The sequence below is a fragment of the Microchirus variegatus genome (assembly GCF_963457635.1).
Source record: "Microchirus variegatus genome assembly, chromosome: 2".
Lineage (NCBI taxonomy): Eukaryota > Metazoa > Chordata > Actinopteri > Pleuronectiformes > Soleidae > Microchirus > Microchirus variegatus.
The window spans coordinates 16,762,930-16,820,377 of NC_139803.1; the positions used below are offsets into that span (position 1 = coordinate 16,762,930).

Consider the following 57,448-nt stretch of genomic DNA (forward strand, 5'->3'; position numbering starts at 1 on the left):
ATTGGATTGATTGGCTCCCAGATAAATAGATTTATTGGGTTTGAGTCTGAGTGGCCAGACGAGCGTTGTTTACAGAGCTTTTACTGTGAAAGCAGTTGTTCGACAGGCTAGTGGTGCAAAATGAGTCTCTTGCATTAGGGAAGCTGATGTACTGAAATGTACTGGTACTGTATTTTTCCTGCTATCTATCCATGATCATATATAACATGCACATACCATAGCTAAAGTCTGTCATTTCTTTTGACAGCAAGAAGTGTAAATGTTACCTCTTATTATGAGCCATCTCATATTTAGGGCTGCAATGATTCATTTGGTGATATTCCACCAAATTCAGAAATAAGCAAAATACAAAGATATTGCATTTTGAAAAAGAATAGAAATATAAAAAAAAATAAAATATATACATCACACAGATACAATATTGGTCCTACGAGTAGATGTCTTTTTTTTTTATCTTAGTCATTTAGCGCAAGTTTGGTAAATTACACAAATGTATTTTGTTTGTCTGTTGTGAGGGGTATTATCAATCCATACCAAACCACTTTTTTAGCATCCTTTTTGTTCCATTTGTTGTCGGAACTTGGAATTGATCCTGAACTCCAAATCAGAAACTTCGTTCAACCTCACCAACTCTGACATGGGATTCCAAGATACTTTACCATTAATAGCACTTCTGTCGAAGGGCCAGAATTTTACTTGACAGACACATTGAGGGCCAGACATTCAGATAAAATGTAATAAAAATGTACATTTCTGCCTAATTATTTATTTTATATATATATATATACATATATATATATATACACATATACATATATATTTAATTGAAGGCATTTAAAGCCTTCCTTTTTACTTACTGCTCGATTATTATGGGAGTATACAAATGATTATGGGTGAGACTTTTTAATAACAAAGGTGCGCTATGGAATGCACGCTGAGAACATCGAGCACATGCTAGTCACAAACCCATTTGGATGAAGCAGCAGCTTGTCAGTGGAAGCAATTTCTTATGTCATACATTAAATATTATGAAGTCTATTGACTGAAAATGTTTGACCCACGGCCGACAACCTGTCTTTCACCCTATGCCAGCTGGAATTGGCATCAGCGCCCATTGATACCCTCATGTGGAGGATAAAGTGGCAGAATATTTGTGTATTGTGTGCAACTATTCTGTGTATGTGAATGCCAGCACAATCTCCACTGATACATGTGGAAGTTTGTTATGGCTTCATACTATTAAAGGAAATCTGTCAATTTGTATGTAAATGGGAGTAAAGAGGAATGAGGGAACTGCTTTTACAAACTCCAGAAGGATACATTTATGTATGTATGTTTTGGCAGGTTGAGCTGTCAAACTCGATCTGTACTACCTCATGTTTCTGTCAGGGTTAGTGTAAGCCAGCAGTCGTCTATTTCAGACACTAAATGTAATTTTCAGAAGGGAGGGGGATACAAAGGCACATTCTGAAAAATGGCTTTCATTTCATATGTAGAGCTCAAGGAAACGGATCATAAAGAAACTGTGAAGGTTACCACTGTATGTGAGTGGATGCCAGGAAGGGAGACAAAGAGGAGAATACTGAGTGGAGATGCAGTTATAGAGCAGGGGAGACTACAAAATATGCTGTTGTGCTCTCTCTTTATCTGTGTAAAATTGTTATATTGTTACCTCTTTGGGACCTTTTCTGGTGCAAACACTGACCTTGTCAGAACCAGTAGTCCTCATGTACACACTGTCATCGTTCCCAAACGGGGTCTAATTCCATTCTGAACCTTGTTGCTCTCAGCAAAACAGCCTGTGTTCTGACCAGTAAGTGGAACCAATGTTTCACCACCCTACATCATCAATGGCAGACATCTTAAGTGCATGATATGAAGAGTACGGAACATGACATTGGCAACAAGTTGGATTGCACAGAACTTCCCTTCTTTTACTAAAGAACATTGTGTTCATCAACCAAGCTCGCACCACCTGCCGATAATGTGAAGGATTTAATTATTGATTTTCAGGTTCGTAACCATTTTATTATTCAGTGTGAACATGACAGCCAGTTAAAAAATTTGTCTGGGAACCAGACTGGTGTATGTAGGTCTGGCACTGGCAGATGGCACGCTGTGTGAAAATGCTCATGGAGACCAAAGCCTTATCCTAAAGCCGGATTTCCACCGGGCGCGTTACGGCAGCACAGCAGTGCCTTGATAGCCAGCGGTATTCACATAAGATCACGCGATAATCCTGAACGGATGTGAGTCCGCGAGATCCCGCGATAGACTGTGTGGATTAAGGAAACAACAACACAGCTTCTTTCATTCGCCGACGTGGAAGAACTGTTGATCTGGTGTCGTAAATGATTTTATGTTTCTCCACTTCAACAATCAGTTTCTTGTCGTCCATCGTGCCGACTCTCCGAGACCCGATTCAGCAACAACGACGGCAGAAATAGAACTGCTACCTATCGAAAGCGATGCGGCACGGCGAGCCGCTTCTGGGACGCTGCTGAAACACGCCGCAGCTGAAAAATGCTCACATTGATTGGAATGGAAGCGATCAGCAATGGTGACCGTTCTGCTCCCTTAATGAAGCAGCACCCTTATTACTAAGTCATTGGTTGGAGACAAGATTTGATTTCTGGGTATGTTATGATAAAGGTTACGCATCAACTTAGCCTGGATCAGCCCAGTTGAGTCTGCATGCAATTTAATTTCACTCTGCAGACACTTCTGACAAGGATGGCATTTTGGCCAAATTCACAACCTCCTAAAAAAGTGAAACAATCACAAACCCCAAGTGCACCACTGACAGGCTTAACGCGATATACAGTACACCACGCGAAGTATACATCCAATGTGATAGCTACTGAAGAGCAGCCGTCTTTCAATTCAACTCCAGGCAAAAGTCATTAGACACCATTACTAGATAGTCATCGGTCTTGGAAAACAACAAGCACATTTTGTTTTAGATATGCCATTCCGATCATTGGTCTGATCGGTTGTAGGTCTATCCAATTGCATTTACATCTGTTGGTCATGCCTCTTGAAAGTGGGAGGTGACCGTTTCCAGACACATACTCAATCTCAAATGACAGTGAGATTTAGTCTGTGGTTAGTCAGACCAGCATTAACTGGTAATGGATAAGGTTTGGAATAAGAATGAAGTTAGGATGTCCAAAAGAATGGAAGTCAATGCTGAGTAGGGATGCAACTATTAAGCATTTAGTAAATGCCGTAAAGGCTTGGCTATGCCAAATGTTTCTGGTGAGTGAAGGCCCAAGTCTGGCTCTGTGTGGCAACAAGATTGGTTCCACAGGACTATGGACCGAACAATAGCATCGTAGTTACCCACGTAACTAGAGTGCTAATGCTTGGTGCCACTCAGCATTCAAAAAACTAGCTAAACCATGGCCAAGGGACTGAGCAGTCAAGCTTCATTTCCCACCAATCTCTTAAATCACTGGTATGGGAGCATTTTGTACACATGAAGAAAGATCAAATCCTGCAAAACGGAATAAAACAAAATTATAGTAATTGTAAATAAAGAATAATTACTGGCAAGTTAATTAATGAAAACGACAGTGAGTCATCCATAAACATGTCAAGGTTGTGAGTTAAGAGTCATTTTTATTCATCGTACCATTACTATTGAGAATCAATAAGACTCTAAACTAGAATATCCCCCCCACCAATACACACACACACTGTTTCAGTCAAAATTATTTTTTTAGACAGATGTTGCTATAAAATAACTACAATGTAGCCTCTCCCACATTTTCTCTCTCTCTCACCAACCAAGCTCATTCTCACACAGCCTCTGTATCTCCCTCCCTCCTCTCTCTCTTTCCCTCTACTCCCCTCTCTCTCTCTCTTTCACATGAATGTCACCTCTACTGATGGTGGCTGCTGGAATTCACGCACACATACTCTCACAGCCACTTGCTGACTTTGGATGGGAAGAGGAGAAGGAAAAGGAGGAGGAGGAGGCGGAGGAGGTGGAGGGGGGGACATGTTGAGGACTGTGAGAAAGGACTGTGCCATCAGAAGAGGCAGAAGAGGAGTCGGTGTCTGTCTGTGTCCATGTCTTCGCTCTGTTCCCAGCTTCTTCCTCACAACGACAGCCAACATCCCTCCTGCTGTTCCATCTCTGGATCTAAGTCGGCTGGGTTGCCGCCTGGACTCTCTGCTCATTATTCATACATGCCGCCACGTTTAAATGGGAGGCAAAGTTGGACCTTCATGGACTGCAGAAATGGTGATAAAATGTTTGATTTCTCTTGGGCTTTTAAGAGCTTCTTAGCATTCAAAATGAGTTCACTTTTCTACAGTAAAAACATTTTTATATGTAAATTCTGAACTTCTCTTCTAAGGTATTGCCTCTTTTGAATAACTTACTTATTTTGCAATATAAGATTCAGAATTTGGCTATTTAGGGTGCATTTTGATGTGAAGAATGAGTGGAGAAGGAGGGTAGAAATACCTTCATCTTCCCCTTTTTTGAAAGTCAATCATTCAAATACTGGTCTTCAAAGTAAAAATGTGACTGTGGCACTTTTTCCCAGTGTGCTCTGATATTTATTTTTGGTGAGGAGTGGAGGCTTTATGTTGGACCGGAGGTGAAGTTTCACCGCTTCCAATTTGTCCCTCTCCAAGGGAACACTCAAACTAAACTCTTCCCTGTTAACCCACTTAGACGCCCAATCTCCCCTGCGGGGATTTTTCTGAAGCACCCATCCTACTCTAGTTTTTTTTTTTTTTGATTAAAGCAATAGCAAAAACCAGCCAAAGGGGGCAGTGAGAAGGAAGGCACCCCCCTCCCTAAGGTGTGAGGGGGGGAGAAGATGGCAGCTCTCGCCAGCACTCTCATTAGACAGAAACGAGCAGTCAAGGACGACCACCCCAACCGACCAGTAGCCAACAAGCGAAGGCCCTGTCCTAAGAGCAACAAGTCCTTGTGCCAGAAACAGATCCTGGTCCTGATCTCCAAAGTACGACTATGCAGCGGTCGAAAAAATCAAAACGAGAAAAGGCCAGGTAAGTCACTGCTATTTTCATCTTTCTCTACTTCTTCCCTTTTTTTAAGGAATCAGAAAATCTGAAGCAGAATATTAGGGATGAGCAGATGCGATATTCAATATCTGTATCGATACTGGTCATAAATAGCAGGATTGGATGTTGGAAAAAGAAAAAAAATTTGACTAATATTATCCAAAAACCTTGAATATCACATAAATGCTTCAAAACACACAGGCTGTGTATGGCCCACCACCATCATGTGACCAGAATATGTAGTCATTATATGAGTTATACAGATTTTAAATTAAAGGAAGGGAAAAAAAACAAAACTAAATTGATGAGTATAATTTTGTTAAAAAGAATAATATATGTATATATACAAACATATACATAGAAATACATACACACACATATATATACATATATATATATATACATATATATATATACACACATATACATATATGTGTGTGTGTATATATACATATATATATACACACACATATATATACACATACACATAAATACATATATACATACATATATACATATATATATTTTCGGTAGACACTCAAGGCTGTAATATTGGTATCATGAAATAGTATTCCTACAGAATACTATATTAAGACAAATTTGTTTATCATGTGTTAATAACACAACATTATTATACAATCAGGCCTACTTATAGTTATATATTTGACTCGAGTGAATTTCTTTTTTTTAAAATCACATTCTCTATTAGTCTATTAAAGCTGCCAGGAACAACAATCTATTTTTGTGTTTACCACAGAGGCCTCAAACTCAAGGACCGTGGGCCAGATGTGGCCCTCTGATTGATCGTCATGATTTATTTCTGTATTTTTTATTTTTTTTTGTAATAGATTAATTTTACTTTATAAATACGTTTTTATTGTCAACTATACATTGTTCCATATCATAACAAACACTTTTGTTTTAAAATGTTGCAAAATATCATCACAGATATTGTCATTCATTGCCCACCCCGACTGAACAGTTGCTTTTTACCCAGACATTTGGAAGATAGTTGAATTGATTGGCCCCTCCTCACCAGACTAAGACGCTCAGTGGCCCCCAGCTTATTTAAGTGTGACATTACTGCTCGACTATGAAGTGTGCAATTACCTGAAGATGTGTTGCCGTCTGTGTGATAAAAACATTGGCAACAGGGCGAACAGCCTTGTCCAGGAGCTCACTTCTAACTTAACTGCTGTCTAAGCTGGTTAAGGGAGGGAAAACAAGGGGCCAAATGAATGGTCCTCTGATGAATGCCTCTTTGAAAGCATAACTTCCACACCAAGGCTGTGAATATGTGCTATCTCTCAGTCAGTCTGACTGGTAGATCACTTTATTATTTAATACACCGTGAGAAGTGTTTTGCTTGGTAAGTGTAGTATGTTTTAGTTAAATTATGCATAATACAGAAAGGCCACTGTTCAAACATGTTTCCTAAAGAAGCCTGAATACTTTCATGGCTGATGGAGGCAGAAATAGTGAATTTAGAGTGTTGTATTTCTCCTGGAGGTAAAGCCTGCATCTGACCATTTTGAGTGTGAGAATCTTAAGCAATGAGGATTTTTTTAATGAGGATTTTCATTTCATCGTGCGTCACTCGGTCATTCATACTGTTCTGCTTAGCTTCAAAACACCACTGTAATTCAACATAATTTAGGAAGAGAGGTTCAGGCGAGGGCCTTGCTTTATGGAGGCCACCATCTTGCACCACCATGTTTCTTCAGTATCCCAAAGGGCCATGCATTTTGTGTCTTCAAGGGGAAAGTCCACATAATAACATCAGTGACTTTTTTTGAGATAATCTCTTTGCTGTTTAAGCCAGAAGGTTCTGTGTCATGAACATCAACCTCATCAACAACTCTCACACACATTAGCTGATGGCAGGGTATACTTTTCCAAGTAGAAGAGTGATTTTCCTGACTGTAAGAAACATGCATTGCATTATTTCTCGTCATTTGGAAATATTAACAATTTAGATAATTCACAATCTACTTTTGTACTTCTATATTGTCCTATTCCTAATTATGATATGAAATAGCCAATACCAGGGTATAAGATAGATGCTCTTCTGTGAACCTGATAATGCTGCCACCCATAGGCAAGTATAATGCTCCAGTTAAAAACTTAAAATGATAAAGAAAAGATAAATCAACCTCAATCAGCTGAAACATTTAAAGTGCAAGTCATAAAAAGTATCCCCTCTGACATTGTCATCTCACAGGAAAATGTGTTACTAACCACCTTGCCAAATGTGAATGATTAAAAACGTTGCTAAGTGTTTAAAAATTAGGTTTCAGATCATGTATAATTCAGAAACATTCTCTGCTCCGAGACGCTGGGGGTGTGTCCACTGGAGGAGACAAATACACAAACACACACACATTTCTGCCTCTGTGGGGAACAAATTAGCTGTACTGTTCCTCAGTGATTGTACAGAATGTAAAAACTCTGGTATCAAACCACATGTTTATTAAATATGTAGAGAAGTAACATTTTCACCATTTCGGTCAGTTTAATAACATAATAACACACAACTATAGAGAGCATCTGTAGCTACAGTCCTGCTCTTTGTCTCCCTCTTTATCTGTCAGTTGACCTCCGCCAAGGAGGTATATGTTTTTGCCAGAGTTTGTTTGTTTGTCTGTCTGTCTGTTAGAAACATAACTCGAAAAGCCGCGGACGGATTTGCATGAAAATTTGTCAAATGTCCGCAATGGAACCAGGAACAAGTGATTACATTTTGGGCGTGATCCATAGACGCTATCACTATTTTTATCGCTATTTTGTGGGGGGCTGAGCTGCCTTGGCGGAAGTCTGCGCTGTCCGAGTGCTTTTCTAGTTATATTATAGTTTTTCTGTGGGATTTTGAATTGAGGTAAGACACCTTTTCAAGATAAGGACATCTCAGTTAGCTAGCAAAAACAAGGTAGTATCAACAGGGTGCGATTTGTGGGGGGATTCCCCCCCCCCCCCCGGTTTTCCTATCCCCATCTCTGTTAAATTAATTTCATCTCCGGTGGGGACAAGGACTTCCCCCCCCTTGATAGCGATGGATGCAACTTAACTGATGGCACATAAACTCTTAGAATCTATCAATCTTCAAACAATGTCAATCATGGGACATGGGCTATTCAATAGCCTACAGACAGTGCATCCATAATATGTTTCTGAAAGTTTAAAAAAGTACAGAACTAATGATGGCAATCTTAACTCTGCAGATGTAATTTTTTTTCATATCTGCTCAGCCACTTTTTTCTTAGATTATGTAAGGTTTGTTTGAAGAGGAGAATCTCTGCATTTTCTTCACTCAGGCTAAATATTTTTCACTGTTTTTAAACCAATACATGATGCATATATAGTTTACTTTAATATATCTGTGGGTTTGAAAGGGGCTTAGAGATCAGAAAATAATACCTACACATTTAAGTGCCTAGTGTAGCCTCATATTACAAAATGGAAAAATATAGTCAATTTTCTATGGGTGCATATTTTTCTACTTGCAGAAAAAAATCAGTAGATGTGTCTTTTTTTAAGGGTAGAGTTTTCAGATTTCGTATTAGCATTACACCTGCACATTCTACATACATAAGATACATTTACTACTGCCATAAAGCTAGAGCCTACTCATTTGGCATAAGGATGGACATAAACCTTGCAGCTTATACATTTGGCAGGCACAACATAATGGTCGTATAAGACGCAAGCAAACCACAGCATCAGCCTGAGTTTGACTTGCCTCTTTGCCCTACACCATACACCACTGCAAAGACCCCAAAGATAGGAAAAATGGTGACTAGTAGAAAGTAGAAAATAAATGTCCACGTTTTACTCTGCAAATTTGAGGCACATTAGTGATAACAAGACGCACAAAAATGTAACAAATAAATAAAACAATGAGGCCACAGCAATAACATTATCCAGTATTGTTTACCAAGCCTATTCAACTACATTTTTTGCACCAAATTAAATATGCTGCACAGAATCTTGCCATCATTTCTAATAACTGAAAAATGAACTTTACAAACATACAAATAACATTAAAAATAAAGCAAACTCTAGAAGCAGGCTGTTGCTTTAAAGTTCACATAGAGTGGTCCTGTTGCACATATATGTTAGTTATGGAGGTCTACTTACATACATTAAGTTGTTTTTATGGTCAAAAACCTCCTAGTTGCTGTAATAGAGCCGATACAAATCCTCTTTTCTGCCGGTGTTTCCCAGCCGCGAGACTTGAGACTCAAATCTCTCAACCTGGAAGTGACATATCAGCACACCCGCTCTCAGAAGCGCAGCTCCCCCCTTCGGAACGGTGGATGCACTGCTACTCATTATCAAAACATTGTTTTAACAAAATTTTAATAAAAATAGCTTCTTCACGACTCCCCGCCGCAGTCCCTTTTATGACTTTGACCCGGAGTCAGAAGACACTGTCGTTCGTGAAACACCTCCACAATTATTACAATGTTATTCTTCTTCTGCGGTTCAATGTACGCAACCGGATGTGCCCGAACTAATGCCCGGAGCACTTTTCCAGAGAACCGCTGTATACGTAACTATAAAAGGATTTTCAGAGATCTCGCTGAGCCCGAGATTACAATAAAACACAGTGTTCTCAGCAATGGCTGAACTGTTTGTTTCGAAACTTCAGGGCTTCATAAACAAGGTAATGACGCAGATACACACTAAAAAACAGCGTTAATTGGAACTTCTGGGCTAGTTCCGCTTTAATAATGAAAAGTGATGCCTTGAACATTTTTGTAGCTTATTACGTTTGACTCAGTTAACTCCTCTTTGTTCAAAAAGCTGACGTTGATGCAGAACACATATTTCTTAACAATCATAAATCAATAGACCACATCCACCAACATTATGTGATAAAGGGACTGGATTACAGTCATTTAAGGACTGGGTTATTTAAATAAAAGAGACAAACCAAAGGCTAACCTGGGGAATTGTGGTACAATCACATTCCAGTGACCATACTCTCTGTTCAAGACACTTGAGTTTGTGCCTGTAGCGGTGCTATGCCCCAATAACAGTCAAGGTCAAAGGCCCCTTCATCTCACCTCAACATTTGTTTTCATGCACATCAGCTTCTTCTTCTGCATTTTATGATTGTAGTTTGGCTGACGGAAGCACTGTTGGTGTAACAGTTAAATACACAGCACGTGAAGTCCGGAGCAATGACAGCAACATGCAGTTGCTAAAACAAACAAAAAAACAAGGTGATGGAATTAAAACCAGACATGAAACAGAGTTTCTGCAATGAGGGACATACATGCTGCTGTGAGTCTGCTGTCTTCACCCGCTGCGACTCTGTCTGTCTGTATCGAGGCAGAGTCGAGGCAATGAGAAATATTTGGTGTGCAAAATGGGTGCTTCTTGGCGTTTTCAACCAAGGAGGTGGGCAGTGACATTACACATCATTCGTCAGGTACGCCTGCAGAGCTTTCTGAAAGGTTGACTCTAGGTCTGCTTTCGTATACGCTTTACTAGTGCAGCCATCAGTCGTGTGCAGTGAAGGAATGTCGCCAAGAAAACAAACATACAGGCAAACACATAGAGAGTAGTGTGGAGCTGTTAGGCTTAATCAGCATTGTATGAATGACATTAAAGCCCCATTAAAGGGCTAATGTGGTCAATGGAAAAACTCCCAATTGTCAGTAATCTGCACTGTTGCCCTGTTTTCAGATCAATTCAACTAATTAATGGATAGCGATTAATCAATAATCAGCCTTTCCTTTTAGTTCAAGGTGGAATTTGACCGGACACTGAACTGCCTGACCCTCTTTATCACCTTTTAAAGCTCTCTCTAAATCAGAGTAAATTAATCTAAGCACACAACACAGCCAGGGATAGAAAATACACAACAGACCTCGAGACCAAAAATGATGATACAAAGAACAAATGAGGAAATGCAAGTAGACTTCACAGTAATAAAACACCCGAGAGGGCTCAGTCATTAACTAATGTTTTATATAGTGGCGGATGCTGGTATACATATATTCTGCAAACGAACAACTAAAACACGGTAATGCATTAATATGTAAACGTGAAATGAGCAAATAATACACAACCACCAGCTATTTGTCTACAGAATTCCCTCACAATATCCACACAGGACTGAGGCAGAAACTTCTCTGCTGTCATACATTTCTGCAATGCTGTCAATCAAAAACTTTGATTGACACTGCTCCATTGACCCCCAGAGAAGCTGAGCTTCTGTGGAAGTGACATTTTTGCTTCATTTGAGTCCAGTCATCACCAAGCTCACTGTAGTGAAAAACACATATTCAGTGCTGTCCCATAGAGAACAGTTGAAGCTCAGCTTCAAGTGGTTTTAATGCGAAGGCTACTACGGGAATACAAAAATAACATTAGACAATCCGTCATCTGTGACAAACAACTAATTCTGAATGAACTAGTACTACTAGAGCTACTAATCGTGCTCAAGAGCAAGTTTTCGTATTAAAATACAATACAATACATTTTGACGATATTTCAGAGGAAGCTGAGTTTCCCCTGCTATCTTGGAGCAATCGCCACTGGTGCAGACCCAGGGCCATTTGGCGTAGAGGTGCACTGTAGTACGTATGTTGTAGGGGAAAGCATCCGTGAGGAGGGTTGACAGTTGGAGCACAAATGTCAGCCCTGGCTGGTGGGTGGCAGACAGGGTTACAAGGAAAGATCCAGCAGAGGATAGCATTAAGCTGACCCCCAGAGATCAGGGCTGCAAAGTCGCTTACTCAACAACACCTGATCAGACAATGCAGCGTTAGGTACCTTTTCATCAGTGCTTCACCGACTGTGACAGGGGTCAGAGACATAGAGAGGTGAGGGAAAGACACAGGGAGGGCGATTTGGCATAGATAAACACAAGCTTAAAGTGGTAGTTCAGGGCTTTTCTTTTAAGGTGTGTAGTTGTATGAGGTATTGACACATAGTTAATGCTGACCACACCATGTGTGCCCCCTACATACTGCCTCACAGTCAGAGACATTGATGCTAGCCATGGATGAATTATAAGAACTGGATAGAGCACCGCACACGGGCATTTATAGTCTATATTTCATGGAGTTTCTTTTTGGAAACCTTGTAAATACCTGTATAGATCCTTCAGCTTTATCCAGGTATTTACAAGGTTAAACTGAACACAGGATTCGAATCACTGAAACAACAAAATAACACATTGGAACTCACTGATGGAGTTCCAATGGACTTTGGTATGGAGAGCAAGTGGTTTATAAAGTGACACAAACTTTACTTTACACTCGGATAAGGCTGTCCAACAGCAAGATAAAGCAGTGAAGATTAATAAATCACAGACTTAAAAAGGCGTAGAATGTATATGTCTCTTGTTAGGTGGCTAATGTCTGGCAACGATGTTGTCAGCGAGCGTTAGCATCCTCGTCTCTGGCTGGTTTCACACTGAATGAGTGTATGGCACATTACAGCTGCAGTGGATTTCTCTTGCATGTTTGGGGATGATGCTCCAGCTTTATCAACTGTGCAATAGTGGGCAGGTGAATTCAAGAGGGTTAGGGAGAGCCTTGACGATGACTCAAGGTCGGGGTGTCCTGCCGCAGCCACCACCCAAGAAACACATTGATCGTGTGTGATGGATGTCAGATGTTTGACTGTTAATCAGATAGCCAATGTTGTCGGCGTCTCCTGTGAAGGAGTACAGAACATTCTTGTGGAAGGTTTCTGCTGATCAAAAGTACACCAGGTTGGTCATGCTGCAGGAGAACTTGATGTTGAAGAATAAACCTAATTTTGTCAAATTTGACCAATGCATCTTGGTCAGTCCATGAACTTTTCAGCCCATCATTATATAGCCAAACTATGAATGAAAAGTTAGATTTTCTTCTTTGTGTCTATAACTATCAGACACAGCATCCCACAAACACCAGTTCCTGTATCGAAGTAATGTGGCGCAACAACTGATGCATAACATTATACTGAACAGTCCTAGGCATTTGATTACAGTACAGAGCGGTATTAGGTGTATTTAAAATATGTTCTCTGATGTTCAAAGTCAAACTCTATAAAATGCATAGCAGAAGCGGCAAATAAGCTCAGTGGCAGGAGGCACACACCTAGTGTGAATGACAGATGTGCACAAGATGCAGCAGATCCGTGCTGCTGCCATCACACACTGCACACACATCCTGTGTGAAGCCAGCCTCAGGCTGGTTCCCAGCAACAATAGCATGCTGGAGGCAAGCACAGCAAAGTCAGCACTAACTACGTATCAGTACGCCAATACAACCACTGCACTTCAAAAAACCTGAACTAAAACTTGAAGGAGAAAAATAAAGACTGACATCAGTGTGATGTAAGCGAAGACTGAATCTAAAGGTGACAGCAGTTGGAAGTCATGGGGGTGGACACAAATGAAGAGATAATCAAAAATTCAGAAAGAGGAGTAGGGAATGATACCAATGGAGATTAAAGGAACAATGGGTGGGGGAAAAAGGAACAGTGAATCAGCCTGTCATGGAGGCAGCATGTGGAGAAGATGATGAGATGTGAAACCATGGGGCGAGATACACTGTATGAGTAAAATAGTTTCTTGCAAACAAAGTTCCTCTTGCTTCATAATCTGGCTAGAAATAAGTTCATCTTTCCCTGAACGCTGATGATGTCTGATCTGTTTAAAATATAATGGGCAGGATTTGGTTGGCATTATTGATCCATAATTCCATAATAACCTTTCAAATCAAGTGATCAGAAAGAGAACAACTCTTCTGCACCTTATTTTGGATGTGTTGGATGTGATCTGTAACAGCACAGGAGGCATAGTGGGTGCTTCCATTAGCCATGAAACACAGACTCTGCATACCTTAGGTCCCTTAGCAAAACTGTGACAAAGAATAAATTGGCAATAAGGTCATCTGTTGAGTATATAGTATATAAAGCGACAACAAAAGGGCTATTTAATGTTGATGTAAAGTAGCAAACAAGATGCCCTAGACTTGTAGAGGTGTTGGTTTTATTGACATGCAGTTAGAATGCCGGGACACTAGGGGGGGAGTTTGGCTCGAGGAGAGAGATGAAGAGAGGAGCTATGGATAGAACAAAGCAGCGGTGTTAACAATAAGAATTCCAGTGATCATAAACAACACTTTTATAGTTATAGTTGTTGTCGTCAAAGGTTAAAGCCATTTTTTGAGGTTTGGTAGGAGGCACTATCTTCCCATTCAGGGCTACACTTGTTTGAGCTAATCTTAGCTGAGCTGCTAGTCTGTAATCTGAACATAAAAACGATGCCATCAGTTAATGTATCTGTTCTAGCCAGATGAGAGAGGTGACAGAGCCATGCCACCAATACAGCTGCAAGAGTGGAGACGGTAATGAAGCACATTGTCCATCTGAGCTCACACATATTTCAATAAGTTCACATGCTCACACATGACATTTCTTATGCTTATAGGTGATACTTATAGCAATCTATGAATGGATGATGCAAAGGTAGATTGCTCTATCCCATTCATACAGCTGTCTTGAACTAGCAACCTATCAGCCAATCAGAAAATAGTATTTCCTGTTGCCGGGTAAAACATTGGTTGCAGAATGGAGGCACTGCGCTCTGATACACACATCTCCGGCGATGTACACTGCTCACGTCTGCCTGCTTCTGCACAGCTGGAGTCATGAGACTAAGTTTTCTCGGGGGAATTCTCAGAGATGGACTGATCGTCTGTGTCGTTCCGGGCATTTACGCGGGATTACAAACCTTGGGGCCGATACACAACAAAGATCTTTCTTTCCCCCCTACGGCCAGCCAGCGACTACTAGTGAACCGAACAGCGGCCCATTGGTTAACTAACGATACTGACATTGGGCCGCCCCAACCACAGCGGTGTAGACAGTAACGGGTCACATTACTCACTGGCACTCCCAGCCCAATTCGGACACATTAGCGCACAAGAAGGAGTCCAGAGTCCCTGGCCACTTGCTACACATTGTCAGTGTCCTCTCCCGGTCAGGCTAACACGGGTTTCCCCACAGATTTATCTGCAATTGTTGAACCACCTTAAAAGCAGCTACATGCGCTTTTGCTGTTATTTATAACACTTATAGTACTGAAGCTGCAATGGTTGTAACGAATGCACGAGGGATATCGGACAGCTCATGAATAACAGCCGCTTGTGTGTTTGTTATTCGTGAGTTGTCCATGGTACTCAAGCTACAATGATGGATCAATGTTATCTGATGTAACTCATGCAACATGTTAGGTAAAACATTATCTGTTGTTTAGGTTTAGGTTTATTTGCCACGTTGTACACTCCCCCTCCGTCTGCAGAGTTTCTCATAGTTCGCAACAGAAGTAGAGATCACTTATAAAAAAAATAGAAGTGTACAAGGAAGGTGCAGATAAAATGCATGTCAAAAACGGAAGCAATTACAGGTGGCTGCCAAGAAGTTCTCCAAAATAACAGACATGTTTACGACAGGAGTCATTGGTAAGGAGTAATATTAGCAAATAAGGGACACTCAGGGATGGAGGCAAACTGTCAAGCAAGCACTCTCCTAGTTGGGTGGTATAAAGTGGGTAGGTACAACTTCATTCAATGCTTAGAATTTAACACACCAACCCCCAGGTTTGATTGAGTTCAATTCCTGGTGTCCATCTTGTGCCATTCAATCTACAAACAGTGGGAAGTTCAGAGGCAAATTGAGTTGCAGAGCCTTTTGTAACCTCATGGCAGCTGATTCTAGATTATTCACTATTCTCATCCTCCTTGACCTGAGCGCCGCCTTTGACACAATTTCTCACTCCATTCTCCTGAATAGATTATCTTCCACACCCCTCTTCACTGGTTTCACTTCCATCACCCAGGCTGCAGTCACTTCATTCAGCTCAAATCATTCAGATCCCAGCCTTTAACTGTCAGTACAGGTCTGCCCCAGGGGTCAGTCCTGGGACATCTTTATCATCTACCTCCTTTGCCTTGGCAATATTTTCCACAAATGGAATATTCACTTCCACTACTTCATGGAGGACACTGAGCTCTATTTATCCTGCAAACCAAATTCCACACCCCAACCCCTCTCCCTCACCAACTGCTTATCTGAAATAAAATCCTGGTTCACCTCTAATCTCCTCAAATTAAACAGTGATAAAACAGAAATCCTCATTATTGGGACTAAATCCACATTATCCAAAGTTTTTTTTCCCTCACCACTGACAGCTCCTCGGTTTTCCCCTCCACTCAGGTTAAGAGTCTGGGTGCCATCCTCGACGCACACTATCATTTCAATCTCACATCAATAATGTTACCTGGTCTGCATATTCCATCTACACAACATTAATCGTCTCCGCCCCTCCCTTACCATCCATATAACAATTCTTGTTCACAGCCTGGACATCTCTCTCCTCTCTGGTCTCCCTCACAAATCCCTTCATAAACTTCAACTGGTCCAGAATTCAACTGCCCACATCATCACCAGAACCCCTCCACTTCACCCCCACCATACAACAGCTCCACTGGCTCCCTGGTTAAATTCAGAATTCAATTCCAAATCTCCCTGAATGCTTTCAAGGCCATCCACATCCCTCTCTGACCTGCTCCACATCGCCACCTCCTCTCACTCCCTCAGATCTTCCTCCTCTATTTACCTCACTGTGCCCTCAGCACCATGGGGAGCACAGCGTTCAGCCGCTTTGGAATTCACTCCCACCAGACAATCTGCAACACTGACTCTCTTCCCCTCTTCAAATCCAGACTCAACTCACCTGTTCAAAATAGCTTACTCTCTGAAATTTCACTCAATTATCTGTTTACTGTGTCGTCCTGTTTGTTTGTTTTTTATTATTCTCTGTAAAGTGTCCTTGAGTGTTTGAAAGGCACTCACTATTAAATAAAATGCATTACTATTATTAGTAGTAGTAGTAGTATCCCTTATGAAAGCACACCTCTCCACCTGAAGGAATGAGATGTGTTACTACTGTACATGCACACGCAATATCATATTATTGATGCCGCCATGTCACATCATTCTGAATACCTTGTGCTGAGCGTGTCGTTTAGTGCCGCTGATATGTTCCTGTCATAATGCTAATGAGGCACATATGTGAAAGCTGAATGTGTGTCAGGGAGCCAGTGTAGTTCCTATTTGCCTCGTGTTCGACGCGATCCCGTCAGCGACATTAACATGCAGCAATAACTCGCTCTCACTTATGTGAACTGCTGCCAACGTCGCATGAAATGATTTACGAGTCCTTTTATTATAGATAAACAAGCCGTTGTTGGTGCTATGCACCCTCATACTCTCACGACCATGATATTAAAGGCAAATATTGTGATTTTTTAATAAATTATTTCCTCATCATTATCTTATTCTATCTATATCCTGAGCATCAGGCATATTGAAGCATATTTCTCCAACGAACAGCTTTCCTTTGCAGCAAAACATAACCTCCTATGATAGAGATGCTGGCTACATGAATACAGAGGGAAATTTCATGACTCAGGGACTCAACAGGGATGTGTGTGGATACAGGCCAATGTGTAATGGTGGGATTTTCCCTTTAGCAACTGCCCATATCAAGTCTTGCATCTTACCTGGCAAGTCATGGTTCAACTAATGGCACACGTTAATGTAAAGAAGACAGCGTACCTGTTTAACAAAAACACAACCTTTCATATACATACATATATACACATGCATATATATGTGCATATATATATATACACATGCATATATATGTGCATATATATATATATATATACATATACATATACACACACATACATATATATACACACACACACACACATATACACATACACACATATACACATATATACAAACATATATACACATGCATATATATATATATATATATACATACATATATAAACACATACACATATATATACACATAACTCTTTCAGGGACTTTAGGGGCTCCGTATGGGGAAGGAAGTGTGAACTTATAAAGGCCTACCCTTACATTACATTATGTAAGGATATTATAATGTAGTGCAAGCATAACAGTTGCTTTCTAAGTACATGTTTGTACTGTTATATAACACAAACTACTCTGACATAGGATACATTATGCATAGGTTTCTATGTAGCATTCTTATGCCATTTGTATCAGTTTTGGTTTTAAAATAACTAATTGTCCAGTCGTAATCCCGTCTCCCTTCCTCTAACTCTCGTCACACTCAGTATCTTTGTGTCCGTCTTTCACTCCATCACTCCTTTCCCCCCAGCTTTTATGTCTGGATTAAAACATGTAGGATTTCTCAGTCTTTGCCTGTGTGTTAACCAACCACTTTTATGTCTTTATCCTTCACTCTTTTCCTCCTCCCCCCCCCCCCCCCCAATTTTCCCAGAAGATTGATAATTACTAGCAGCACTGTAGAGCTCATGGCCCACTTTAGGAAAGGAAAAAAAAAAGAAATCATGTTCTCCTTTTATTAGAAGCACAGTGTAACAACACACAAGAGACACAATCCCAGTTTCTTGCGTGCACTCAATGCACATGCATATATGTGAGTGCATACATGCATACACAAAAAGCAAAAGGGGAAATGTATATATGTGTGTGTGTGTGCGTGAAAGAGAGTCTGATGAAAACAGATGGAGGGAGGGCGGATGTCAGGGAGTCCTGAAAATACAAGCCAAGGAAAACCCCTGTTGTTCGGTTTGGTCAGAGCAGAGGAAGAAATGCCCTTGGCTGCTCAGTCATGCAGGCCCCAAGTAATTACCTCCACTCTTATCAGAAGGACCACTGCTAGAGGGATAGCGGGAGATCAGCGAGCAACATACCGCACTCAAATCTAGCCAGATAAATACATTAGTGTAATGATAACCAGCACCTATGGCCATACATCGCACCGATTAGCAATAAACCCCAACAACCGCTTATTTTTCACAGCAATTACACTGCAGCTAAGGCTTTAAATGTCCTTGATTGCAGCCATGATGCATGAAGTGATTACCTTGGGTTCTTATGTGCACTGACCTCATTTGCACAGACACATACATAATTGCTGTGTGAATGCTTTCACTGTAGCACTCGGCTCCGGTCTCCCCGTGGTATTTTCAAAATGATTATCAGCACCAAATGTAAATTGATGAGGGGCATACCTGTGTGTACTGTGCCGCAGTTACTGCTGAGATTACAGACCGACTCAATTTAATAAACAACATGCTCTTGTGATGTTTTTACAATGTTATAAAAATCACAATGCTCACAATTTCAAATTGGGAAAAAGACCAAAAGAAAACATCTCAATTCATGTTCAAACATTGGATGAAGTTCAGATGCAGGAATCTTTAAGGCCACATCCCTATAACTAGCTAAGTTTACATGGACAAAAGTAATCTTAATAAAAGCCTGATCGGAACAAAAAGTAATGTCATATAAATGTGCCAATCTGAAAACTCTGATCTGATACAGGCTTTTCGGAAACAAATGTCAGTCTGAGAGGGCTGCTACATGCCACATATCATTCAGATTGGTATTCATATAAACAGCCAATACGATCATGCCTTTCTGATTTGATGCCATCACGTCTGATCCATATAAACGTGACATATTTACAATTCGATAGTGCTGTGTTTCCATTCCAAAAAAGAAGAGGCTTCTTCTGCATGTGTATAGATACCACAATTAGACAATTTCCTTTCCTGTCCATCTAAAGAATCTAATTGCCAATTGTGGTTGCATAAAGTAAAAAAAAAAAAAGTGACTTGGCTGTTTGATATTCTTTGTTAAATTTACCTGTGGGGAACAAACATACTAAAACTAAGACCGCAGCTCCTGGGTTCCGTGGGCTAAACATTTTCTCAGAGTCTCAAGTCCATAGAGATTCTCGCAGATTTTCTCTATGGACTTTAGTGTGAAAGAGAGAGTGGTTGGAGAAGACTGTCTAATGGAAAACATGTGCTACATTTAAATGGTAAATCATTTCTTTTTTTCGGACTGTCCTCCAAATATTGGTCATATGCAGGAATTATGACGCATATGTGTTTTTTAAAATAGGTTCCCCAAGCAGTAGTATAAATAACAGCAATAGCTTCCATGAGGTTTACACCAGCTTTAACCACTGAGCAGTTTGCTTAGTGTTTTGCTTTGTGTGATCGACACAGGTTTGACTCCCACATTACTAACCTCACTAACACTTGTGAGTAGTTGAGTTAAAAAATACTACTGCGCCAAAAAACGTACTTACGGGTCGTATCCATGGGTTGGCCAAAACGACCAATAACTATGTTTCAGTTGGAGAACAGGTTGTTCAAATCATGGTCAAATTAGTTCCCGCCCATCACCTCCACATGTGTTTTACAGAATACCAGTGTTTTGTTTCTGTGTCAGCACAACATTCCCACACTACTCAGTGACACATCATTTACATTGTGACTGATGTGCAAAGTGGAAGCACACAGCTCCATAGTGCTAGTAAAACGAGACGGCTGCATGCAATTAGACTATGGCTGAAAACACCAATAAACCTTCAACAAGGCTTCACAGTACACATAAAGCGTACTTTGAGAAGTCCATGATAAGAAATAGAAAGCGAAGCAAATTAAGCATTCCCTTAATTGCCTGACCAAGCAGCTGTATTACAGCTGCTGCTGTTCCTGCACTGTGCAGCTCCAAATTTCTTGGATGTAGTCTGTGTGAGTAACACTATGTTAAAAGTCAGATATACAATATACACAAGTTATCAAAGTACCATGGAAAGAAACATCTAATATGTAGCTCTGTGTGCATAAGAGAGACAGATTGAGGAGGGACAGGGGAGAGAAAGTAGGTCATGTAGAGACTGGCAGTGTTTTGATAATTGCTCAGAAATCCACAGGGGGTGACAGATGTTCCACACTGGAAATTGAAACAGGTGTAGATTTTATTAGGTGAGCCTGATGTCAAAGGCTATAATCAGTTGGTCCTTGTATCCCTGGTGGCAGCCATATTTTCACTGAGCATAAGTGTCTGTGTCACAGGATGATTGTCATCTCCGACTATGCGTCAGTTCCTCATATAACCACACTTCAACCACTTTAGGGCTTTTTTTCAGTAATGTGCGGGGAGGACACTTGGAAATGGCCCGATGATGAGTCAACATCAGGTTTGCCGATAGATAAACACACAGGGAGCTTTCTTTGACACTCCACTGACCTGGAACAGGGACTGTTTTCTGTCACACTCATGTCCCCATAATGGCACATCTCTTCACCACAGGAAATAGCCAGGACAAGTCAAGGCTGCCTGCTGTGTGTTTGTGGTTGATTTATTGAAAGCTTTACCAGACAGGTGCCAATGTGCTCCCTCAGAAGAAAAACGTGCAGTTCCCCTATACAGGGCAAAAGATTCATCTGGACGATAAGACACAAATGGTAGGATCAATCTTGATTCGAGACGGTCTCCAAATGCTGAGAGGGAAGAGAGATGTCGTCTGTGCCTGATACAAATCATTACGTGACTTGTATGTTAGTAGACAATGTTTATTTAGCATTTCACTGTTGTCTATATCCATGGTTCTCATACTGCAGTAGATGTAGAGGATGAAGCATTGATGGCTGAGGATCGGGCATTGCACTTTCCTGGGCCTTTTCTACTAGTGCTGCACCAAATAGCTTTGACTTTCCTGATTCGCCATGGATGATTGGCCCAAGTTTTCAGGCCACCAATCATTGGAGGCTGCGGCATTCAGCGAAACCACTGGCCTCTTTGCTGTTCTTATGTGTCTGAGGCTTGGTGTTAGTTGTTAGTTTGTACAACAGGATTAACCATTGAATGTAAGACAGGGCAAGGCCCTGAGATTGAATGACTGATTTCTGCCATTCCACACAGCACATGGGTCTGTTATCGTGTCATGTTATAAACAGCAGCCATCCACCCTGTTCCTCACTTTTAGTTAATATAAAAAACAGCAATAAATCCGGCATTATCTTGCTTCTGGTCTTAACAGAGAGTCAGCACCAATCTGCCCTTACTCACTCATATTCTACTGCTTTATTCTCAACATGACATAGGGCAAAAGGCAGGGTACACAGGTCGGGGTTCCCTTTGCCTCATCCCCAAATCTGCATGTCATTTCTTCAGCTGACACCCTGGACAGTTTGCCAGTCCATCGCAGGGCTACATATAGAGACAAAACCATTTACTCTCACTCTCACACCTAAGGTCAATTTAGAGTGACCAATTTAACAAATCCCCATATTGCATGTTTTTGGACTGTGGGAGGAAGCCGTAGAATCTGGATGAAACCCACGCACACACGGGGAGAACATGCAGAAAGGTGTTTGTTCCAACCACGTCCCAAACCTGGGTCTTCTTGCTACAAAGACAAGATCGCTAACCACTATGCCAACCATGTGGCCCCCTCACAAACATAGTTTACTGAAATTGCAGCTGCAAGTGGTTCAATAAATATGACCAACCGTGAAGGAGAGAGTGGACAAACTTGTCTTGAGCCCCTCTGGAAGGTGAAGCTTGTAAAGGTTTGATCATTCGTCCTGGCAGAGGCAGTGGGTGAACTGTATAACATTTTGATTTTGATTGTACTGTACATAATGTAGAGTAGAATGATCAATCAGTCAGAGAGCTGAATGAAATGAAAAGTACTAACAAAAAATAGTGAGTGAGAAAGAAATGTGTTTTCCAACCTTTAACAAATTCAAAGGACACATCTGAACTTGGCAGATGTACACTCTGTTTTACTAAATATTTGATGAAGAATGAGTAAAGATTATGAAAGCACTATGTCACTTTACTTGAGTCGCAATGTGTCATTTGTTTAAAGCCTGATGTATGAATCCGTATTCCAACACAATTACCAAAAAAGGCAGAATAAAGTGTGTGTGCACTGTTAAAACAGTGAGGGGGGAGCAGTTGACAGAACACACGGGGCTGAATTGCATTGCTGCTATTTGATGACACTGTGTTGAGTCAGTGTTATTATTATGCACAGTTTTGTTCATTTGTATGTTATTAAGAGCTTTGATGCACCGCTGAATTATTGGATGCAAAAGAAAAGAGGCTCAAATACAGCAGTAATAGCAGTCAATATACGATTGATCCCATAGTAGTACAGATACATCATCTTCCATGCACGTGAGTGGTTACACAAACACAGGGGGCGAGGATTTAAAAGTATCAGATCATATATGTCCATAAATCATTTCAATCAATCCCTTTGTCCGTTTGCCTTTCCCAATGTAAGTGAACCGCAACAGGGATCACTTGCAAGCAAACTGAGAACCCCATTTTCAGGTGGACAAGGGACACTTTGGTTTGTTTGATTCAACCCTGTCATGTCTTGATGTTTAACAAAATAAACCTTTTTTTTGGACAGGTAACTATAATATAATTATTAGGGTCGTAGGTCAAATTTTGAGGAACCTATTGTTCCTGTTGAGATTATTATTATTTCCCTCATTTTTGAGGGGGTTAACGTGAATAAAAAACTCTTGAAATTTGGCATGGAGGTCGGGTAGACAAAAAATGCGATAGTGGCATAGGGCCCTAACCCGTTTATAGGCCCAGGGCTCTATTGCGAACTTTGGTGAGAGTGAATTTTTTGGGAATATTTGACACGAGATAAAGTGGTCAAAATTGCGTGAAATGCAAAATGTTTTTCTTTTTTCTTTTGTGTCTAAGTCACACATAATTGTTCCAATGTGAACCAAACTTGGTACAGTTGTTGCTCTCATGATTCCAAACAAATTTCTGATGTACTTCAATTAGCTCCACCCACCCAGAAGTCGGCCATTTTGAAAAAACGATAATTGACTAGTCTGTGCATTTGAAGGAACTCTTCCTAGCAGGTTTGATCGAGTGCTAGGAAGATATCAAGTGCATAATGTTCAAGACATGTCAATGATTAAAAGTTGTTCAAGAATTTTCTCCACCTCAAAAGCCTCAGTGCTCCAACAAAATTGACCTTTAAATTCAAATTTTTTAAATATTTAACATGAACAGAACTACATGATATTTCTCACAGTCATTAAATATGATGAGTCATTTGATATTTAATTGTTTATTTTGAATTATTTGGCACAAAGTGTGACCCTGAATGAAAATAAAGCGAAATGACAGTTGAGTGAGGGAGACGGCGAGGTCGGGGAACTGCTGCGCTCCCCGAGTTGCAGCAGGTTCGCTTACAGTGGGAAAGGCAAACAGACTATCCAGCGAACCAAAGAGAAGAAGTGAACCAAAGAGAGGAAGTGATTGAAATGATTTACACACATATATGTGATCTGAAAACATTTAAATCCTCGCTCGATGTGTGTGTAACCACAGTAGCATGTCGTAGTCCCGCTCTCTACCATCTTTTTTGGTACAGCTGCATTTGTCTCATCTACAGAGCAACATGCTGGATAGCTCACTGCTTCGGGCGATCAGCTGTAAGTGCGTGACATGTCAGCCGTTCAAAAAAATATATAATAATCTTAGGTCAAATTTGGGACAACATACACTCATTCAAGAGTTTCGGAGCGATGACTGTGAAAGCCCAGTTCCCTCTTAGCTTCAGCCTAGTGTTTGGTGGATTCAGAAGCAGCTGATCAGCAGATCTGAGAGACCGCGATGGAGCATAGTACTGAAGCAAGTAAGAAGGGTAGATACACCAGCACAATATACTGTAGGTGCTTGATCGCATATTAAAGAACCGCGAGCAGTTGACACAGCTGTGAGTGGTAAAGCTGCCTCAGTCCTGTGTGGATTTTGCAAGCGAAGTCTGTAGACAAATAGCTAGTTGTGTGTTATTTCCATTTGTACTTATACACTGTAAATACAGCATTTAGGTTTTACATAATTGTGTTTTCTTCGAGTTGTAGTCCTAGTTGCTCATTTTCCAGAATGTATGTAAGAAGTTATGATTTATGTGTAAATAACTGGGCCTGAAATGACCTCTCAGTCTCAAAGACCAGCAACCGCCACTGGTGTGACACTTTGGAAATATGAGTGTGCGCCTAATTATTTCAAAAATGCAATATTTGTATGGTAATAACTTGGCAAAAGTCCACAGTGGCCTTTTTCATGTTTTATTTTATCATCTATGAATCTGTAATGCAGTTGCAGTAAAACCCAGACTGTTATTGTTGTCGCTGGGAGCACACTTTGATTATACTGGATCAAAATTTATTGTGCGTCGGGGTGGGGATGATGAGGGCTTTTGAAGTCAACGCCAGCACCGCTGAATGAAACATTAGTTTTAGTGTCACTGACACAGAGCATGGGAGTTTTGATTGCAGCCATATTGAAAAAGCTGTCTATCGAATTTCTGCCTGAATGTGTTTTTCTCCTGCACGTACAGCTGTCACTCTTAATGACAAGAGAGCGTCTTCTCTTTCACCATTTCCTTGCTGTCCCTCTTCTCACTACTCTCATCCCTGATCCTCCCTTTTCCCACTCTCTCTTCCTCTTTCATCCCTCCATTTTGCATCTGTGTGGATAAGTAATGAACACCCTCCCTGTTCTGGTCGGATGATGTATGATGTTATTAGGTGGGATGAATGTGTGAATAACTCAATAGGTATGAAATGAGAGAGGAGAGAAAGTTGACGAAGAAGTTGCAAGAGGCACTGAAATGTTTTGACAAGCAGATTTGAAACAGAGAGATAGTGAAAGGACAAAGGAGTGTTGCAGAATTCAACATGTAACAACAGGGAATAGATGTTTCAACCCTGGCACTCATCCACTAGGAAATAGATGTACATATCTTGTTCCTGCATCCTCTGTCATTCTCTTGCTCCCTGTGCTACAGTGAAAAAGACAGGCAGATTGTGCATGTCCTTTACGTCCCTCCCTGGAGAATATGGGTGGAGTTTACACAGATGCCCCGCAGTATTCTTGAGGCTTTGTTATTAACGGCTCCTTCATCTATGTTTTATCTCCCTTCTTTTTAATGCTGCATCGAAGGACACTGGTCACTTTACCGGGCTTGACCGGACTAAGTGGAGCACTGGTGATGCCGGAGAGCTGCTGCAATGATTCTGTCTATTTCTTAAATGAACACAAAGTAGGCTGCAGGGACTCCGCTCATGAAACATTCAGCCGGTCTCCTCCCTCTCCTCCACCACCCGGCCCCCTTCATTATATATCTTTTATTTAGCCAGAGACACTTTCTCTCTTACTCGACTTCATCCACTGATGCCCTCTAGAGATTACACTAAAAATATACCTGGTTGCAAGATTGTGGATAGATTGCTTAAGTGATGCATGCATTTTATTCATTTATAACTAAGCATTTTCATATACATTGTACATTAAACAGTCCCAGTGTGAGATGAATTAGTTAAAAAAAATGTCACCTGGGCAAGTCACTTTAAGTTATAGAAAACTCAAAGTCTACATTGTCATTTTTATGCTCAATAATTTATATTTTGCTCACCTACATCTGACAAGATGGATTAATAACATTGCACTCACACAAATGCATCACTTTAAAGATTGAATTTGGGTGGAACTGAAGTCTAATGCTGAGATGGCTTTAAAAAGAGCAGTTTCTGTTATGCCTAAACTCATAACGAGAGTTGCCAATGTTACTCACGCAATAGTGAATTGGTCCATAGTTGATGGTTGCACATGGAGAACAGACTTGTCCCAGATCTCCATTTGAATGCTGAAACACATAAACATTATGTGATTGAGTATATTATGACAGGATAAGGGTTTTCTCTTGTGTTACTGATAAAGGACAATCAATCATCAATTGTTTGGGTCAAACATCATCCCACTGTGCGATGTTCCTTTGAGCAGCCGATTTGAAGCCCATCGAGCTTTTCATCCGACTTTCATTTGCTAGATGTTTATGCTTTTTACTTATGTATAGATTGAAGTTAAAAGAGCACAACCTTAAACTCTCTGACAGTCAGTGGCCGGATGTCTGTCGACGTCATTGCTCAGGTCGCTGAGCAGGTCCTAAAAAGATACCAGGTACTATCGCTAATGGAAAAGCAAAGACAAAACGAATAGCGACGAATTGAGCCGTGCCGTGCCAAGTAGTGGTACAACTGTATAGTGGAAAATCACAATAAGATTGGACATGAAGGAAAACCTTACACTGACACTTTGTGAGTTCAAAAGCCTGAACCCTAGAACACTCTCCTTAGGCTCTTTAAACTTCTACTTCAAAAGTGTGGTTGAATAAGGTATTGATGCATTGTTAACTGTGTCGTGAGCACCCCCTGTGACAGACAAACACGCTGTCAGAGAAAACACAGACATAAGGAACAATTAGGATCAGGTAAATCTAAAAGAAGGATTTCAAACACCAAAGTCACAAAATAACACATTTGACCATACTGTTGGAGGCAGTAGTGGACCAACAGCCTAATGTGCTGTGATGAAAACATTTTTATCAATGGAGCTCTGTGTGGGAAAGTTAGTTTGTAATCAGAAAAGACAGCCAGATAAAGCAGCTTAATGCTGGCATAGATGTTTTTTGTGAGCTTATTGTTGAGTGGCTACAACTTGTTTTTTGTTGTGTCCCTGCTGGCAGCCATGTGTTCACTGATGCCTGACTCAGGCCGGGTTCTGGCACAGGAGCTTTTGCTTAGTGGTAGGATCGGCTTGCTAACACAGTCATATTAATAAAGCTAACATGCTGACATTTGTACAACAGTAGGCCTATGTCCATCAAATTCAATATCATCAGGGCTAAAAAAAACAAAACTTTTTCAGGTGAAATCAGCAAGCAGAGATTCTGCTCTTGACATCTAACCACAGCACCTGTCAAATGTGTTTTTCTGTGCTTTCTTACAGATCCTCAGCTGAAAGGCATTGTAACCCGGCTATACAGCCAACATGGATACTACCTGCAAATGCAGCCTGATGGCACCATAGACAGTTCGGGGGATGAAAGCAGCTCATTTTGTGAGTGTTTATTTCTATCTGACCTTTTTTCTTTGCCATTTTAATTGCCACGAGCAGCACAAGCCACTGAGTAGAACAGCAGATGTCTGGACCTTTTTCATATTCATGTTCACACATCCAACACACAGTTTGTATTTTAAAACCCCGTACAATTATTCCGCTTCAACGCCAACATTTGTCATTGACAAAAAAGCAATTGGCTGCCTGTGCGGCCTTAATTTGAAGATTGCCTAAACAGCTAGATACAGTAAATGTTCACTGTGACCTTTAGCAGTCTAAATGTGGTATTTAGACCAGCCCGAGGCTCTCTTTGGTGTGGCAGAACATGTCTTTTATGACCCAAGTTTAGAGGTTGTGTGAAAAGCACAGTGAAGGTGAAACGGGCATTGAGTTCGTACAAACATAAACTCAGTGTGGACACACCACTCAGACTGAAGAGGGCTATTCTGTGCGGCAGTGATACTGCATTCATACAGCCTCCTCGAGCTACAGTATTGCAGTTTGAGTTTACATTCTTCTCTGATTCTATTTCTCCCTCGCTCTCTCCTTCCCCAATTTAGCACAGTTCAACTTGATTCCAGTGGGACTGCGGATCGTAGCAATTCAGGGTGCAAAGACAGGGTTGTACCTCGCCATGAACGGTGAAGGATACCTCTACACCTCGGTATGTACGTTTGCTTATACATGAAGAAGTAACCGTGTGATAACAATATGTTGCTATGACACCAGGGGCCTGTAGCACGAAACTAGGATAAGGGATTAAGCGCTGGCGAAGTTACTTATCTTGGCGCATAAGTTACCATGGCAATTTATTATTTGCGGTAAATAAATGTTAATCCTGCTACTCAATCTGTTCAGTCAGTGGTCACTCTGATCAGAAATAAACAAGTTTTGCAATTTATTCATGATCTTCAAAATTTATTTTCCCTCAAAATATTACAGTGATTACATGTGGTTCGATGTTTATTAAATTATTATTCATATGATTAGATCAAAACGTTTTTATGTCAATATTATTGCAGTTCTTGAGATGATTAGCAACAGCTGAGGTTGTAACGGTGGTTTCAATCATGTCAGCTACGAGGGCAATAACAAAATACTCATTCATGTCATCTGTGTTTCCATCACAATGATGTTTTAGATGAGGAACTTTCTGATGGTACACAGTGTTTCAGGACAAGTACCTGCATCTGACGTATTGATAAATAATCCGGGAATCAATCAATGTTTATTTATATAGCACTTTACAATATCTGCAAGGTACTCAGAGTGCTTCACATAAAAAGAAAGAATAAAAAACACTCAATAAGTTCGCAGGAGTAAAATACACAATAAAACAGTGAGGGGAAATCAATAAACCAATAAAATAAGAATCAATACATTTAGAAAAATGTGCAATTAAGAACAGAGTGTCACAATGCTACTGAATTTTATCAGCCATTCTAAATAAATATGTTTTGAGTTATCTTGACCTGGGGGCAGTTGGTAGCCACTGAACTGATGAGCGTAAAACCCTGTCATTTTCACATTGTTAAAATCTCTGCTAAATAAGGTGGAGAACGGCCATAAATGCAAAGAGTAAAATTGTTAAATACTTAAATAAACCGGCAGCCATTGGAGTTCATATAAAATGGGGGTGGTGTGTTGGCACCTTGGGGTATTTGTTCAAAAGAGAGCAGCAGCTGGAGAAGCGAAAGGGAAGACTGACCAAGACCAACTTAAAGTACATTACAGTCAAGTTTTCGCTTAATAAAAGCGTGGATTGCTGTTTCCAAATCTTGGTACAAAAAGTTGAAAAAAGCTAATTTGAACAACCGAGTCAATCTGTTTTTCAAATTTAAGCCCAGTTTTCATAGGCAGTGACATTTGCAAGTCATCTGCATAACAATGACACATTTTGCTTTCTAATTAAAGGTAGCATGTACGCCCCTACAGTTGAGGTAGGTAGGAAACACCTGTTGTGTAATTTGCAAAAACAAATAACTAAAAAATGTAGTGTTTATTCCTTTTTAAGTTTTTTTTACATACACTTACCAAGAGAAGTTATACCTGGCTTGACCAAGCTGCACCTTCTCACCCTGGACTGACATTCATGCAACGGACTAACCCAGAACTAAGGTCCGCTTTCTCACATATCCTGTTATAGCTCTCAGTTATAAACCCAAATATGGTTCCTCTGAGTTTTGGCTGATGAAAGTATCCATCCATTTTCAACCGCTTTGTCCTACACATGAGGGTCACTGCTACCAATCTCAGCTGACATAGGGCTGAAGGTGGGGTACATCCTGGACAGGTCGCCAGTCCATCACAGGGCCACATAGAGACAAACAACACCACTGTGGTCAATTTAGAGTGTCCAGTTTTTCTAATCCCCAAATATGCATGTTTTTGGACTGTGGGAGGAAAACGGAGAACCAGCATTTGCACAAGTGAGAAGCTGTTAAATAAATGCATCACTTGTATAGAAGGTGTTGTCTGTGCAGATTTGTCATTATGCTGGTAGGTAAGGCATGAGGAAATGATAGATTCCACCAGTTTCAGACCCATTGGAGGTCACCAGTACTGTTCACATAGCCTCTGTTTGGTACACAATCTAGTTTTTAGGAGTGTTTTCCGCATTCGGGGAAACCATTTTCAATCCGAGTATGTAAGAGGTTGAGAGCTCTATCAGTGGGGAGTGCAGACATGACAGGCAGTCCACGGCCTGGTTCTGTAATCCTAGTCTGTACTCAACATCGTAGGTGAAGCAGAGCAAACGGGCTGACTACCGTGCCACTCTCATACGTGCCCAGCCAATTCCTTTGGTGGCAAGCAACGTGATGAGTGCCTGATGATCAGTTCTTAGACTGCCGTCCCCAGAGATACAACCTTCACTTCTTGACAGCCCACACATACTGTATGCCAGAGACTCCTTTTTTTTGGTCAGCACGCCACCCAGGCTATAATCTGACGCATCTGTAGTCACAGAGAAGGGTCAAATAATGATAACACTGGACTGTCTAATAGCAACTGTTTTCAGTTCGTGTAAACAGTCCATTCAAAACCAGTCTGTAGCCTCTCTCAGCAACGCTCTCATTGATCTACCATTGTTGCAAAATTTAGAAGGAATTTACTCTACAATGAATTAGTCCTAAGGAAGACCGTAATGTGACCAGGTCATGTGGGGTTGGGGCTTCACGGGTAGCTGTGATGTGGTCTGAGTCAGGCAGAATTCCCGATTTGGTAATGACATGGACGAAAAATCTGAGGCTTGTCTGTCTGAAAGAACATTATTGGAACTTCAGTTTCAGGCCTGCATCAGTCAGGCGTTGCAGGAATTCACACAGGTTCCTGCCATGCTCCTCCACAGAAGGTCCAGTTGCAATGACATCGTTTTGATAGATGAATACCCCAGACAGACCTTTTACCACCGTTTCCATCATCTTCTGGAAAGCAGATGGAGCAAAGGCTAAGCCATAGGGAACACAGCAGTAGGGAAAGAGCCCTTTATAAGCAATAAAGGCAGTGACTGTCTTCATGCAGTGGTAGTTGGTGGTACACTGAGGCACCCCTGAGCTCACTCAAAAGCTCTTCGATGTGGGGCAGTGGATGACTATCAGCAACAATGTCCTTGTTAGGTTCATGGAGATCAGTGCATAGTCAGATTATTCCCCCCTTACTTGTTGTTACCACTATTGGGGATATCCAGGGTGAGGCATCAATCCGTTCAATTATGCCTTCCTTAAACATCAAGTCAAGTTCATCAGAGACAGCCTGACGCACAGAAAAAGGGAGTCATCGTAAGTTTTTCTGCACGGGTACTGTATCCCCACGCACCTTAACTTTGTGCACACACCCTGTGACACTGATGAGGGAACATTTGTTGTTTCCATCACAGGTGCAATTGGCAAAGCCTGATCAGGGGCAGAAGGTGAAACATGGTAGAGATCGTGAGTGAATGTCCAGTTCAACGCCCTGATCAGGTCCATCCCCAGCAGGGAAGAGCGTCCTTGACTTTTGAGAAATGTCCAGAAGTGTTGCATTTTACTTGGGATGCTGGGCAGTCGGTTGCATTAGCCAGGTGTGTAGTTGCTTCACATCTGTAGCAGGTGCACTGTCCCTGCGTTGGTCTGTTTGTAATAGGATCAGAGCGACATTTGTTGTCCTTCCGGTGACGCAGCAGCACCCACTGGCGCACTGGACAACTGCAGAGCATGCTCCACCCAACTGATCCCTCAGCATGTCATCTTCCATGTTAGCATAAGCCCATGTAGCCACCAATTCCCTTAGCACAGCCACATCTTTACCCATTGGACCCACTTTCATTTTAAACTGTGTAGCAATGAGTTAGCCTCAGTTGGGAAAAGTCTTCCCGCAAACCAATCAGGATTTACCATCTTTTACAAAAAATAATCTGACTAACGGTCAGCGAGATATGCCTGTCACAGACAGACAGACGAAACTTGCTTTCTTTATTGATAAATGCTCAGTACAGCTGACAGTTGCTTTTAGGTCAATCGGGACTGGATGGACGTTGCCATAGTGAGTATGATCAGGTTGAGTATTTAACTGATGTATTAGATTGTCTACATCTCTATCATTGAGTATTTTATATCACAATTAAATAGAGAAACATCAAATCAGATACAGGTTAAAAAAAAAAAAAGGTAGAAAAACACAGATGGCTTAAAGAGGTGGTAGCAGGAGGGTGAAAAGAGAGATGGGGAAACTCATTTGAAGAGCAATTCCCAAGACAGGCATTAGTATTACAACTAGCTTTGTCTAATTTATTCAATTCTGAAAAGCACTTTGCTAGCTCCAAAGTGTTTGCTCTTGTCATGAGTTATATTGTGATTTGGGTCACAATAGACTGCCATCTTTAAAAAGTGTGTCCCCATATGTAAAGTTTGGGAAACAGTGGCGTATATATAATCTACAGCAAACCTACTGTAACGCACTGTATGTGGGATCACAAACTAATCAAAGAGGACGTTACCATAGCACAGTAAATGAGACAGTGTGCTGAGTGAGACTTTGTGGTTATTTGTGTGTTGGTTTACAGAACATATGGAAAATTGTCTGTCAAAGCACTGCATGCAAGTTTGGATTTATGCATATGAGATGTAAAGGAAGAGAGCATTATGTGTACATGTGAGAGTTAAAGCTTGATTTATGGCAAAAACACCATCTGCTATTATCTTCTCTGAGCCCTTGATTAGCATGCATTAGACTCTGGAGCCTCGCCTCTGTGAACGGTGAGGAGAAGGAAGGGATTTCCTCAGCAGCAGTCAGCTGTGCTGAATCTCACACTGACCTCTTTACCAGTAGAGTTTCACAAACACACTCACAGTCTGGTATCCATGACTTCAGAGGACATTAAATTGATTTACATTCATTTCCTTCCCTGTACTCAAGCATTAGCCACCCTAAGCCTAACCTTAACCTAACCTCAATCTACCCATAAATGTATTTAGCTTAAAATATAATTTACATTATGGGGACTTGTTTTGTACAGTTACAGGAATGTATTCATTGGTCTTCTTCTATAAGACTACACGTGTTGGGTTTTATTATCCCAAATTTGTACCTCATCACATATTTGCTAATTTTGATCAAAATTGAGAAGGTACAGGTGGCATGATATGGACCCCTTATCTATATTGTTGTGCTCCAATAGCACAAAAGTCATAGAGAGAACGTGTCACTGGTATGAAGTGTTTTTATTTATTTAAATAAAAAAAGCACATCACTGTCACCCTCACATCACTGAGCTGAGGTGACTGACTGCGGCTTCCCTGCAGCAATTTCTTCATCTTCTTGCATAAACTGCTTCCTCTGTCTGTTGCTTACTGACAGTTATTGTGCTGGTCTATACTGAACAAGTCCCTCTTTCTCAGGCTAAATGCCCTCTAGGGTTTCAAATGTCATGCATTTTCCTTAATGTGCATTTTATGCAATAGAAAATATCTGTTCTGACTTCATCAACCCACAGAAAAATATGTTACTCAACATCTTGCCAGATCGGAATTTTCAGACCGACACCGAGATGATTCAGTTGGGACTCAAATTGACCCAAACTGTCCCAGGTGCTCTGCTCTCTTGTTGGAACATCTTACTCTACTACTGGGTTTTTGAGCTAAGGAAGAGAAAAACCTATTGCATTTCTTCCAGCGTCTAAAAGAGCAAATGGTCGTACCCATATGCTTAATCAGTTTAAAGATAAGATGGGATCCTTGGAAAATGTTCTCCCCACTAATCTCTTCATCAGAGAAGTGCATTGAGATGCAGGGGGACACCTGCAGCCAGACAGCATCACTTTCACCTCTGGACAGCAGGAGATGTGGACAAAAAGAAGCAGAATGAGCAGCACAGAAAATAACCGGTCAGAACAGGAGAAAGGCAACAAACTGCAGACATTTTAAAAGAAAGAGACATCTTGCCAATTATTTAGCATTTAGGGAAGTCAAACCCGATGACTCATCATGGACGTATGATCTAAGATGCAACCATGGTGATGATAAACGACAATTTCATCCCTATTTTTGGTGTGTTGTGTGAGAAAATTAAAAGCAGGGGGAGACGTGCAGCTAGAAATGTCTGTCACTCAGGGTCATAGAGGGTGACATCAGCTTCCACTCTCCTCTGTGAGCTGCTTTATATTGACAGGAGCCCTCCAGCTGTCAATCATCACAATCACAGAATGTGTGCGTCTTGTCATGCAAGTATCATGCTTCCCTAGCCATCGTGCAGCATCAGAGACACGGCATATACACATGATGGTGTTTAGACTTTATTAACTGCCGGTGTAAATCCCTCTCAAAAAACAACTATGTGCACAGTTGAATTATGTAACGTGGCGTGTCATAATGCATCAGCGGCATCCACTGCTGTAGCGGTGGCTTCCTGCAAAAACACTTGTGCAAACAGATCGTACACGTCCGTGTATATTGTTGTGATACGGCACTATGGGAATATGGTGGGAATAATGCAGTTAATGGGATCCCACAGATTACCCACAGAGCACATGTGCAACAGTCAGTCAATAGATGCATGAAGCCTGCATGACACCGTGACCGCTACAGTCTAAACAAAGGGGGCTGCACATCAAAGGCTATAGGTGGGTTCCCATCAGCTTGATTTTGTGAGCATTTTTAATATGCACATAAAAAAAACACAAAATTAAAAAGGTTTTGAAGTATCACATTCCACTTGAGGGAGGTGGAAAGATTTGCATATCGATAAAAGGTAGATGTGTATGAATGCAATGGAAAGGACATTGAGAAATATGAAATTGCGGTACTGTAAAAAACAGTCATGGCAAATATAGCACCTTGTTATCATTATAGGTAACAGGAACTTTGGTGCCACCTATAATGCTCATTTTGGTGAACAATCTACCAGTGTTCACTTTATAGCAATCGATTGGTAATTGGAAACCAAGCTTATGTTCAGATTGCAGTCAAATAGAACTGTCTGCACTGTTAATTGCAAGTGATTTGGGTTGTAGGCGTATCAACGCTTGCTGTGTGGCTTTGAAAACATGAATGCAAGAAGAATTGAGGTGCATCATCCTCCTGTCCAATCATGTTTGGAGAGTCAGTGCAGAATTCACCGAGCACAGCCATGCTGTCGTCACGGTTGATTTTCTCGTCTCCGTTGTGAGCTCGTCTTTGAGGGTGTTGCAAAGGACAATTTTAAAAGCAGCCAGAGCATTCAGACTGGGGCGTATCTGTACAAATAGATTCAAATGGTAGTTCAGACCAGTTCCAAATGTGTGATTTAATCAGATTTTTTTTTTTTTGCCGTCCACACATTCTGTAAAAAGAAAATACATATATTTATATTTATTTCTCTGGAGGTCTGAACATATGCCAAAAAAAAGTACTCATTCAAATTCCATGCCTGTGCACACAACGATGAAGCGAAAGTCCACAAGATATGAAAATATGACTCATGCATCATCCATTTAGTAATTCCTGTTGTAATATCCTTATATGCAAGGTCAGATTCCAATAGATTTTGCCATACAAGTACTAGACTGTGTCTTATTAGTGCTTCGGTGTCGTTACTTGGTGTATCCAGTGTATATGGTGGCATGGATAAGCTTTTTGAAGCAGGTAGAATAGATGTAATCAGACATGAGGGTAGGAGAAGGAGGTGGTGTGTGGAGTGTGTGTGGGGGGAGGAGGAAGTTGGGATGGTGCTTTGCATCTTAAAAAGGTTTTTCCAATCTTGGACGTTCTCGGCACAGATGCTATTCATTACCGTTCTCCGACGCCTTCATATAAATTCATTTTCGGCTTGAAACATATGGAAGAGAAGCGACCAAAGCCTCCCAATAAATCATGGTTTACGTGGAAATACTTCGCCGTCATTCTCCACCCAAAAAAAACTGCGCAAGACTTCTCGCATCTTGTGCTCTCACTCAATCTCACAGGTAAATGTGACGGTCTGAGTGATGTCCTCACCCTGGGTTTGTCTCTGCACTTCAGCTGAGGTTACCTCAAGGTCAGTTATGGAGATGGAATAGCTACACAATCAAACTTCCATCATGTCTGAGGGCAGGGACACCGGCCATTGTCTTCAGTCATTATCATAACTCACTTTCTGTGTTGCCTTCTTTCCGTGTATACTTTTTCCTCGAGAACTACTGACAACTTGAGTGAAACAATTTCAGGGGACAGATTATGAAGGGTTTTCCCATGTTCTCTGGTGTCCTCTCACAGTCTAAAAACATGCAGATTAGGGGATTAGGCAAATTGGACACTCTAAATTGCACATAGGTGGGAGTGCGAGAGTAAAGGATTGTTTGATGGACTGGCGACCTGTGCAGTGTGTACCCCACCTTTCGCTCCAAGGTCAGCTGGAATTGGCACCAGCGCCCCCTGCGACCCTCATGTGAAGGATAAAGCAGTAGAAGATGAGTGAGTGAGATTACGAAGGGGAATTAAGGGAGAGGTTATCACTGGTGTCATTTCAAAGTTTAAGTTGAAGTGTGTTTTACTGCAGTGATGAGTACAGTCCTGAGGGACATCAGTGTTAGATCCTTGGTCCTGGGGGATTTTTCTCCCTTTTCTTACAATGTCCTTTATTACCCAGCAACCTCTCTGTCCTTTCTTTCTCTATGGCTCTCCTTCCTTCCCGTCTCTCCTACCTTTCCCCTTCTGTCTACCACACTTCCCATCCCGCTTGCTCTCTGGCCTGATTAATAATGAATGAAGCAGATCATCTATTGATCCCATCCTCTTTGTGTTAGCACAGCAGAAGACCTGTCATAGGATCTTAAAATAGCTTTGCGATGGGAGTGGGAGAGTTTGTTAAGGGTTAGGGCTTAATTTTCTTATAGTAGTGTGAAATGTCAGTGAAGGTATTTTAACATTCCCAGATTAAAATATCTAAAAACAAGACAAATGTTTGCACAGTAGGGTATAGTAGTCAAAATATTTCCAACACACAGAAATTCACTTCACTTCTGTAAATATATTGCGCACCGTAAAACTGTGGATGAGTAGCGGAGACGCAAGGGCATCGAGTCCTGATTGTCATTTCAGCTCCAGACAACACTTCCTCCCCGTGAAGGAGAAAAGTGATGATGTGTGATAAGTGTGCGACTAGAGGTCTCCTATACCTTCTCAATCTACTTCTGGCTCTTTATTAATGCTCACCTAGGCCAAGTTGTGATCCTTTGGCCCCTCTTCTGTCGGCCGGAGTCTCAGAGAAAATTCTCCACTCAGCCATTTCTGCCCTGCTGCTCTCATTTAATCAATCCAGCAGATTGGCTTTGCTCTCCGACAGGGGAAGGACCCGGTGGAGACTAAGAGAGATGTATACCTGTCGCTACTGGTTAAAATCTCCCATCAACATCATGCAAGGTTCAGGAGTCCTTATGTTGAGGACAGAAACAGAGAAGAAGGAGATGGGTATCGCGCTGAGAGAACGTATCATTTACAACGACAAGCAGAACTGTTGGATTTCATCCAAGATTTGCTAATTAGTTTGTTGTCTATTCAGATTTAGCCAGTCATTGACCACTGACAGTACATGGCAGGAGTCTATATTAGAGATCTTTTTTTCTACTGGATGGTGGGATAAATTATAAGTGTGCCGTTACCTGAGGAATACAAAAACTGCTAACTCTGTGGATCCCAACATTTCTTACTTGTGACCTCTAAAATAAGGTCATGTGTATTTATCAGGGATGCACAACAATATTATTATTAAAAATGTACTATTGGATATCGTCAAACATGCCTAGATCCTTCGATATGACTATTGAATAAAGCTGTAGGCTGTATAAGCTTCATACTTGTGCCCTCACCAATTATGTTGTGTGTATTTATTGTATATCTACATTCTCTGCAACACAGGTATGGACAATATTTTAATTTCAATACAGAAGAGACTTGACTTCTGCAAGTCCTAGAGTCCTGGCCAAAATAAAACTCACAACAAAATATAAAAGCTAAAAGGAAGTAGTTAAAGTAGAGTTACAAAGAAGTTACAAAATAAAAGTGACGTGCAGAAGTATACAGGCTATACCAACTAGAAGCTTAATCCAAAGCCCTCAAAAAGTCGATGTAAAACAACATGTTTCTTTCATCATGGTCCATAAAATTACTTTGAAGGTGTTTAAAAAAAAGGCGCCTGTGTCTGGAGTGAAATTAAACAAACCAGAATATGTCCCATATTTTAGATTCTTCAAACTAGCCACCTTTTGTTTTGATGACAACGTTGCACATTCTTGGCATTCTCTCAATCAGCTTTATGAGGTAGGCACCTGGAATGGTTCTTCAACAGTCTTGAAGGAGTTCCCAGAGGTGTAAGCATGTGTTGGCTGCTTTATCTTCACTCTGTGGTCCAACTCATCTCAATTGGGTTCAAGCCAGGTGATTGTGGCGGGCCAGGTCAACAGACAGAGCACTCCATCGCTCTCTTTATTGGTCAAATCACCCTTACATAGCCTGGAGGTGTGTATGGGATCATTGTCCAGTTGAAAAACAGATGATGATCCACTAAGCGCAAACCAGATGGGATGGCATGTTGCTGCAGCAATGCTGTCAGTGCTTGATGGTCTTTGCGACATGTTCTTGAAGGTTTTTGAAATTTTTCAGATTGACTGACCTTCATGTCTTAATGTAATGATGGACTGTCATTTCTCTTTACTTAGTTAAGTGGTTCTTAAGCCATAATATGGATTAGAATAGTATAGTCAAATAGGGCAATTCACTGTAAAGACATTTGTATCAACCCTACCTCTGCACAACACAACTGATGACACAAACAAAATGGGAACATCTGCAAACTCCTTCAAGACTGTTGGAAAAACCTCATGAAGCCGATTGAGAGAATGCTAAGAATGTGCAAAGCTGTCATCAAAGCAAAATGTGGCTACTTGGAAGAATCTAAAATATAAAACATATTCTGGTTTAACATATACTTATACCTATACTACATTTTCACAAAGTGTACAATTCTTCTAAAATTCTCAGATAACAGGCTCCACCCTCATCTGCCTACTCTCGACCCCCCTGTCCGGTACGGTTACTCCACTCCAAGAAAGTATTTGTTATAATCTTGAATGATTTTTCATTTTTTGGCAAAATTTCTAACGCTCAAAGATGTCGCGATAATTGTAATCAGAATCATAACCGAATCAAATCATGAGGTGGATGTAGAGATTCCCACCATTAAAAAAAGAACACATTAATCTCTCATGGGTAGCAATAATAATAAATATAGCCATACTAAATACAGTATATAAATATGCACATTGCTCCAAAAATAATTCCAATAGTGTTAATTTTTAGGGATTTTCTTCATGAATAAATGGGATATTTTCTCTTCTGAACTCTGCATGTCTTTTACATATACAGTATGTACTGTATGTGTGTAGATTTTATTGGTGTAGGTGTCAGTGTTTCACTGCTTTCATCCTCCCTTCAATTTTCCTTTGGGGAATTAGTTATGTTTAGCAAAAATGTTAATGGTGTTTCTCATCATACAGTATGTATCTTTGTTATGCTGTTCCCAAAGGACCAGGATGTTATTATTTCTTTTTTTACAGTACCACACAATGTCCAGATATAATTTCATCATGTTTTCCCTCAGGGAAAAAAAAAATCACCTAATTAATGTTTTTCACTTCCTGTGTCCATGTACTATTTCATCACTGGAGTTCATCATCAAAGACTTTCCTTCTGACATTTGTATATTATTATTCTCTTCTATTTGCTAATATGAATGCATCTCCCCCCTCTCATTTCTAGGAGAACTTCACACCAGAGTGCAAGTTCAAGGAGAGTGTGTTTGAGAACTACTATGTTACATACTCTTCCATGCTGTATCGTCAGACCCAGTCTGGCCGCTCCTGGTATATCGGTATCAATCGTGAAGGGCAGATCATGAAGGGCAACCGGGTGAAGAAGACCAAAGGAGCTGCACACTTCCTGCCTAAAGTTATAGAGGGTTTGTGTCCTTTATGTGTCATTTATTGCAACTAAAATCAGATTATCTCAAAGTGATAGTGAGTGTGTACCGATAATCAGTGCTGACTATCATATGCTATTTTTAAAATCTATAAATATGCCCACTACATAATTATTGTTGTTTAAAGAACTCCATTAATAGATCTGTCCGTTGTAAAACCATACTACTGACAAATAGTTATTCTAATTAGAGAATTGAGAGAGTAATGATATTGGCCTGTAATTATTGTTTCCTGTTTTATATAATGGTAGAATGAAGAATGGAATAACTTTGTTTAAAAGTGATAAAAGACCACATCATACTGATATCAGTGTGACTAAATACTCAATGTTGTGATACCATTAAACAAAAAGTGGTACCACACCATCCCTACTTGCTACAACTTATGTGGGTATTTTATTAGGCAAGCCTTTTGTTAAAGCAGAACTATGCATTCTTTTTACCCTCATTTATCAACTTTGGAGTCATTGTGATGGTTGAATTACTTGTTGCTGGGAGATTGGGTTGCTGTCTCCACTCCCCCTACCATCTGTTAGCAGAAAAACAGGCTTCGAAGATCAGGGCTGCTGACCCCCCGAGTCCTCAGAATTAGGAGGTCTCGCGAGAAATGCGAATTGCCAGGTAACGGCAACAAGATCAAGGCAGTGATAGCCTTATTTTAGACGTTCATCCTGGAAGAGCCTTTGAAAAACAAAGCAGAGAAACCATTGCCGTAGGATGTGAGGAAAAGGAAAAGAGTGTTTGACCAAGCAAGGGGCTACACGAGGAGTAAACATCGGACCGGCTGTTTTGGAATGGCAAGACAACAAGAACACAAACAGATGCCAACGTCATGGACATAACTCAACGGCTTGTGTTTGCCGGCTCCGTTGCAAACAAACGCACATGACCAGGTGAGGGGAATAGAGGGGGATGCATCAGTGGTGAGTTTTTACAGCAGTGAGGATAAAGTGGTAGACAGTGGTGTCGTAAAAATATGTATTCCAAAACTGTTGGGGGAGCTCCGTAGAGAAAAAGGAGGAAAAGTGACGCTTTAAGTGGATGAAATCTGCGAAAGCATAAGGCGCACTGATCATACAACCACACTTGAAAGAATAAATGCTTTAAAAACCTATCAATTATTAACTAACTGCATTTTTTTTTGTCTCACAGTTGCCATGTATAAGGAGCCTTCATTACACGAGCTGGCCGGTGAACCAGTGAGTCCTCCTCGGAAGACGGTCAAGACATCGGATTCCCCTTCTCTGAAGAGCGGACGGAAAGAAGCTCCCAAGGCCGACGCTTCATAGCAGAGGAGACTAAGGGTGGTACAATCGGAGAGGCAGCAGAGACACTGGGAACGCGGTCACCAAATATTCACTGAGCCTGGCTCAGGGAATGGCTCTCACAGGCCACCATGTTCCAGATGTACACTACAGGATGCTGAGGGATACAGGGTCAGCAGTTCATCACAGAGAGCGAGAGAGAGGTGGGGCGGGGGAGTTCCTCCCTCACCTTTCAGAACAGAGAGAAATCCCAGCATCCCAGTCAGAACTACTACCACCTCCCCTATGTCTTCCTAACAGTCTTTCATTTCACTTCACTCATACTAAAGCTTCTTTGTCCCGCTGACAATTTAATCTTTTCCCACATGCCTATCTAGTGTCTGCTCCATTGTACTGTATATTCAACACACGCGTTTCCACAGCGCTGACTCGGCATCGTAATCTTTACCCCGCGGGGCCCCCCCTCCCCCTCGAGCCCCGAAAGTTGGTGGCAGTGTGACTCAGCCAGCTTTCCACCCACCATCTGCCGAACAAGCTGAGCTAATCACAGAGGTCAACTAAAGCTCAAAGTGAGATTAAGCAGCTCAGAGAGGAACGATATCTGCAGGAAACCTCGGGTCAGGTCAGATCAGGTCAACACAGCAAGATATAAATATATACAACTACTTTGAGAGAAGTTGGTTACATAAAAATAACATTTTCATTTTGTTTTTTAATATTTTAACCAACCTCTGCTTTATGTCAGCCAGATGGGAAACGACGTGGGTGAGGAAAATAAAAATGCAATTAACATGATAAGAGAACAAAAACGATAATGTCAGATGCTGGAAAGGGAGCCACTGCCTGTACAATTATGGAATAGAAATAAAAAATAATGTTCTTCCAGGGAAGATGAGCCATAAATGAGATCATAAATGACTGAGTCTTAATCCAGACTCCAATTAACAGGATCAAAGAGCAATATCTGTACCAGCAAGCCAGAAGAATATTGTCAAACAAGGAAAAAAAAAATTGTGAATGAGCCGCTCTTCTTTGACAACATACTGTTGCAACATCTCATGAAAGGCACCACGTGAAGTACTGGTCTGTGTTTTTAAAAAACCATGTGGGGAAAAAAAAAAGGAGCTGGAGTGTATTATTTCACTCGGCATCTGCTGCGAGCATATGTAAAGCCAGCGTTGAAGCCAAACATCAAAGTGAGAGGAGCCTCTGAGCTGCGGCACTTGTTATTCTGAGGCTGTTCTGGCAGCTTAAACACTCACTATACTTTATCAAATCACCCTAGAAAAAAAAAAAGATTGAAGTTGTCTGAGCAAATGTCTCGGTATGATTGTGTTCAAACTCTCCCCTATGTGTGTGTGTGTGAGAATAAGTGCACTGCACGCATGCTGAGGTTACAGATAGAGACGCATCACAAAGCCTCTGCTGTGTGCCGCAGAAAGGACACAACACTGTCTATTTGATTTATATCTGTGTCTGTGAGCAGCGCACTATAGGGTATAACCGTCTTGTGCACCGGTTTTTACTTTGCGAGGGTCAAAAGGTGTTTAAATGTCAGGGAGGAGGATTGTGCAGGCAACCTCGTGCATGGGAACTGAATTAACAGAACATTGTTCAATATTTTCATATTTTTTGTTTAGATGCAGTTTCATTGGCACTTATTTTATCAATGACGGACAGCTGTTTTAAAAAGATACGGGACAATATGTGATTTAATCACAAACTGCAACAAAAAGCACCTAGAATAATTTGATTGTGGCTCAACTGCATAGTGGGATAATGGTGAATGAGAAGAGAAAAAAAGAAAATTAACATACAGTCCTAGTAATTTATTTTAAAGTGCCAAAAAATAGTCTACATATTTCTTTTCAAGGACATTCTGATTTATAATGGTCCTTTTTAAGATTCTTGTTTTTCCACTCTAATCTGCGATGCATAAAAACAGTTTATTACCAAAATGGGAGGTAAAGTGATTTCAGTGATTTTTACAAATATTGCATAAATCCACGGTTAATTATGCAGTGTTACTTATACACAAAAGGAGATGAGGCCTTTGCACATTGTCAGCGATGTGACAAAATGGCACAAGATTGCAATAAAAGGCATAGGTGATTTACAACACAGCCTCTCTATTCATATTAATTGTGATGCAATTTATAAAAACCAAGAAGAAGAAAAAGCACCTAGTGAAGATGAGCTGGTGCTCAGTCTTTTTAGTGAATAAGAAGAAAAGGAAAACCTGAGTGCAGTCAACACTGAAGGAGACATGGGAGCTTACTTGGTTCAGGAGCTTAAATTTGATCACTTTATACTTCAGGGCTAACTTTAGAACGTCTGTCAGACATGTTTTGAAGATCTGAGGAAGCTCATTTTGGTTTGTAAACAGTCTCAGCTTTAAGCATTTGTTTACTTTTTTTTTTTTTTTTTAATGTTACATCACCAATAACACGCATTCTGATGGATTAAACGTGTAGCAGTCAGATGCCAAACTTCCTCCAAAACCTCAGATCGATTTGACACTTTTCCTGATTGTATTTGGCCCTAATTGGAATCGATGTAAAAAAATGGAGGTAGTCTTCTGGTTTCCATGACCAGAAGGTCACAGACTTGCAATCAAGCTAATATTAGACGATACCAGTCACATCAGTATCTTCTCATATGTGTCGTCTATATTCCCCAAAATGGGAACATACATTACAAATTCATACGTCAATATGTTGTGTTCTATTGGAGACCTGAAGATGCAAGATGGTAGTGAGACCTGCTATGGTGTATAGCTTGGAGACAGTGACACTGTCTAAAAGAAAGGAGGCAGAGCTGAAGATGCTGAGATTTTCGTTGGGAGTGACCAGGATAAACAGGATTAGAGTAGTAGTGTTAATTATATTGGACAAAGGATGTTGAAGATGGAGCTGCAGGTCAGGAGGAAAAGAAGAAGACCACAGATAAGGTTCATGGATGTTGTGAAGGAAGACATGACGAGTAAGTAGTTGGTGTAACAGAAGAGGACACAACGGAGGAGAAAGAAAGAACTCCTCAGGTGTTGTCCACTCTATGTACTCCACAATGTTCTGTTACAGGAAATGTGAATGGATACTACAAACAAATGAAGGGTTCTCGCTGGAGACATGCTGATTACAGGAGCTTTAGTCACGTTCAGGGTAAAATAATGTGAAGATGGGTCACAGAAGGTGAACCTGAGGTTGTAAGCATGTCGAGTTTTGAGGGCGAAGCAAGTCTGAAACTGAAAGTGCGTAGAATTGTGACGAGGTCAGCACACGAGGCAGTTACTTAGAAAAGGGTGATGGATTAGCAGGTGTATTCTTGAGGGAAGATGATAAGGAATTTCTGCAGTAAAGCAAGCGAGATTGTTGGCAGGGTTTCGTGCAGCAGGAGAATGTGATAATGAATGTTAAACAAACAGAAATGTGTAAAGCACTGTGCGCTTTTATGACAGGGGGTCTATGGAGGAAATCAGTTGTTGTTTTACTATAAAGTGTTTTTTCCAGGGTTTTCCAGGGGGATTTGATTCAATTTAGATATTCTATGCTTGTAGCCGATTTTGCAAGGTAGACTTAAAAATCTGCATTTTTGACAACATGTCCTTTAGATACAGTGTGGATAGATGGATTAGAACAGCATATACAACATTATAGGCTTTTTTCCATTATTTGTACACCAGAGTTAAAAAAAAAAAAAAAAATCCTGGGTATACCTGCTAATATAAGTGTGACAGAGGCTTTAGTTTCTGCATCATTGCCAAAATCGAATTACCACCTTCGGCAAAAATGTCCCAAACCTATAAAATGAATGTATTGTATGCATTGTTATGTCCAAAATAAACAATATATTCAGTATATTTACATACAGGGGCAGAGAAACCATAAAATATTCACATTTAAAGAAACTGATATCACAGCAATTGCTTTCATCTTCTGAAAACCTCACTCAAATATATTAATTGATTATTAAAACAGTTAACTTAATTCACTATGACTTCACTAATTGACTAAATCAATTAAAACGTGCAGCCCTACTCTGTCAAAATCCATGTAAAAGGCATCAATATTCCTCCAGAGATTTCCGAGTCATAAAAAGCAGCCAGCGCTTCATCTCAGGATTGAAGAGAAAGAGAAAGAAGAGTTAGTTGTTGAACAGTGAAACAGCAAGTAGACAGACAGCAGCAGAGATGGGAGTTAAATGAAGTTGTCTGAGGAGCAGTCTGCTGTTGAATGTGAAAGTATGAAACAAAGAATGTAGGACTGCCAGATGTAAACAGTAAGTGCATGAAGATAAGGATGCAGCCGTTAAGTGAAAAGAGTTATGCTCTTGAATGTAAATGTCACGCAGCCGCAGAGTAGAATGGATATTAAAAGACCTCTGTTCTTTGAAGAAGTCGGAAAGTCCTCCGTTTCACCATTGAGAATATATTTGTGTGACGCCAGGACATAAAAAAATACAGATGCTATCAGTCCACAAGATTTTAAAGACATCCCTTTCCTCTCATCGGTCTCTACAGCCTGTTCATTTTGTGTTAAACAATGTCGCCTATACTAATTCAGAGTAGGCTTATAAGGTCTGTGTGTGTGTGTATATCTGTGAAGAGTCAGGTAAGACAAGACGGAGGCAAGGAGAAGAAGAAAGGGCATGAGGAAACGGTGATCGATAGACTCAATAAAACATAAATGAGAGAACAGCCACCCGGGGATGGGTGCAAAAAAAAAATCTCCCAAGGTCATGAGGAAGGGCTTTGATTTCGATCTATCTAATATCTATATATAGATATATAAAAACAATTGACAATACAGCCTATATAGTTAAAAATTCTGTTTTAAATAGTGTCACATTTGTAAGGAAAATGCACTTGTGAGTATGTGGGTTGCGCCCATGAAAAACGTGCAAAATCTTCTGTGCCGATGCCAAACAGGTTATTCTGCTATTGACCCTTGTTTTGAGCTTCATCCTGAACATGTGGAGGAATGGTATGTTCAGTGATGAGTGCAGATTCTTGGATCGCAGAGTCAAAGAAGAAGACCAAATAGGTATAAGCTTTTGGTCAAGGGGGTTTGATGGTGTGGGGCGCCATCTCCCTCACTAGAAAAACAAGGAGGCATTGGAGGCAATCTCAATGCAGAGAACTATCAAGACGAGATTCTGCAACCAGTGTCAATCCACTATCTCCACAGTCTGGGACAAAACTCTATCCTCCATAATGACAACACTCTTTATCAGATACTATCTCCAGAATTTGGGAGTGGAGAGCCCATAGTTCTGACCTTAACCCTTAATTGAACACTTGTGGGGTGAGCTAGGGCCTGCTGTTCTCCACATGGTTCTTCCACATGCTACTGGAGGCCCCCGTTTATTAAATTAATACATTTCCAATATTTCTTGTATCTTCGGACTTCAATGATCTAATCCAATAAACCACACCAAACAAGACCAAACAATAGCAGAATAAGCCATTTGACATTGGCAGAGATTTGACAAGTTTTTCCATGGCTGCAACACAGACACTCTGCTGCTCACCCATCAATGCATTTTAATTGCAAATGTGACACCATTTAAAAAGGGAAATATACAGGCTTTCCAACAGTAGAATGTTTTTAGCCAAAAAGCACTGTTGCATTAAAAATATCATCCACCAAACACAAATTTCCTTCCTTTGTGTTAGGTTTACATTAGTACATGCTGACAAGACGACAGCAGACGCAACAGTCATTTTCTCAGGACCCCAACAAACCCTAAAGTAGCTTCCTCTTTTTTGGAAACGGTGTGAAGTGCAGCAGCCACACAATCCGTACGGGTCAATTTAATTCAGATACATAAAATGTACACAAAAATGTAAATAATTTGTAAATTTTTTGAGTACCAAACACTGCTTAAAACCGTAGACTGTAAATTTGCGATTTGACCGGCACTATGTCAGTGTTTGCAATTCACTGATAACCTGCAAACAGGCGCCTGGTGGAAGCTTTCAATCACACTCGTGTCTGTGTGCCGTGATTTATCATCTATTTTCCTTTAAATTGCAACATAATTTACAACATTGACATTGAGCTTCTATTAAATAAGACCTGACACTAGTGATTAAGTCCATTAAGTCCTCAGGAAAATATTATAAATCAAGTGAGAAGTAGAAGCTCATTTTTCCACGGACTTCCATTCACAGTGAATTCTTTTTACAACCAGAAGAGCCGCCCCCCAGTGGCTATTCAGTATATTCTTACCTCCTGATTGACTTCACCAAGGAAACCAGAGGTCTACGGTCTATGTTGTAACCAGTTTAAAACATAATAGGGTATTATTCGTCTTAAAGGTGCCAAAAATGGTTACTACAATCAAATTCCAAATACCAAGGCCTTTTAGGTTTCTTTTTTTCCACCATTGTAGCTCAGACGTAACTGGCAACCCGTGGTTGCTCGGCAGCTGGTAGGTGGCGCCACATGCCAAAACATGATTTCAAAACATAAACATGATTTGCAGTCTGCAAAAAAAAATGTATGCAAATATTTTGGCTGTACTGTTGTTGTTGGTGAGTTCAGTATGTTATATGAACATTATACCTCTGTGTCTCTGTGACATATTAGGAGGATTTTACGGCCAGTTGCTTTAGATTTATTACACAATGCACTTTTAAAATCTTCTTTAAAAATGTGTATTATGGATATATAGAAAGAAATTTCCCATTGCCATGTACAACTAAGCAAACCAGGGGAAATTGTTAATACAAATACTAGCAACATTTTGTTAAAGATCCAACAGATACAGATACCAACATTTAAAAAATATGCCTGGTGAAAGGTGTACCATGCAGATTGACAGAATTGAAAATGGAAAATGTGTGTACAGCTAGCTCCCTCTAATGGAGGTAGTTGGTTACTAAAAAGTCCAATACCTCGGGTGACAAAGTGTGGATGAGATTACTATTTTTAGAATCCAATTTATGCAAACACTCTTACACCTCAAATGTACATCTTTCCTTAAATCACAATGCAAAATGTGTGCAGTGAGACACCTCAACAAGGTTGATGTTTGGCCGCAACATGGTGTCTGATTATTATAGCTGTTTATTTGTACCTAGTCATTTTGCTCCTGTAGTGTGAGATTTCCAATGAAGTGAGCAAGGTCTTTGAGAAATGTAAATGTATGGGATATTGTTTATGTGTATGTTTGTTTGTGTATGTATGTTTTTTTTTTTTTTTTGCAGAATTATATTGAAATATTCCATGTTGATATTTTGGTTTTTAGTTGTTCCTCCTCATCATGTCTCCTCCACTGTAGGAGGCAGACAGAATGGCTGTTTTTCTGCAAATGCTCCACCTCCCTTTGGTGTATTTTTGTCTGCATTGCTGCATCCATGGTGATTTATCTCTTGTGTGATCTCTTCACCCAAAACTGAATCCCACTGTGCGACTGACTTCCATGTTACTGTGCAAGGTGCAGTCCATTCGAGCGGAAACGGCTGGAAAACAACATCTCAAGGCAATACGTGTCACTGTCCTCTCACACCCAGCAATGACCTTAGTGGTCTTTAAAGTTACAATGGTCACGCAAGTCTTCCAGAAAGTTCTCACTCCTACTGTAAAGGACTAGAATTTCTTTCAAACCTTGTCTTCCAAAAGAACTGATAATTAAACAATAATATTAATAATAAAGAAAAGAAGCCATAATAAAATGGGCCTAATCCACAGAGAGAAGGTTTGAATCCTCAGGCAGCTCTTGAGTGATACCAGGGATTTAGACACATGTTGGACTCATCACAATCAGAGCCAAAGCAAGCAGCAGGAATACAACTTCTTTTTTCTTTGTTAACCGCTTGGGGAAGCAGCACAGCAGGAAAGAAGACCAACAATATGCAACAAGAGCTGACTGCCTGCACTCGTGGACAGGAAACAAATTCAACTAGCCAAACAAACCACGATCAGGATTTACATGCTACAAAGGCAATCAGAGGCTGCAATAATTACCAACTGACATGGGACTCTTTAATTGAAAAGTATGCAACGCAAACACCCGTCACATTAAGGATGACGCCTCCCACTAAGTAATCAAGCTCTCCATTCACCCTCGGTCCATCTTTGCCATCAGACCGCTGTATATTTAACTCCTGTATGAATTCAAGGGGAAAGTCATATTCTGGAATATTATTCAATAAAAATAACATATATTTGTATGATTGTAAGCTGGGCCCTTCTGTGATTTGTCTTCTTTTTTTTGTCAAAAAACCTTTAAAATGCTGTAAAGCATGACTTAGGTCAGCGCGCTGAAGGTCATAAACCCATTTGTCCATTCAACTTTCATATAATGAGCTGTGAGCTAAGATACTGTGTCTGGATGGTAGTCCATAAAATACTAATTACTTGAAATGAGTGCAGGGCCATAGTACTACACTGCCTAATCAGGACACACCTCTTTTTATTGCATTTTAATGCATCTTGTATGTTTTATTAATTTGTTCGTGTAAATATTTGCATTTAAATGTTATTTGTTGATGGTCCCTGAATGAGACTATGGTAGTTAAGAGCCAATGGTTGGACATTGAACAGGCTAGTGATAGCTTAATGCAGCTATCACTAGGTGGAAACTACAGTACAGTGGCCCTGAGGTGCAAAACACAAACGCAAATCACAAAACACAAACGCAAATCACAAAATGCAAACGCAAATCAAAAGACAAACAAAATGGTCGATATCGGGGGGACGCACCTCTTCCGTTTTGAGCTAATGTTTTTGTGTTTTCTGCTAATGTTTTTTGATTTGCGTTGCGTTGATTCCTTTGTTATGTGGAGCAAAGAAACGAGGAAAGCTAAAACAATAAGAAATCTTGTTTTAATAATGAGAAAAGCTTCAAATCGCTTCATTGATTATCAAAATAGTTTCAGTGTTCAGGTGTTAGAGCTACTGTTGAACACATCAATACTTTAGTGAAAACAGTATAACAAAAATATATATTTAGTATGTCAAACTATGTTGAAATGCAGGACTTCAAAGTGACGTTGACATTTAAAGGTACAATATGTAGTATTTATGGGTTTATATAACCCAAAATCCACTTTTTTATACATATTATGTGCTCCTGCATTGTCTAGTCGCTGTATAATAGTTTTTGTTTCATTTTCGTAGTGTTTCAAAAAGTCATGTTAAATAACATGACCGCAGACCGCGGTTGCATAGCCACTGTTAGCAGCGAGACGCCATGTTTCTACCTGAGCCTGTAAGGACAAACGCGAGAGAACAAAACAAGCGTCTCTTTACTTGCGGAAGTCCCGCCTCCTCTCTCTCCGCTTCGTCTGCTACGGCCGCGGTAGCTCGCCCTCTCCCTCGCCTCATGAACCTCATCTGCTGACACGGAGAAAGACAACGAGGACGACATTTGACCAGCTGCGGATACCGTAGCGCTCAGGGAAGGGAGGGGGTGAGCAGAGGAGCAGTTCTTTGTTGTAAATTTCAGCCTCTCCTCTAGATGGCACTATAAACTACTTATTTCCCCTTTAATTTCGTTGATTGGATTTGCAAGATCTAAACTAAAATCAATATTCATTCAAGGTTGGGAAATTCACCTATGTTGACAAAAGTGACGTAATTTCACTGCGGTCTTTTCTTGAGGAGCAGCAGAAGTTTCCCAATTCTCTGTATTAATGTCAATTACAGATTTACTTTGAACTTGTGCATCATTCTGTATCAGCGTCATCAAGCACAGTAGATGAGCAACTTGGAGCCAACCACTTAATTTAAGCTTAGAAAAAAAAAATATATATGGGGTTTGTATATACATGTGAATATATACATACATATTTATACATGCATAGATATATACATATACATATATATGTATATATATATATATATATATATATACATATATATGTATATGTATATATATACATATACATATATATATATACACATACATATACACACACATATATATCGACATACATATATAAATATATACATACATACAAAACAACAAACCTTGTTTATTCCCTTTTAACCTTATTCACACACTATTTATCCCCATCAATGCAGCAATAGCTTATTTTAGTTTAGACAATTTATTTGAGTCTTTCACTTTCTAAACTGCTTATTTTAACCAATAAAGTCTTGGCTTTGTTTCTCTTTCTCACGGTGTGCACCCCACAATAAAGTCCGTGGTTTATTTATAGCTAGGAATGAATAGTTTGTGTCAACACAAACGTCACGCAAAGTTTATTGAAGGCAGTTAAGAGTCTGCTACCAATGCGATGTGTGCACACAATAATTACAATGGTCATTCATAAACATCAGCGCTGAAGCACATACCCCAATGATGCGTTGGTCGGCATCTGATGATCTGCTGTTCGCTGATTGGTGGCTCCAATAGCCCGCTCCGGTGTAGCTTCAATCCGGACGCTTGGTGTCCAGTTGGGCTCCGATCCGGACACATAACCGGTACCGCCACGTGCTGGTGCTTTTAACTGTTTCTCAAGCGCAGTGTCTATTTTACCTGTCCGCTGAATCTTTGTGCAAACGGGTCAGGGTTTTTATTCTTTCAAAGAGGCACTTTTCTACCCATAATAGCAACTAAGTCCGATAGTGGGGGCGCATTTAGCTGCTAATTTATTAGCTGTTTGTTATTGTTTGTGTGCACTCAAGTAAAAGTCGCGACCGAGGTTCTTCTTTAGCGTCTGAAATCATATCAGCGATTAATTTTCTTCCAGCGTCCGCTTATTTTTCCATTTCCATTAAAAAAGAATCTTTCTATTTGCAATAAACAAATCAAAAACGTGCACAAATAGAAAATTGTTTGCCTCCCAATCAGCAACACCTGAGTAACAGGTGACTCATGCTTTGTTGTTGATTTTGGTTATGATCATAACCCAGCAGGCGGCTGGCCAACAACTTTTTGGGGCATTACCGCCACCTAGAGACCGGGGGTGTGGGTGCGGCGCCAATTTCCCCTCATAAATGTCCTCCTAATTAATTAAATATATACTAATAATAATTATTATATATACACACACAAGTTGATTATTATTCATTATTAAGTTTTAAACTTCTTCTCACTCCTCTTTAAACATAAGAAGACGCTAATAAAGCTGAGTTTATTATATTGTAGATTATTATTTTATATTATTTATTTTATTATTATTTTTCCTCTATTATATACTGTTATGTAATGTGACCTAAAAAGCAAAATTTTTGCTTTTTAATATAATTAAATCCACTAACTATATAGACATGGGCATTCTTGCACATGCGCTTTCATCTTAGTTGTGACTGCTTTTGAATAATAATGTATTTTTAAGTTTTCATTTGAACTGTTTGTAATGTATTTTAAAACAGTATTTAATTTTAATCATTAAAAATGAATTGTAGGCCTTTTTGACTTTCTATCCTCACCAAACATACGTCACTGGGAATATGTTTTATCAAAATAAAGTGGATATTGAGAAAAAAATCATCTGATGAGCAAAATAGCTGGAAATAAAATGGCTGTTTGCAGCCTGGTCCCATGTCCACATTAACCACTAGGTGTCAGCACTGAACTTCAGAGTTATGTTCGTTTGTCTTATGTAACTTCTCCATGTCCTGCACCCTTAGGGTAAAAGGAGTGTTGTTATGGTTGCATCAGCACATTGGTGCTAATTTGTTAAACATAACTGGACTTACAAAAAAATTGCTAATTAGTTAAAATTATTTCATTTGATTTGATTATCTTAACTGAAGATTTGTAAATCAAGACCCTTTTTTTCAACGGCGAGCATAAACAAAGACATTAAGCAAAAAAAACAAGGAAAAATAGATACACAACACAGTCACACTACACCAACACACACTGTATATAAATGAAATAACACTTAAAATGTCCAATACATATAAAATACAAGATATTTCGGTTTTAGTTTGTCCTGAAGTTGATTACCAAATATTTATTACTCAAAATATATCAGAAAATGTTCAGGTATGTAATGTACTTGTTTGATTCTAGTGGGAAAACACATTTTTAACGAAAGAAATCGAGATATCTTATACACTTTTGTGATTTCACTGGCCTCCAAGGTTTAAAAAAACGCAAATGACACTTTGTCAAGCATAGGTGACTCAATACAAACCAAAAATCCTCATGTAGGCCAGGCAACCACAATAATGTCTGTATGTACAAAAAAAGAGACATATGCAAATGACAAAATGTTTATTATTGTCAGGTTTATATATGTGTCTTGTTTTGTGCTTGTTTTTCTGACCTTTTGTGTACATGCTCGAGTGTTATATCCCGGTCCATCAACTTTGCCTATAGGGACAACAGATATGAAGAAGCCAATGGCTATAATCTGGCATATTTACATGTTAACGTTCATTATTGTACAATGTTCACTCATCCTCTACATGAGGGCAGTGGGGCTGCTGGAGCTAATCCCAGATTACGTCGGGCAAAGGGTCGCCGGTCCAACAAACATGGACAAACGATAGCTCTCACATTCAAACCCGTGTCCAATTGACCTATATGTTTTTGGACTGTGAAGGGACAAAAACATGGGAGGAACCGCCAGGGGTCTTTATGCTGTAAGGCAACATTGCTAGCCACTATTCCACTGTGTAACACATTAATATTGTGATCAAATAAAATAAGATGAAGATTAACAGTTCAACGTAAATCACATGTTTTCCCTGAAGAAATAAATAGGCTTGACTCACGCAGAGAGGCCACACCTTGTGAGGGAGTTCAAACACTCTGACATTGTTTCTGTCAGTGTCACTCTGCTCGGTCTCTATATGACTCACTTGATTGGTCAAGAAACTCCTTTACAGGTAAAAACATTTTACTGCTGTTTTGGCAAAACTATGACTCAGCGAGCAGATGTCGGTATCAATCTAAAAATATACAGAGTTGCATAAGTCTCGTCGTAATTTCAAAACATGACTATCAGTGCAAACACTGAGTTATAGTCATGCTATAGTAAAAGTGTGAGAAACATGCCTGTCTCAAAGTAAGGCCTCTGTGTATGTGGTTTGTTTCCTAAGAAGTGCTGCAGCAGCAGCAGCAGACAGGCTCCATAAAACCTGTTTGACTGGTAAAATAACCGATTCAACCCCCAGTGTGACATACGAGGCAGCCACAACTGTCAACATGACTCTGACGAAGCTCCACTCAACAAGACTGACATTTACGCTTTTCACATTGAAGTATGACACAGATTTAATATCATTGTCTTCTGCTTTATCCTCCACATGTTGCAGCTCACATAGGGTGAAAGGCGTGTAACAGGGTAAGGGTTCTGTGGAGCACACTGCATGCTTTTGGACAGTAGGTGGAACCTGGAGTACCCAGAGAGAAGATGCAAACACCACACAGGAAGGCACTCAAAAGTCAAACTGGGATTGGAACTGTTGATCGTCTTGCTGTGAGGCAAAAATGGTAGCCTCTGTGCCGCCATGTGACCAGGCTGAACAATCAACCGTTTTCATTTCAAGAACACAACATGCTAAGTGCAAAGCCTGCAATTTAATTTAATCTAATGAACAGATAGATCATTATCTGTGATGTTATATGAACGTGATCCATCAATGCAATTTGGTGTTTGTTTAGTGTGAAATGTACTGTATTGCCTCTCTAGCAGAGGAGTAGAGGTCAATTACTTTTACTTCTCCTTCCCTTTTGAACAGTAAAATACAAAAAAGCCCAGTTATAAAACCAGTCTCTAGTGAACAATAGAACATTGGTCCATAACACCATAATATTCAAATATTGATTTCTCATTTTGTGTATAATGAAAACCAGGGGGGAACGATGCTTATAATATATTTGCACTCACACTGTCTTATAAATGTACTCCATTCCTCGCAACAACAGAACCTATTGCTGCTTTGTTTATTGTTATATGAGTTTTATTTCCCACTCAGCTACTGCTTATGTTAATCTAATTCCTCATTCGTTCCTGTATGACCTTTAATGCATAGCTGTACATATTACATTAGTTATTCAATGACATCAGCCTAAAATAGTTTTTTTTTTGTATATATTTATTTAATTATTTTTTATTATTATTATTCCAACTTATCAGACATTAATAAATTCCAAGGTTATTTAGTTAACAAAAACTAAAATTTAACATTTTGAAAAATAAAATAAAACAATTAACCATTAACTGAAATAAAAATAAAAAATAGATTTTTTTTTTAATAATAAAAAAAACAGGATAACTTACTGAAACTGAATTGTGTGTTTACATCATTTTTTTTATTTTTTTTTAATGACAATACTTATTATGCCCTTTTTGACTCTTGCACTGAGCAAATACTCCATATTACAACAACAACAACAACAACAACAACAACAACAACAACAACTAACACTAAAACTAATTAAAAACTCAAACTAAAGAAACTATAATATCCTTTGTATTGCATACTACATATAACAGTATCAATGCCACATAACAAAGAAAGACATTCAGATATTCTCAGTCTTTGAGAACCCTGGTCAGCAACATGTCATTTAACAGCCTTTAGTTATTGTGTTCCTTTACTGTGGCGCAAGCTGCCTGGTAACCTGAGACCATCACTACAGTCCACATCAAGAGTAAAATACACTAACCTTTGCTCCAACGCCTCCAATTAAATACTGTGTATTGTGCTGTGTGTGTGTGTGCGCGTGCGCGCATGCGTGTGTGTGTGTGTTTCTGCATGAATTAATGAATGAAGAATGACTGTGCCTGGACACATATGTATATATATTAACACAAGGTGTGTGTCCAGGCACAGTCATTCTTCATTCATTAATTCATGCAGAAACACACACATATATATATATATATATATATATATGTATATATATATATATATGTATATATATATATACAAAATGACTAAAATCATGGAAATAAATTGTATTTTTGTTTTTTGTGGCATAAATAATATTCATTAAAAGTAGCCCTAGAAAAACCAAAATATTAGAAAAAACGTTTTTGTTTCGGCTAAAGTTGGCTTTTTGTTTTTTCGGTTCATGGCAGGATCAGACTTGTTGACACTTGTCCGTCTGCGTTTATATTTTTGTTTGTTTGATCATTTCCATTTTCAGTGTGACGTTTTTTTTAAGTGTGTCTTGTATCTTGTATGTACAGTATGTGTGTGTGTATGTGTGTGTGTGTGTGTGTGTTGCAGTGGTATGCACAGGTGCCCTAATGGACAAAACCGTTGCACTCAAGTGCCCTCTTGAGTCACAAGACATATGCTAAAGTACCATTGAGAGTGGTAAAAACATGAGGAAGTGCCCTACTGGCTGCCATTCATTTGTGGCCTCTAAAGAGTAAAGTAGACCAAACAAGGGCCTTCCTGCATGGCATTTGCATGTTCTCCTCTCATGTGAAGGATAAAGGGATAGATGGATGGATGGATTAAAGGAGTGCCTTTCTACTGGAGAAAAGTGATGGTGTGCCCTATAAGATGCCCTGTGTGACTTTGTTTCCAATGGGTGCCCTTCCCATCAAATAGGGTGCCTATATTATGAAGTTCCCTGCTGCCCCGACGTGATCCATGTCCCAAAGGGTCCTGTGTGTCCTTAGAGGAAATTATATATTCAGTGCCGTGTAGAAAATGCCGCCTCTAGAAAGCGATGCTGTGCTGTAAAAGTTTAGGTACACACAGGACTGGAGGACGACAAATGACATAATGATAAATAAAAAAAAGAATGACAAATAAATAAATAATCGGCCATTAAAAAACACATTGATAAATAAATCCATTAAAAAAATATTATTTATTTTTATTTACCCATCTATATATTTATAGATACTGGAGTGTCTCTTACTTTGTGGATCCAAGATACTACACATTAATTAATTCAGT

General features: G+C 40.0%; 1 protein-coding gene across 1 annotated transcript; it reads left to right on the forward strand.

Annotated features, from left to right (window-relative positions):
- Positions 1–4,835: 4,835 nt before the first annotated feature.
- Positions 4,836–41,642, forward strand: fgf11b (fibroblast growth factor 11b; the record flags this gene model as incomplete). The annotated part of the gene is made up of 5 exons (XM_083910877.1): positions 4,836–5,028; positions 27,778–27,888; positions 28,449–28,552; positions 40,134–40,332; positions 41,506–41,642. 5 exons carry the CDS (start codon positions 4,836–4,838, stop codon positions 41,640–41,642), a joined length of 744 nt encoding a protein of 247 aa, XP_083767003.1.
- Between the last annotated feature and the right edge of the window lie 15,806 nt (positions 41,643–57,448).